Below are 72,089 nucleotides of genomic sequence, written 5' to 3'. Positions count from 1 at the left end.
CCTAGTTAAGCCCAAGAACTCCACATTCTCATTGCACCAGAGACAGCCATGGAAAATGACCAGACAAAGCCACCAAATACACGACTATGGCCAACCAACCAAGCCACACTAATGGGTGCCAATAAACAACCACCAAAATGTGATCACCATACCATAAGCGTGGTAGTGCATAGTCAAATCTAGGCCAAGGCACAAGAGCTCTAAGCTCTGCCACTAGCCAAGAAGCTACACACAGAGACTACATGTCAGCGAGGCTAATGGCAAGGCTTATATGGTGCCTCCTCCTTTGATACACCATGCTCGTAGTGCTCTTTCTGATGACGTGATGATAATGATGATAACCATTGGTGATGACGATGGGTGAGGATTATGTTCTCTTTGTGACTCTTGTTATGCATAGCGAATCAAATCTCTCTCTCTCTCTCTCTCTCTCTCTCTCTCTCTCTCTCTCTCTCTTTCGTAGACTTGTGCAATCGGCTGAAGAAAACACAAAAGCTTTTACAAAACTTGTGAAAAATTTTTTTCTCTCTTATTATCTTTCCCATGCTTTTCTTCTAATAAGCCCCGATTCTTTCCTTACAAATATAAAGCATATGGCTTTCAATAGCCTTAGCCTTCTAACTTTAGCTTTCTAAAAGTTAATAATAAAAAACACTTCCAAGCTTTCTCCCAAGTATGGTTTTACATGGCCTTTAAAAAAACTAAATCTTAGCCCTCTACGAGAGTCAATCCCAAATAATATTTACAAAGAAAGCAACCACAACATTCGATGTTGAAACTGAGAAAAATGATTGCACATTTGCATCGTCTTCATGTATGCAATATTTTGCGTGCATGATCTAGCCTTCTAACCTAATATTGGTCCTAAAGTGAAATGGAATATTCATTGCCGCCTCATAATCCACATCACTAAGAAATGCCAAGTCTAAATCATGTGTTACTCCTTGTGAAACCACAACCAAGCAATGCATACGTTACTCCAAACCACAACCAACATGATGGGAGACTGATAGAAGCTACAATCTCGGGGGGGTCACTCATAAATATGTAAGCATAGCACGTGGGTTCAATAGAAGGGATTTTTGAAATCCTTTTTTAAGATATTTTTTACATAGAGAAGGTACCATTAAAAGAGGGTATTCACAGGTTGAATAGAAAAAGGGTATTCATAAAAAATTCATAGATAAGGGGTTTTTTAAAAATAGGCCTTGAATGCACGTGATACATAGGGTTTAAGTGAACCCCCCGAGGCCACAATCCACATCACTCAAGAAATGCTCAGAAATTTTATCTATTACTCATTGTGAAACCATAGTCAATAAAATGGAGACTAAAAGAGGCCACACAATAACTTCTCTTGGTTTCCTTACTAGTATTACCGCCTTATAATATTCACTCCACTATACCTACACATAATAACTTACAATCCATCTCACTCAAACCCACTACCTACACATAATAACTTGTAAAAACAAAACCAACACGATGTAGATAGGTAATGATTATGCAATGCTTTGTGGCTTCTCTCTAGTCACTCTCTATTGAGTTATTAGTACTAAATAAAGTTTCTTATCATTTCAAATTTCTAAATTACTTTAAGATTCTCACTATGAAAACAAAATAGCTATACTCGTTAAAATTCTACAATGTTTATGTTAATATATAAATAAAGTATAAACTGTTGAATGAATTTTTCAATAGCAAAAATTTCATTTGAAAAGTAGGATCACTTTGGTTGGATCTAATAAGTTATTTATAAACTAATAGTTAATGTACATGTATCTTTTTGAATATGACCAAGACATAAGAGTAGGTGTGAAACGGTGTCATTCACGTATCGAGCTTTAAAGAGTTGTGAAGAGTGTGAGCCTACACACTCTTAACAACTCTTTAAAGCTCGATACATGAATGGCACCTTTTCACACCTACTCTTATGTCCTGGTCATAGAAGGCTCCACACCTTTTCACACACAACTTTGTGAAGAGTGTCTACATATAAAAGACTCCACACTCTTCACAACTCTTTAAAGCTCGATGCATGAACGGCACCTTTTCAGATTCTGGTGTGGACATCTTTTAACACTGAATTATATCAGATCTGATGATAGGCGATGTCAATTTGCAAACCAGTCATCACAGTCACGTTGTCCAAAGATAGTTCAAGTGTATCCCTGATCTAACCAAGGACAAAAGAGCAATTTCGCCTTCATGATAGCATACTCACACATGTTAGATTGTCCGACAGAGGTCTTCTTTATAGACAGACTCGCTTACAAATCAGAAAGCGAGATGTTCGTTTTGGGGGAGAGAGAGAGAGAGAGAGAGAGAGAGAGAGAGGGGGGGATCTTCCTCCCTCTTGAACAACGCAGGCATTTTTTGATTCTGCTCATCGGAGAGGGACATCAAGATAGAAACGAGAGGGTTATTTCATGAGGCTAGTTATTTAATAAATGCACCATAAGGTACTGCATGCTCCTTCGTGCTCAGCCCCCTCCTCTCTCTTTCACCTCTCCCCTCTGCAAAAGGCAAAACACGACTCTCCTTTGCAAAGGCCAAGTGAACGTAGACGTCGTTTCAGTTTATTTGATTAAGGCTTTAAAAAAACCTTAATTTCAGTTTCTTTGCTTTCTAATGTTTCCACTCAAAGGTAACCCAAAAAAAGAAAAAAAAGCCATCAACTAATTAATTGAATTTCTTTTTTCACTCATGGTAGGGCCCTACTCAAAAAGATACATGTACATTAAACTATTAGTTTATAAAGGGTGAGATACGCATTGAAAACAAATAGTTGTATGCCTTTCCAATGTCTTCACAAAGAACCCCGTAGCAGCGAAAGAATAAAAGTGAGCTGATCGCAGGCTGAGTGATCCAGAGTGCGTCATGGAGATAAGCCCACCGCCAGGTTGCAGTAAGACCTGCCATCTGAAAGCCTGAGAGGGGCACTGCATCTGCGTGTACACCGCTACTGTGATAAACGAGCAGTTAGCCGATCGAGCTAAGCAAAGGTCGTGAATAAGACCTATCGTCTACAAGCTTGAGAGGGTCACGGTACCTGCTTGTGCAGCACTCCTACATAAAGTAGCGGGCAGTGAGCGGAGCCAGCAAAGCAACAGCCACCTAGCTTTCTGCCCACCATGGGGTTTTGTTACAGTGATCCTCCCCTCCCCTTGTTGGTGCTTGCAGTAGTCTTATCACTTGGCCCTTCGCTTCTCGTGGCCAACGATGCAGACGCTCTCCAGGACATCTGTGTCGCAGACGTCAAGTCCGCAATCAAGGTGAACGGATTCGTATGCAAAGATGCCGCCATTGCGACTGCGGAGGACTTCGCGTCTTCGTTCATCGCCAAGGCCGGCAAGACATCCAACCCCTTGGGGTCGGCCGTCACTCTGGCCAACGTGGCCAACTTCCCGGGCGTCAACACCTTCGGCATCTCCATGGCCCGCATCGACTTCGCGGCGGGCGGCGGCCTCAACCCGCCGCACGTCCACCCTCGGGCGTCCGAGCTTCTGTACGTGGAGGAGGGATCCCTGTATGTGGGCACTTTTTTTCTCAACCGTTTATACTCTTAGATAACTTAATGCATCAATTTTAGCGATGATCGCAAATAAAAGTTTCAACTTTCAAGAAACTAAGTGGTATTCGCCTTCGATAAATAAAAGTTTCGACTTTCAAGAAACTAAGTGGTACATTTTTTTTTTTTGGAGAAATCCAAAGAAATTTATGAGTTGTCATTCAATTGGTGAGGGGAATCATGGGTCGCTCTCTCCCTCTCTCCATACACTTGGTGAGGAAAATCTTACATGGATTTAGCTCTCCCAGCCTATATAAGACACCCATGGGCTTCGTTACCTTCATCTCTTGCACCCCCATAATCTCAAACACCCTACATTAGCAAAATCCACTGTTGAGTAGAGAAAAGACTCTCATGTATGTTATGATTTTCCATTGTTTGATCGATTATGCTTCAATAACATAGAGAGTCAAAGATAAGGTCTTCTACTATGGATATGAGCCTGGCATAGAATACCCAATTCAGTGGTCATTGCATCATATAGATTCATGAAGTTGATCCTGATATTGCTTGACCACAAGAAGGAGGCCATATAGCGTTTTGATAAGGAGATCTTGTGTTTTGATATAAATAGGGGTGCAATAGAGTGGCAAATTTTATATCACTATTCTTGTCTTTGGTGTTTACTTGATTATATGCATGTTACATTTGAAGACCATACGCACATCCCTAGGGGTCCATTAGAGTATCAAATTTATATTACTATGATTGTCTCTAGTGCTTACATGGCTATATAAATGTTACTTTTGAAGACCATAAACATGTCCTTCTAGACAACCCATCTGTATTTTCGAAGAATACTAGGCAAGCTTCAATCAAGAAGAAATCATTATAGATTCAAGCTTGGTGAAAGGCTTTTAGGCCATGAAAAAGTTCTAACGATGGAACTTCCAACTTCCATCCAGTAGGGGAGATGCTAAACCCATTTTGGGATTAATAAAGGCACTCTCTATTACAAACAAGAGTAGCACAATAAGTTTCATGAAAAGGCACTATAAACGTTGTAAATATTATGAGAAAATATAGCAAATGATTAAGCTTATTAGTTAGGGTTTTAAGCCTTGGGCACCCAAGTGTGAATAACGACCAGTTGTATATATAAGCTACATTCTCATATAATACAATGACACAATCCCTCTTTTTACTAAGTGCACCCTTTTCTTATCCTTGCTCTAGCTCTTGTGTGTATGAGAGAGAGAGAGAGAGAGAGAGAGAGAGAGAGAGAGAGAGAGAGAGAGAGAGAAGAGAGAGTTGTGAGGAGATGCTTGTAATGTGAGTGTGGCTGCACCTGTGGATGTAATAAAAAACAAAGAAATCTCCTTGATGCTGCACCGCATAGCCTACAAGGAGATTTCTCTAGTTTTTTATTTGTACGTGTCTTGGCATTCAAAAATTGCCATGACAAAGTGCCAAACACTGGCATTTCTATCACGACTAGCTCCAAAAAGCACGCAATATAACTAAAGTAGAGACATACTTGCAAATAAACAAGAGACATACTTGCAAGATACTTGAAAAACAATTGTGTGTGTTTATGAAACTATTCAGTACAAAAAGGAAAGGGGATGGTCTTAGGCTAGGTCATCCTCCTCATTGTCCCCGCATTGCTATTCTGGAATCCCATCATCTTCATGGTCTCCCTAATATAAAAAATGAATACACACCATGTATCAATGTAAATATAATTCCACTAATATGATTTAGTTACTCATCTCTTCACCGGCAAAGGCTCATGTTGCTTAAGTGATCCTGCGTGATGATGTTAGTATCTAAAAAATGATTCCAAGCATCTATATCACAAGGGTTCCTATGGTAATTGACCTCCTCTACTTTACGTGGCCGATGACCCACAGTTTTCTCCTACATATAAGAGATAAAAGAGAAGTTTAGTTGCTTGCAAAATTAAGATAAAAGATAGGCATTTTGTAGTGGAGTGTACTTACGAATCTATATTTCCATGTATCCTTCGTGGTTGACCCCCAATGTACTGCTCCCTTCTGTTGTGGAGTTGCATTTGATGCGCTATGGTCTGTTGGGGAAATACAATCCTATCACTCATTTCCTAAAACACAAGAAGCCCCTCCCTTTCATGTAGCCCTTTGGAGGGCCATGATTTTTGGATTCGATGCCCTTGTATTAGTTCAAATTCGAGACCTCTTTCTATTGAGCAATCTTATGCAGTGGCTTTGGAGCAATGGATTATGGAAGCGCTCATGCAGATTCTCACATATGTACTTGAGGTCCCTCTCAATGAAACAATTTTTGTATGTACTATTACGTAACTGCCCACAAGGGTAACATTTGCATCTATAATTGCCCCCCCCCTGTGTACTATGAGACATGATAACAAAGGCCCTCAAACTCTAGCTCACAAAAACAACCAAATAACAAGAGGCAATCACCATGAGACCCCCCCTCATCACAACTATGTTGATGAGGTCCAGAGTCCCTCATGCCTGCAGACCCATGACTATGTTGGTGGTATTCCAGTGGAGGTCGACTCACGATGTTCCTATGATGTAGTGTGTGTGTGTGATGAGAAGATGAAAACTTATTGGAAGCATTGGATGACTACAGAGTGTGTGTTGTACTATCTATGGTGTCATGGGTGGCACACTTAGAAACTATGGTGAGGGATAATAAGACCCACCTACAGAGTGTGTTTTGTACTATCTATGGTGCCATGGGCACTTAAAAACTATGGTGAGGGATAATAAGACCCACCTGCTGAGGTGTAGATACCCAAATGGGCCATCTCCTTCAGGAGTAAAAGTATAAATACAAAGGTGTAGATACCCAAATGGGCCATCTCCTTCAAGAGTAAAAGTATAAATACAAAGGTAGTGGTACCCAAACCGCATATGCATTGAGAAGACTACAAACACAGTTTGTACAAGGACAAGAAAAGACCTTAAGTATGAAGGTAAGGCTATGGAGGTAATCTCTATTCCTACTATTGATACATGTTGTATGCATGTTTTCATCATGGGGGTGTGCGGATCCATTAAGAAGGGTGTGTGTAGATCCATCAAGAAGGTGTGTGTGTGCATATGAATGTGTGTAGGGGGTGTGTGTGTGTGAAGTAGAGAAGGAGAGAGGGAGAGGGAGAGGGATCATTAAGAAGGGTGTGTGTAGATCCATCAAGAAGGAGTGTGTGTGCATGGAATGTGTATAGGGGGTGTGTGTGTGTGTGAAGTAGAGAAGGAGAGAGGGAGAGGGAGAGGTGATGATGATGATGATGATGATGATGATGGTGCTTATGTTGGTTGTGACGCCCATGGCTTCCAAAAAACAAAGGCTAGGGGGAGGCCGTGCCCCTAGCCATATTTTATTTAAAGCATTATCCTGCCCTACACTACTATTTATTAATTTGAGGAAATGACCCAAAATGCAGCTCGAGTTCAAGAGTCATTGTTGTTAAATTCTATACTTGAAGAGAATGCTTCTTGCAACTATCTTGGCAAAATTTTGGTCTGCGCACACAGATAGATGCAATATTGATCCCCTCACTCTTAGAAGGTGTGTGCCCATGGTCACTCATGCTGACTTAGCACCTTACATATAGAGGATTATCGATGGTGAAAATTCATCCATTCTTACTTCATCTCCCATCGATGTCATCTTCTTAAGGTATGTATGTAATATACAAATTATAAGTATTCAATTCAATCCCATTCTCTCTTTTCTTTCTTCGATTGCATTAGTAATGTATGCATATAATTGCTATTACTAATGTATGAATTATTAATCTATGCATATAATTGCTATTATAATCTATGAAGTGACATTAAATTCACAACCAAAACTTGCACCCCTTAGCCTTTTTCCCTCCTTTTGCATCACCCATGTGCTAGGGCTCCTACCTTACGCTAAGGTGGTGGGTACCTATACAGGACTATCGCTTTATAATAAGCTTTATCAAATTCTAGCCTTTTAAAAAATGGCTAGAATAGATACTATAATAAATCACATTTATTTTATAAAAATGTAATAAAATAATACACATATACTACCTGTATAATAAAATGTGTGTTTGTGTGTGTGTGTGTGTGTGTGTATTTGTATAATAAAATATGTGTATATAGTACCTATGTATACACGTGCACACACATATATATCTATATATGTGTATACACACACACATACATATATATTGTATGTATACATGTCTAGCATATGTTGAATCACGTAATATAAAGAGACAGATTGTTGCAAAAAAGAAGTATATAGACATGTATGTGTGCGTATAAAGATAAGGTTTTTAAAAAAGGCATTTCTCGGACCGTGCTACAATGGATGCTTGAATTTTGTCGGAATTTGGTTTGGTTTGGTTAGTTTATGTTGGCAAAAATAGATAGGCTTTGCTTACCTAAGGTTAGGGTATTCTCATAACCACCAAGAAAACTAAGACCAAATTTGAGAAAGCGATAATATTAAGATGGATGTAGTGTTTATGTCCACTAGATGCCCTTGGAAAGTGCTTTGAAGAGGATGGGTGTTGCCATCACCACAAGCATAACAGAGAGAACTATGTGGAAGGAATGCGAAGGTAATCCAAATACTAGTCCATAGGTAACAATGCATGTGGAAACTTATCTTGGAAAGTGAAGCATAAAATCTTGTCATCTTCTTAGTTAATTGCATGCATTACCAAAAATTGGTACAATAGGTGTGCCTTGGAAATATATATATATATATATATATATGCAAGTATTTTGTTTATATGTAGGTGTTTTGTTCATTTGAGAGAAGGATCAAGTAGCCACTATTCTTGTAAAAGCGAAGTAGTGATTGGTGATTTGAGAGAAAAGGGTCAAATGCCCATTATTCCTATAAGATTAGTCATATGTGGGTAATGGGAGGTAAGATTAATCATATCTAGGTAATAAGAGAAAAGGCTCGAATACCCATTATTCCTATATGATTAGTCATATGTAGGTAATGGGAGGGCTGTAGTTACAACATTTTTTTGGGAGGGGGAAATAAAAATAATCATTTTTTTAGTTGAGAGAAAATAAGAAATGTGAAGTGTTGCATCATTGGATCAAGTTAATTATGAATAAAATAGATACCTCAAAACTATCTATGAGCATAATAGGTTAAGCAAGAAAGGGTGGATCTAGTGAGCCAACAAGGTTTTGTTTTTTAATAATAAGAGCTTGACATATAAGGAACATTATCCAATCTTTCCAAAAATGTGAACTTGACAACATATATATCAAGTCTTTCTCAATTTCAAAAGATTATGAGGTGGGACAATGTTCACTAAAAACTTGCAACCTATAGAGTAATGAGCCCATTTAAGGGCACACTAGCTAACCTTTCCTCTCAATAAATGTGTTATGTGTTTGCCATGAAATTTGGCTTCTTGATAGTATGCTTTATCTTTGGATCAAGTCAATCAAAGTTAAAATTAGAAAATTTGGAAAAAATCTCATATTTTGGGAATCCACTTTTCTATATAGTTTTGGATATTTAACATAACAACTCAAAATTTGTCAGAGATTGTACATTTAGATTCCACTCTTCAAGTTCATTATGATGATATGTCATATGAGGGGGTTTTGACAAAATTTTGGACAAGTTCACCATGATCTCATTTTCAAATGGAAATGGGAATGGGAATTTTCCCAAATTATCTAGTATGGTGTTATAATGACTAAAATAGATGCCTCAAAACTCTCTAACAAGCAAAAAGGGTAGAGAATGCTTATTGGGTTAGTGCTGAAGCCGAGTCTCCAACCTATATTCTAGCTCTTACAAACCACATCCTTCAAATGCTCCACCTCAAAAATTTGTCACTATGAAAAACTCATGTGGTTTTTCATGATCGTGAGAAAATAATATGGTTTCCCTATCAAAGGAAAATAATTAGAAATAGATTCTTGAAGTTTGTTAAATAAGTGCACCCACTTATTTTATTGTATGAGCTAAAAATGTTAAACTCATCATACATTGTTACCGAGCATACATGTTTCATAAATTGCTGAGTATTGTATTAGAGATCATGCCACTATAGCTCTTGAGGCATTACTACACGAATGTTTACAATATCCAAACAACTTGTGCTAACCTTCATTCGTATACCTCACCAAGGATGATAAACTTGGAAAGGGAGGTTTTGCATGAATAATGTATCTTTTGGATATAAAGAACTATTCACCCTCAAATAAATATTTTCTTGTGGTATGTTGAATCTTGAATGTGTGGAATAGCTTTCCTCTTAGAATTTGAAATGTCTCCAAGGGGGTTCCTTTTTCTGGGTGATAAGAGTGAAGAAAACATACCACAAGAAACAAAGATAAGGAGGGAAATATACAAGAGATAAAATATACAAGAGATGAAAAGAGCAAAATATTGTGGGAATTAACAAGAGAGGAGAAGAGAAATTGCAACAAGACAAACTAGAGCTGGAGAGGTATTGTTAGAAAGCTTAACTCATATCCAAGGAGATTTTTTTTCGCAAAGATGAAAGAGATTATAGGGAAAATTCATTGCAATACTTTGAAGGGGAGACGTAAGAAGGCATGATTAAGGTGCCTAATCTATGATTAGAGAGAGAGAGAGAGAGAGAGAGAGAGAGAGACATAAAAAAAGGTATGATTTAATCATATGTAGGTATGGGGAGGAGTAGTTACAACTTTTAGCAGGGAGAAAATGTTTTATTTTATTTTGTAGGTCACTTTTTGGGCTTGATGATTATGTGCCAATGATGATGTGGTGGTCCATATCTATTGAAAAAAGATAAAGGAGCATTTTATAATACCTTATTTGATTATTTTAAAAATCTTTTAGTTTATAATATTTTTGAGAAGAATGAAAAGTGTACTAGCGGTATGTGGTCAAATAGCATAAAATTGGCTATATTCTTTGATCTTTGTCATGTGGTATTTAATTAAATAGTAACAAGTGCTTCATTTGTATATCATGATTCATTGCAAAAGGCAGGACCATCACCTTCATTTGTATGTCATGATTCATTTGCAAGAAAAGGGAGGACCCTCACCTTCCCTCGAGTGACATGGGCAGCAGGGTGTCAAAGGTGATGATGATAGGAAGGATTACAGGCGCTGGTGTAAGAGCTCGAACAAGGAGGAGAATTAGATTAGTTATAGCTAGTCAATCTTTTTGTTAAGTCTTTGGTTAAATCTCTATATTCTATCGTTTGTATTAACAAACTCTTATTAAAGGAGCAAGTATATTCACATGTTATTGATCTTATAACCAAGTAAAGGCCTGATATTATTAAGAAATATCAGCCAACCTCCATGGAGAGGAATCACAGAGATGAGATCCGAGCGCACCAGGCATCAGTCTGAGTGTGAGAGCCAAGCACATTAGTTTGAGTGTGAGAACCAAGCACACCAGTTTGAGTGTGAGAGAGATAGAGAATGCAATAACAAGAGAGAGAGAGAGAGAGAGAGAGAGAGAGAGAGAGAGAGAGAGAGAGAGAGAGAGAGAGAGAGAGAGAGAGGAGGAGGAGGAGGAGGAGGAGGAGGAGAAATGTGTGTGTGCGAGAGGGAGAGAGAGAGAGAGGAGAAGGAGGAGGAGAAGAAATGTGTGTGTGCCAGGGGGAGAGAGAGAGAGAGAGAGAGAGAGAGAGAGAGAGAGAGAGAGAGAGAGAGAGAACTACCATATACAAATCACAATGTGGGATATAACTATAGTGTATAATTATATGCATAGCGACACAGTTTGTGTCGCTATGCAATACAAATATTAATAAGTTTGTCAACCTTAAAATGTTGCTTAGTGACACAAAATGTGTTGCTAAGAATGTCATTATGTGACATGTTTGATGTGACATTGTTAGCAGCACATATTAGGGGGCCATAGTGATGCTAACAATGTTGCTATGGGAACCTCAACCTTGTAGTGTTTTTAGAGGAATGAAAAATGTCATTTTTAAAAGGACATGAAATGGATGTGATGATGATCTGGTGGTCTAGGTATTTAAAAGTAAGAAAGTGCAGTGATTATGAAGCTTGAATTATGATTTAGATATTAGAAAACTTATTTTTAGTCATAGGTAGGTAATGGGAGGGCTTTTTGGAGGGTAGTTACAAATTGGGGGGGCGGGGGGCAAAAAAAATCATTTTTTTTACTTGAGAGCAAAAAAGAAATGAGAAGTGTTGTATCATTGGATCAAGTCAATCATGATTAAAATAGATGCCTCAAAACTATCTAAGATCATAAAAGGTTGAGCAAAAAAAAAAGGTGGATCTAGTGAGCCAACAAGGTTTAGTTTTTGACTAATAAGAGAGTCACATGTAAGGAATTACATGCTCCAATCTTTCCAAAAAAAACAAAAACTGAACTTCGTGTCTATAGGGAGGCATTTAGCTTTCTAGATTGGGGAACACACCTTCTATAACATAACCCTCTTATTACAATATGTTTCTCCTTTTTAACCACATATATCACTTTCTCAATTTCAAAACGCTGCAAAATTTAAAATCCATTTAATTATAAGTTAACTGGAAAATCAAGAAAGCAGTACGTAAAACAACTTCACAGGATAAACATACCATTAATGGGATATTTTGTAGGTTCTTCTGTTAAGTATAGCTGGGATTGAGCGAGATATTTCTCTGTCAGTAGGGCTAATTGATATAGCTTCTGTTAGTAAAGGTTTAGCGAATGCTTATTCGATCAGTACCTATCTGTACAAGATTAACGACAACCCCACCTCCCTCCACATGGGCAAAGGAGGTGGGGCTATTTCAAAATACCCACTCCTCTCGCAAGCGTGAAGTTCATGCTCGCATTTGAAAATACCCACTCCTCCTGCGACGTGATGCTCTTCCCGGGTCCAATCAGTTGCTTACTGTTCCATTCATCCTGCTGTTCTAGTCGTTTCATCACCTCCAGGTTGCCTGTTGTTCTAGTTGTCTCATCACGTCAGGGTCTCGCCTTGAGCTCTACCTCCACAGGTATCAAGAGAGGTATCAAGAGGTTTCGCCTCTGAAGCCATGTTGGCAAGGACCCTATTGATCATGAGGCCAGCCCCTTCGATAAGGGCAAGCACGACACCGCCCCCAGTTGACAAGGACCCTGTTCTTAGATTTTTTCTCACCCTGACTGTGCAACCTCTGAAGCCATGTTGGCAAGGACCCTGTTGATCATGAGGCCAACCCCTTCGATAAGGGCAAGCAGGACACCGCCCCCAGTTGACAAAGGACCCTGTTCTCAGCTTTTTGCTCACCCTGACTATGCAACCTCTGAAGCCATGTTGGCAAGGACCCTGTTGATCATGAGCCATCCCCTTAGATAAGGGCAAGCAGGACACTGCCCCCAGTTGACAAGGACCCTGTTCTCAGCTTTTTGCTCACCCTGATTGTGCAACCTCTGAAGCCATGTTGGCAAGGACCTTGTTGATCATGAGGCCATCCCCTTTGATAAGGGCAAGCAAGACACCACCCCCACTTTGACAAGGACCCTGTTCTCAGCTTTTTTCTCACCCTCACTGTGCAACCTCTGAAGCCATGTTGGCAAGGACCCTGATGGTCATGAGGCCAGCCCCTTCGATAAGGGCAAGCAGGACACCGCCTCCCTAGTTGACAAGGACCCTGTTCTCAGCTTTTTGCTCACCCTAACTACGTAACCTCTGAAGCCATGTTGACAAGGACGCCCAGTTCTCAGCTTTTTGCTCACCCTGAGACTGTGCAAGGACCCTGTTGATCATGAGGCCAGCCCCCTCAATAAGGGCAAGCAGGACACCGCCCCATGGCGCATCTGTAGAAAGCCGCCCGTGGAACAATCGAACACAGAGAAGAGTTTCCCCCACGTGGTGAAGCTGCCACACACGCGTGGTGCATCCATCTCCCATCTCTCGCGCAGAGAAGCGCAGCCATCTCTCGCACAGACCCACAGGAGAGGCGCTCTCTCTGTTGATCATGAGGCTAGCCCACGCATGGCACATTCATATGTCACACGTAAGATTCCTCCCCAGCCTCTCAGGAAGTCCAGTATCTTCCCCTGTAATCAAATCCCTCTTCAGAAATATAAAAGATCTTGTTTCTACCTGTTCTGGCTTAGAGAGAGAAAATGGTCTAGAGAGAGAGGTTATTCAAATTTTGGATATTTTTGGATGGAAAAATATCTCTTCTTATTAAAATAAATTTCCCCGAAACAAAAGTTCAAAAAGATATTCAGAAGGTGCATTAGAAATCAATTATAATCTGTTCAAAAGGCCTTATCCTAGGAGTCCAGATTTTTGAAAAATTTTAAATTAAGGTTCTGAGGGGCCAATCAGATTCATCCAAATGTATGGACGAGATAAATGAAGAAAATCCCCCTAAAAATGAGTAAATACTCACATAAGAGGAAGAGTTGAAGGACAAGGATATTAGTTAAAAAAGAAGAGATAATTAGTGAAATGATGCATTTTTGACACCTCAGTGGGGGAATTCCCCTCATGAAGGAGGCGCCTATTTCACATGTATGGTTGAGTTTTAAACTCACAAAGAATGAGATATTTTCATCTTTTCTCTCTCCTGCTTCAACTAGATCCAAAAAGTGAGCTAAACTGACCTAAAAAATGGTCAAAATTGACCAAACTGATCTGGAAAATTCTAGAATCAGTTTGCTTGGTTAGAGGCTCACTTTTTCCTATAAATAGAAGCCTCCCTCTTTGTTAAATCTTAATAGTGTTTTATGCACTGTTACTCTGCTCCACCACCCCAGAGCCAAGAACTATGAATTTCTTAATAATTCATTAGTTTTTGACCTTTCCCTCTTCTAAAGAACTGGTGGCCACTCTTGTTGCAAACAAGAGTAGAACCCTCAAACCATCAAGCCAAAGAAAAGCTCTCAAAAATTTATGTAAGTTAGAAATCTTACTTTTTCTTGATTCTTTTAATGGTTTTCTAATTTTTGTTATCTTTAAAATGATAATCTGAAGCTATGCCTTCCTGGAAAGGCTTTCCCCCTCTCTCATTCTTAAATTCAGCCCTTCTTTATCCTAGTTAAGTAATCTAACTATTGGAATTAAACTTTTCATATTGTTTCTCTTTTAAAAGTGAATTTGATTAGTTAAGAGTGTTTAAAATCAATTGGGGAAATTTTTTAAGTAATTTTAAGTTAGAAAAAATTGAAAAATGGTCAACCATACAAAGGAGGTTATGGCACAATTTTCTAAAAATTGGTGAAATAAGTTTTATCTTTTATTATCCACCATATAGGAAGATGCATAAAGAAATTTATTTTTATTTCAAAAGAGTTATTCTCATCAATTTTTATTTTATGCATAGGAACATACATAAAGAAAATTATTTTTATTTCAAAAGAGTTATTCTCATCCATTTTCATTTTATGCATATAGGAAGATGCATAAAGAAATTTATTTTTATTTCAAAAGAGTTATTCATCAATTTTCATTTTATGCATATAGGAAGATGCGAAGATGCATAAAGAAATTTATTTTTATTTCAAAAGAGTTATTCTCATCAATTTTCATTTTATGCATAGGAAGATGCATAAAGAAATTTATTTTTATTTCAAAAGAGTTATTCTCATCAATTTTTATTTTATGCATAGGAAGATGCATAAAGTAATTTATTTTTTATTTCAAAAGAGTTATAGTCATCAACTTTCATTTCATGCATAGAAAGATGCATAAATAAATTTATTTTTATTTCAAAAAAGTTATTCTCATCAATTTCTATTTTACACATAGGAAGATGCATAAAGAAATTTTTTTTATTTCGAAAGAGTTATTCTCATCAATTTTTATTTTTGCATAGGAAGATGCATAAAGAAATTTATTTTTTATTTCAAAAGAGTTATTCTCATCAATTTTCATTTAATGCATAAAAAGATGCATAAAGAAATTATATTTTATTTCAAAATAGTTATTCTCATCAATTTCCATTTTATGCATAAGAAGATGCATAAAGAAACTTATTTTTTATTTCAAAAGAGTTATTCCCATCAATTTTCATTTTATGCATAGGAAGATGCATAAAGAAACTTATTTTTTATTTCAAAAGAGTTATTCTCATCAATTTTCATTTTATGCATAGGAAGATGTACAAAGAAATTTATTTTTATTCCAAAAGAGTTATTTTCATCAATTTTAATTTTAAGCAGAAATAGATGCATAAAGAATTTATTTTTATTCCAAAAGAGTTATTCTCATCAATTTTGATTTTAATACATAGAAATATGCATAAAGAAAAAAAAATATTTCAAAAGAGTTATTCTCATCAATTTTCATTTTATACATAGGAAGATGCATAAAGAAATTTATTTTTATTTCAAAAGAGTTATTCTCATCAATTTTCATTTTATGCATAGGAAGATGCATAAAGAAATTTATTTTTATTTATTCTCATCAATTTTCATTTTATGCAAAGGAAGATGCATATAGAAATTTATTTTTATTCTAAATGAGTTATTTTCATCAATTTTGATTTTATGCATAAAAAGATGCATAAAGAATTTATTTGTACTCCAAAAGAGTTATTCTCATCAATTTTGATTTTATGCGTAGAAAGATGCATAAAGAAATTTATTTTTTATTTCAAAAGAGTTATTGTCATCAATTTTGATTTTATGCATAGAAAGATGCATAAAGAAATTTATTTTCATTTCAAAAGAGTTATTCTCATCAATTTTCATTTTATGCATAGAAAGATGCATAAAGAACTTTATTTTTATTTCAAAAGAGTTATTCTCATCAATTTTCATTTTATGCATATAGGAAGATGCATAAAGAAATTTATTTTCATTTCAAAAGAGTTCTTCTCGTCAATTTTCATTTTATGCATATAGAAGATGAATAAAGAAAATTATTTTTATTTCAAAAGAGTTATTCTCATCAATTTTTATTTTATGCATAGGAAGATGCATAAAGAATTTTTTTTATTTCAAAAGAGTTATTCTCATCAATTTTCATTTTATGCATATAGGAAGATGCATAAAGATATTTATTTTTATTTCAAAAGAGTTATTCTCATCAATTTTCATTTTATGCATATAGGAAGATGCATAAAGAAATTTATTTTTAATTCAAAAGAGTTATTCTCATCAATTTTTATTTTATGCATTGGAAGATGCATAAAGAAATTTATTTTTATTTCAAAAGAGTTATTCTCATCAATTTTCATTTTATGCATAGGAAGATGCATAAAGAAATTTATTTTTTATTTCAAAAGAGTTATATGTTGGAATATGTGATCAATGTCATGGCCTAAGGTTAAGGCACACAATGAAATGTAAAAGGACCATGTAATATGAAGAGAATCTAGGTGAATGAAGGGTAAACCCCCACTTGGAAGAGGCGAGTTTTCAGAAGATGCTCTGGAGGCTATATTCTAGGGAGCCATGTGGGGGGTGATGGCCTTGGATGCCCTTGATGATATGTAAGCAATGATGTCACTCAACCTTGTACACTTTGGCTATAAAATGATGGCCCTTCTAATGAGAAAAATACGAATTTCTATGATATGTGAAGCTCCTCATTATGCTGCCATTTTGTTCCCTTAATTCTTGATTAAGTGCTAGTTAATTACCTTTTTGCTCATGTGACCACCATGGCTTATCTTGAACCACCATAGCTCATTTATCATCCCTTGCTCACATTAAGCTTGCATTATCACTCATTATGCTTTTACCAACATGGTATTAGAGCGAGGTTATCCTTAGGCATAGTAATTAACCACATTAATCATATTTCTCACTTTTGCAAGCTTTCCATTAAAGCTCCAACTCACCCCCTGCTGGTTTTTTGCTTCATACGGGCTCTATAATCCATCAAATCACAAGCTTCTTGATTCAAAAGAAAGCTTGCATCCGGCTCCACCATCGATGCCTAGCTCCATGTGAGCTCCCACGCAGTCTACGCAGCGCAATCGACTCTGCAACAGCACACTGTTTTTTGGCAAAATTCATCTAATTCGTGCTGTATGGTGAATGGTTTGCTAATTCCTCTTGTGAGCATAATGTTGATGCTATGAAGCCCCCACATATTGATTTTCATGAGCAATGGTCCACTGTAGCTGCTGTTTGAACTAATTTATCAATAGCAGTACATGCTGTGTTGCAGAGAAGATTTCCAGAGATTGAAGCAGCATCTTGACATGTTTGAGTGCTGAGTTTAAAGCCAACACCTTGGTTTTCACTTGGTTTAAAGCATTTTATGTTTCTCATTTGGGAAGAGCTTCATTCATTTGCTCAAAGCTCACTCTGTTTTTTGGGGCAGTTTTTCCTCTTTGAATTAATCACCTCCACTAATCATCATGTACTTAATAGTAATTATCTATTGTGATGACATTTTAATATGCATATTGAGTTGAATACCTCTTTGCAATCATGCCTTCGGATGCGGAATCATCTAATGAAGCTTATATCAAGAAATCATTGAAACCCAAAAGCAAAATTAGAAAACCTAGGATGAAAATCAAGTCTAGACCCAGTTATTATTACTATGCAAAGGCTTATGGGTTTGGGGAATTCTTGAGTAATAACATGCATCTATATGGTGAAGGGGGATTCTAGCTTTTAATACTTTGCATTGTTCAATTCCAATCATGAAGTCATCATCCTCTTTCATCAAGAAATTCAACGGTCATGACTTCCACACTTGGCAAGTCAAAATGAGGTTCTTACTAATGAAAGAAGGAGTTTGGGGCATAGTCAATGGTACTATACCTAAACCTGCCACACGAGAAGGAGAAGTCTCTTGGCAAACCAAGGATGAGAAAGCATTAGCTCTCATTGCCCTTGGAGTTGAAGATAGTTATATACATTACATTGGTAATGGAACATCTTCACAAATTGCTTGGAATTCATTGGATAAATCCTTTGGTGCTCAAGGCCTCCACAGCAAAATCAGTCTCAAAGTAGACTTTTACAGTCTAGAGTTCAAGGTTGATGAGACACTTGCGTCTCACATCAACACCATGAAGAGCTTGATGGCCCAGCTCGAAGCCATCAATGAGCTAGTCAAGGAGAGTGATGCCATAGCCATCCTCCTAAAGTCAATGCCATCCAAGTATGATACACTCATGCCGACCTTAAAGTACATGCAGGATCCCACTTTGGAGGGGATAGAGAGTGTTCTCTTGGAAGAAGAGAAGAAGTTGAAAGGTACGGCCATTGATCTTGTCTCAACCCAGGCATACCTTGTTCAAAAGCAAGTCGGCAAACCACTCCAATGTACACATTGTGGAAGGACAGGCCATCTTCTCAAGAATTGCTACTACAAAGACAAGCCAAAGCGAATGTGCACCAAATGTGGAAAGCCAGGTCACCTCGCCGACAAATGCTACACCAACCAGGCAAATATGGCAAGCACTTCGAATGATTCCGAAGAAGCAATTCAAGCATGTAACAATGTTACTACCTCTTTTGATGAAGCGGTAGATGCAGATTGGGCTTTCTAAAGCCAACAATGTTTATGCCCTCTCTTACCCAAATGTTTATGTATGGACACCTCTAACCACCGATGATGTAGGTTATGTGTTATTTTTATGATGCCCACAATATCTCTCAGTAGGCCATGTAGTCCTCAAGGGGGGATTGATGGGGTGTTGGGTCTCCATGACCAACAAATGATGATGATGCCCATGGATATGATGATGATGATGCTATGATGATGATGGGGTATGGGAGAGGAATGTTTTCATGTCATGCTATTTTCTTTTCGCAATGTAGAAGCCATGCTCCCTATGAGCTATGCTAACTTCTTTTATGTACTGTAGAGCTATACTCCTTATGAGTTAAGCTTCTTTTCTTTCATGTAATGTTTGGATCAAGGGAGGGCAATATACCATGCCATGATCAAGGGAGGGTGTTGGAATATGTGATCAATGTCATGGCCTAATTTTAAGGCACACAATGAAATGTAAAAGGACCATGTAATATGAAGAGAATCTAGGTGAATGAAGGGTAAACCCCCACTTGGAAGAGGCGAGTTTCAGAAGATGCTCTGGAGGCTATATTCTAGGGAGCCATGTGGGGGGAGATGGCCTTAGATGCCCTTGATGATATGTAAGCAATGATGTCACTCAACCTTGTACACTTTGGCTATAAAATGATGGCCCTTCTAATGAGAAAAATACAAATTTCTATGCTATGTGAAGCTCCTCATTATGCTTCCATTTTGTTTCCTTAATCCTTGATTAAGTACTAGTTAATTACCTTTTTGCTCATGTGACCACCATGGCTTATCTTGAACCTACATAGCTCATTTATCATCCCTTGCTCACATTAAGCTTGCATTATCACTCATTATGCTTTTACCAACATTATAGTCATGAACTTTCATTTTATGCATAGAAAGATGCATAAACAAATTTATTTTTATTTCAAAAGAGTTATTCTTATCGAAAGATGCATAAACAAATTTTTTTTATTTCAAAAGAGTTATTCTCATCAATTTTTATTATATGCATATGAAGATGCATAAAGAAATTTATTTTTATTTCGAAAGAGTTATTCTCATCAATTTTTATTTTATGCTTAGAAGATGCATAAAGAAATTTATTTTTTATTTCAAAAGAGTTATTCTCATCAATTTTCATTTTATGCATAAAAAGATGCATAAAGAAATTTTTTTTATTTCAAAAGAGTTATTCTCATCAATTTTCATTTTATGCATAAGAAGATGCATAAAGAAACTTTTTTTTTTATTTCAAAAGAGTTATTCTCATCAATTTTCATTTTATGCATAGGAAGACGCATAAAGAAACTTTTTTTTAATTTCAAAAGAGTTATTCTCATCAATTTTTATTTTATGCATAGGAAGATGCAAAAAGAAATTTATTTTTATTCCAAAAGAGTTATTTTTATCAATTTTAATTTTAAGCATAAATAGATGCATAAAGAATTTATTTTTATTCCAAAAGAGTTATTCTCATCAATTTTTTTTTATGCATAGAAATAAGCATAAAGGAAAAAAAATATTTCAGAAGAGTTATTCTCATCAATTTTCATTTTATTTCAAAAGAGTTATTCTCATAAATTTTCATTTTATGCATATAGGAAGATGCATAAAGAATTTTTTTTTAATTCTCATCAATTTTCATTTTATGCAGAGGAAGATGCATATAGAAATTGTTTTTTATTCTAAAAGTGTTATTTTGATCAATTTTTATTTTATGCATAAATAGATGCATAAAGAATTTATTTTTATTCCAAAAGAGTTATTCTCATCAATTTTGATTTTATGCGTAGAAAGATGCATAAAGAAACTTATTTTTTATTTCAAAAGAGTTATTGTCATCAATTTTCATTTTATGCATAGAAAGATGCATAAAGAAATTTATTTTCATTTCAAAAGAGTTATTCTCATCAATTTTCATTTTATGCATATAGGAAGATGTATAAAGAACTTTATTTTTCTTTCAAAAGAGTTATTCTTATCAATTTTCATTTTATGCATAGGAAGATGCATAAAGAATTTTTTTAAAAACTTCAAAAGAGTTATTCTCATTAATTTTCATTTTATGCATATAGGAAGATGCATAAAGAAATTTATTTTTATTTCAAAAGAGTTATTCTCATTAATTTTCATTTTCTGCATATAGGAAGATGCATAAAGAAATTTATTTTTATTTCAAAAGAGTTATTCTCATCAATTTTCATTTTATGCATAGGAAGATGCATAAAGAAATTTATTTTTACTCCAAAAGAGTTATTCTCATGAATTTTCATTTTATACATAGGAAGATGCATAAAGAAAAAAAAATTTAATTTCAAAAGAGTTATAGTCATCAACTTTCATTTTATGCATAGAAAGATGCATAAACAATTTTTTTTTTATTTCAAAAGAGTTATTCTCATCGAAAGACGCATAAACAAATTTTTTTTTATTTTAAAAGAGTTATTCTCATCAATTTTAATTTTATGCATATAGGAAGATGCATAAAGAAATTTATTTTTATTTCAAAAGAGTTATTCTCATCAGTTTTCATTTCATGCATAGGAAGATGCATAAAGAAATTTATTTTTTATTTCAAAAGAGTTATTCTCATCAATTTTTATTTTATGCATAAAAAGATGCATAAAGAAATTAATTTTTATTTCAAAAGAGTTATTCTCATCAATTTTCATTTTATGCATAGGAAGATGCATAAAGAAACTTATTTTTATTTCAAAAGAGTTATTCTCATCAATTTTCATTTCATGCATAGGAAGATGCATAAAGAAAATTATTTTTATTCCAAAAGAGTTATTTTCATCAGTTTTAATTTTAAGCATAAATAGATGCATAAAGAATTTTTTTTTATTCCAAAAGAGTTATTCTCATCAATTTTGATTTTATGCATGGAAATATGCATACAGAAAAAAAATTATTTCAAAAGAGTTATTCTCATCAATTTTCATTTTATACATAGGTAGATGTATAAATAAATTTATTTTTATTTCAAAAGAGCTATTCTCATCAATTTTTATTTTATGCATAGGAAGATGCATAAAGAAATTTATTTTTATTTATTCTCATCAATTTTCATTTTATGCAGAGGAAGATGCATAAAGAAACTTATTTTTATTCTAAAAGAGTTATTTTCATCAATTTTGATTTTATGCATAAATAGATGCATAAAGAATTTTTTTTTACTCCAAAAGAGTTATTCTCATCAATTTTGATTTTATGCATAGTCAAAAGAGTTTTTTTCATCAATTTTTATTTTATGCATAGAAAGATACATAAAGAAATTTATTTTCATTTCAAAAGAGTTATTCTCATCAATTTTCATTTAATGCATAGAAAGATGCATAAAGAACTTTATTTTCATTTCAAAAGAGTTATTCTCATCAATTTTCATTTTATGCATAGGAAGATGCATAAGGAAATTATTTTTATTCCAAAAGATTTATTTTCATCAATTTTCATTTTATGCATAAATAGATGCATAAAGAATTTATTTTTATTCCAAAAGAGTTATTCTCATCAATTTTGATTTCATGCAAAGAAGGATGCATAAAGAAATTTATTTTTAATTCAAAAGAGTTATTCTCCTTAAAATTTAAACTATGCATAAGTAGATGTGTAAAGAATCTTTATATCAAAAATATGGATTCTTTTGCATTCTAAGAATAGATGTAATGAGATGTGATGTGAATCATATAAATGAGAATGAATGGGTGGATAGATGTGATGTGAATCATATAAATGAGAATGAATGGGTGGATAGATGTGATGAGAATAGATGTGATGAGAATGTGAGGTGAATAGATGTGATGAGAAGTAATGTGAATCTGATAGATGGGAATGAATGGATGGATGGATGTGGATGTATGTGAAGAATAGAAGTGGATGTATGTTAAAGAATGGATGTGGATGTGTGTATGTGAAAGGATAGATGTGGATGTGTATGTGATAAGTATGGATGTGGGAGAATATATGTGGATGTAAATGTGATGGATATGAACGAGAATTGAAGCGATGAGATGTGATAAGGGATGTGAATGAATGATATAGGATGTGATGTGATGTGAATCAGGATGTGAATGAATGATATAGGATGTGAATGAATGATAAGGGATGTGAATGGATGTGATGTGATGTGAATCAGGATGTGAATAAATGATATAGGATGTGAATGAATGATATGGGATGTGAATGGATGTGAATGGATGTGATGTGATGTGATGTGATGTGAATCGGGATGTGAATGAATGATATAAGATGTGAATGGATGTGATGTGATGTGAATCGAGATGTGAATGAATGATAAGGGATGTAAATGGATGTGATGTGATGTGAATTGGGATGTGAATGAATGATATAGGATGTGAATGAATGATAAGGGATGTGTGAGATGTGATGTGAAATAAATGTGATAAGATACGATGTAAACTGGATAGATGTTAATGTATGTGAAGTGATGAGATATATGAGTAGATGCAAGTGGGTGAGATGTGATAAATGAGGAAATAAGTGATGAGATAGAAAAAGATGTGATTAGATGAGAATGGGAATGCTTATGAAATGAGGTGGATTGATGTATGGATAATGTGGATTGACGTGCATGGATGTTTGGATGATATGGATTGGTGTGTGTATGATGAGTGAATGATGTAGATTGATGTGGATGATGTCGATGGATGTATGGATGAGGTGGATTGATGTGTGGATAATGTGGATTGATGTGCATGGATGTTTGAATGATGTGGATTGATGTGTGGATTGATGTGGATGGATGTATTGATGATGTGGATTGATGTGTGGATGATGCGATTGGATGCGATTTGATGTAGGAATGATGTGATGTGATAGGGATCGATGATGAAAATAAAATTGTGGTAAGATGAAAAAAAGATGGGGTCTAATGTGAAAGGATGCGGAGTAATGAGAAAAGATGGAAATATCGTTAGAACTATATTTGTTTGTGAAATTTGTTTTTAAATGATTGTTTTATGTCAAGAATGCTGGGGAAGCATTTTGACCGTCTTGTGAATGAGGTCGTGGAGACCTATCTCTTAAAGTTGCAACTGCTGGAACAGAGAGTCGTCGGAGGATGTCTCGCGTAGCAAGGTCGGCCGAGGTGACCAGCCTCGGTTTGCTTAAATGGTGAGCTTCCGGTAGAGTGGATGAGAGACCAAGGAAGCGGCCTATGAGTGAAGCGCTAGGTGACGTGCGAAAGAAGGATCCTAGAGGGTACTGACCATACGGTGCTTGGGCTCTGGGTCACCGAAGATACCCACGAGTACGTCGCGGAAGATATTGGAACAAGGAGTAAGAGTTGTTTTCTAAATTCGGGTATGGATCTGGTTGATTGACCTTGCTGGTCTTCAATAGATGAGTCCATGGCTCTTTTATATGGATCTGTTGGTTGATCTTGCTGATCTTCAACGGAGATTTTATCTGGATATTTTTATGTGATTATATTGTCGGGTACTATGAGCTAGGAACTATTGAAAAGGCCCCTAAAGTGAATAGGTGGTGAGCATCCTGGTTGCCAATGATGCCATAGGTACATCGATGAAGGAAGGAATTGGAAATTAGGATTGAACTGGATAATCAGAGGATTATGATCAGTAACACTATGGTTTCATTAAATGATTATTTTAAAGATTGTTGAATCTGTGAAAAAGACAAGTTCATATTGGGTGTGTAAGTGGTGTGAATAGTTTTATATTTGTATGAATATCCGGCTAGGGGGCCTGGGAACTCTTAACCAAATTCCTAATTGGATCCCATCACTACAGTGGTTGGGCGGTTGGCTAACCCATGGGACTGGGATGGGGTTAGGCTGGACTGATGGATCCGTAAATCGAGACTCAATTTCTGTATAGTACAATAGATGAGGTAAATCCTGGTTAAAAATTATTCTATGGAAAAGGATCAACGGCTGTGTCTCTCAATGAGGAAAAAAGCATTGATCTCTATGATCCAAGTACAATCTTTTCCCTGATCTGATTATGGAACTTACGAGTTTGGTCAGATTAGTTCAGTTAGTTTAGGCTTTTGACTACGTTAGAGAAAAGTTATCCTGGAGGAATCGCCCGTACTTTCCAGGCAAGGGAAGTATTTCCGATTAGTCTCTTGTCTTGATATCCGTGGGCGAGGCCCCAAGTGTGGGACCCTGCCCCATGCAAGAAGTGCTACTTCCGCTGCTAGCACCCCCAAATTTGTTGCGTAGTGGGGTCAAGGATTTTACAGCTGGTATCAAAGCAAATTGGCTAATGAGGATCAACTGAGAAGCCAAAAATGTCAAAAATTTATGAAGAAGTAGTAAAAGGTTGTAATTGTGTGATAAAATTGATACAAATTAATATTCAAACTGAAATTTGTAAATTGGTAATTGGGTCTTCAGATGGAAGTACCGTAATTGTATGGAATCCCTGACTTGCTTAAGGCCTAGACATGATGGTATTTACCTTATAGTTCCAAGGACCGTGACTACCCGTATTATATATCGAGGGTATAACTGCAGCTCTTTACTGGTAGTATATACGAGTAAATCCAAGACTTGAAATTGTAAGCATTAATACTATCTAGATGATGAATTCGAATGTGGTTGATATGATTTTAAATTCTGATTGAGAACTGATGAGTTGATTTGGATTCTAATTGAAAAATGAAGATTTCTGAATTTTGACTGAATTGTAATAGCTAAGCAAAACCACAATAGGATGAATGGGATGAGTCCCTGTGATAATGTTCGTAGCTGGAATGATGTTAATGACTTCAGCAAATCACTTTGAGATTAGTGGATTTTGCTGGCAGATTACTGCTGTTAACATGACCCTGTGGGGTGGATCAAGTTAAGGGGTGTCAAATTAAAACTCAGTAAAATTGAAAATTTGCATGGCGGACTGTTCAGATAGAAATCTCGGTCTAATGGACCATTATAGTGATAAGGATTGAATGTTACGATCTGAGTGAGTTATTATCTGATGATGAGTTTTATATAAGGGATCTTTATCCCAAGATTCTATTGGGTTCTCCAGACTATAAGGAACCCAGAATCAGTTGGATCTTAAGGAAAAGAATTCTCCTCTAGTTTTGCGAGATGAGGACATCTCGCGTTTTTTAGGTGGGGTAGAATGTAAGATTCCTCCCCAGCCTCTCAGGATGTCTAGTATCTTCCCCTGTAATCAAATTCCTCTTCAGAAATATAAAAGATCTTGTTTCTACCTCTTTTGGCTTAGAGAGAGAAAATATTCTAGAGAGAGAGGTTATTCAGATTTCGGATATTTTTGGATGGAAAAATATATCTTCTTATTAAAATAAATTCCCCCAAAACAGAAGTTCAAAAAGATATTCAGAAGGTGTATTAGAAATCAATTATAATCTATTCAAAAGGCCTTATCCTGGGTCTAAATTTTTGAAAATTTTTAAATTAAGGTTCTGAGGGGCCAATCAGATTCATCCAAATGTATGGAGGAGATAAATGAAGAAATAAAGAAAATCTCCCTAAAAATGAGTAAATACTCACATAAGACGAAGAGTTGACTAAGGACAAGGATATTAGTTAAAAAAGAAGAGATATTTAGTGAAATGATGCATTTTTGACACCTCAGTGTGGGAGAATTCCCCTCATGAAGGAGGTGCCTATTTCACATGTGTGGTTGAGTTTTAAACTCACAAATAGTGAGATATTTTCATCTTTTCTCTCTCCTGCTTCAACTAGATCCAAAAAGTGAGCTAAACTGACCTAAAAAATGGTCAAAAATTGATCAAACTGATCTTGAAAATTCTAGAATCAGTTTGCTTGGTTAGAGGCTCACTTTTTCCTATAAATAGAAGCCTGTCCCTTTGTTAAAGCTTAATAGTGTTTTATGTACTGTTACTCTGCTCCACCCCAAAGCCAAGAACTATGAATTTCTTAATAATTCATTAGTTTTTGACCTTTCCCTCTTCTAAAGAATTGGAGGCCACTCTTGTTGCAAACAAGAGTAGATCCCTCAAACCATCAAGCCAAAGGAAAGCTCTCAGAAATTTATGTAAGTTAGAAATCTTACTTTTTCTTTATTCTTTTAATGGTTTTCTAGTTTTTGTTATCTTTAAAATGATAATCTGAAGCTATGCCTTGCTGGAAAGGCTTTCCCCCTCTCTCATTCTTAAATTCAACCTAGTTAAGTAATCTAACTATTGATGTGAATCGAGATGTGAATGAATGATATAGGATGTGAATGAATGATAAGGGATGTGAATATATGTGATGTGATGTGAATCGGGATGTGAATGAATGATAAGGGATGTAAATGGATGTGATGTGATGTGAATCGGGATGTGAACGAATGATAAGGGATGTGAATGGATGTGATGTGATGTGAATCGAGATGTGAATCAATGATATAGGATGTGAATGAATGATAAGGGATGTGAATGGATGTGATGTGTTGTGAATCCGGATGTGAATGAATGATAAGGGACATGAATGAATGTGTTAGCATGTGAATCAGGATGTGAATGAATGAGATGTGATGTGAAATGAATGTGATAAGATGCGACGTAAACTGGATAGATGTTAATGTATGTGAAGTGATGAGATATATGAGTAGCAAGTGGGTGAGATGTGATGAGGATAAATGAGGAAATAAGTGATGAGATAGAAAAAGATGTGATTAGATGAGAAGGGGAATGCTTATGAAATGGGGTGGATTGATGTGTGGATAATGTGGATTGATGTGCATGGATGTTTGGATGAGGATAAATGAGGAAAAAAGTGATGAGATAGAAAAAGATGTGATTAGATGAGAATGGGAATGCTTATGAAATGAGGTGGATTGATGTGTGGGTGAGATGTGATGAGGATAAATGAGGAAATAAGTGATGAGATAGAGAAAGATGTGATTAGATGAGAATGGGAATGCTTATGACATGAGGTGGATTGATGTGTGGATAATGTGGATTGATGTGCATGGATGTTTGGATGATATGGATTGGTGTGTGTATGATGAGTGAATGATGTGGATTGATGTGGATGGATGTATGGATGAGGTGGATTGATGTGTGGATAATGTGGATTGATGTGCATGGATGTTTGATTGATGTGCATGGATGTTTGAATGATGTGGATTGACGTGTGGATTGATGTGGATGGATGTATGGATGATGTGGATTGATGTGTGGATGATGCGATTGGATGTGATTTGATGTAGGAACGATGTGATGTGATAGGGATCGATGATGAAAATAAAATTGTGGTAAGATGAAAAAAAGATGGGGTCTAATGTGAAAGGATGCGGAGTAATGAGAAAAGATGGAAATATCATTGGAACTGTATTTGTTTGTGAAATTTATTTTTAAATGACTGTTTTATGTCAAGAATGATGGGGAAGCATTTTGACCGTCTTGTGAATGAGGTCGTGGAGACCTATCTGTTAAAGTTGCAACTGTTGAGATGGAGAGTCATCGGAGGACGTCTTGCGTGTAGCAAGGTCGACCGAGGTAGCTTCCGGTACAGTGGATGAGGGACTAAGGAAGGGGCCTATGAGTGAAGCGCTAGGTGACTAGCGAAGGATCCTAGAGGGTGCTGACCATACGGTGCTCGGGCTCTGGGTCGCCGAAGATACCCACAAGTACGTCGGGGAAGATATTGGAACAAGGAGTAAGACTTGTTTTTTGAATTCGGGTATGGATCTGGTGATTGACCTTGCTAGTTCTCAACGGATGAGTCCATGGCTCTTTTATATGGATCTGTTGGTTGATCTTGCTGATCTTCAACGAAGATTTCATCTGGATATTTTTATGTGATTATATTGTCGGGTACTATGAGCTAGGAACTATTGAAAAGGCCCCTGAGTGAACATGTGGTGAGCGTTCTGGTTGCTAATGATGCCATAGGTACACCGATGAAGGAAGGAATCGGAAATTAGGATTCAACTCGATAATTAGAGGATTATGATTAGTAACACTATGGTTTCATTAAATGATTGTTTTAAAGATTGTTGAATCTGTGAAAAAGACAAGTTCATATTGGGTGTGTAAGTGGTGTGAATAGTTTTATGTTTGCATGAATATCCGGCTAGGGGGCTTGGGAACTCTTTTCATTGGTACTCAAGACAAAACCTAACCAAATTCCTAATTGGATCCCATCACTAGAGTGGTTGGGCGGTTGGCTAACCCGTGGGACTAGATGGGGTTAGGCTGGACTGATGGATCCGTAAATCGAGACTCAATTTCTGTATAGTACGATAGATGAGGTAAATCCTGGTTAAAATTATTCTATGGAAAAGAATCAACGGCTGTGCCTCTCAATGAGGAAAAAAGCGTTGATCTCTATGATCCAAGTACAATCTTTTCCCTAATCCGATTATGCTTCATCGCTTCTTGGAAGTATGGCTCGTACAAAGCAAACTGTGAGTGAGGATGGTTTACCCACCAGATTCCTCCCTTCCTAAACAGCAAGCCAAAGCCAGAGCCAAAGCCAAAGGCAACAACTTCTAAACAACCATTAGAGAAGAAACCAATAAAGGGTAGAACCAATTTATCTAAGGCAAGAACTTTCCTTCAGAGAAAAGAAATTGTTTGCTGAGACAAGGCAAGCAAAAAAGTCTACACATCTTCTCATCCCTAGAGCACCATTCCTGAGAATTGTAAGAATAGTAAGTGACAGTATCAAAGGCAAGGACATTATAGATGGCAGAGCAGTGCAGTGGCATGTCTTCAAGAAGCTTTTAAAGACTATATTATAGACTTCATGAATGATAGCTTCTATGTGTAACCCATGCAAGAAGAGTCGGACAGGGACATGACACTTGTTAGCAGGGTGAGGTACAGGTTTGACAAATTTCTTCACACCTTGCCAATGAGGGATAAGAAGCCTTTGAGATCCTCACAATTCCCCCAGCATTGAAAAGGAAATCAAAGGCAAAGAGGAGGTGAAGGAAAGGAGGAGGAGGAGGAGTTGAAGGAAAAGGTCTCACATGTGCATGATAGCTTAGAGACCCTTGTGCAGTTGGAGAAAGCCAATTCTCAGAGGCTTGCCCAAGTACTAGGGAAGCTTATCTACAATGTTGGCACAGTGGAGAAAGACTATCTCTATATTGCACCTGGGGAAATTTACATGCTTGTAGAGAAGGATCGGGAGATCAATGATAATGTTTTTCTCATGTGTTTAAGGTATGACTACATTTTTCACATATGTTTAAGGTATGACTACATTTTTCTCATGTGTTTAAGGTATGACTACATTTTTCACATATGTTTATTTTCACATATGTTTATTTTCTCATATGTTAATTATGTAAGAATATTTTCTATTTTGTTTATTTTTCCTTTATAAACTCTTTCAGGGCACTTATGAGAAATATTCATTTGTGATCTCTTAGTGTCCCCTGCATTGATTGATATGAAGAAGAAGACTTCCGAGCTGACATCCTATTTCAAGCCAATGAAAATAAGAACATTTGTTTTGTTGTTTTGCCATATGTAGAGAGGTTCGTCTCTAACTGATGATTCCTATGTGTTTAAATATTTGACATACGATATTTGCTTTCTTAAGTATTTCTTTTACTTTTTTCCAATGGACACTAGAGTGCTGTGTTATTAATCTTCTAGAAGGAGTGTTATTTTCATGATTAGCCTAATTGGAATACATGGGCAAATTAAATTGTAAATAGTTCTCCTTAATAACTTGAATATTGATCTTCCTTCTAAGCTTTATACTTTATTTTTTCTTATATTCAAATTTAATTTTTAATAGGGCATGTACGAGAGCTATTGCGGCTATTAAAGATAAATTTCCAAATTTGAAAAAGGAGGTAGAGTATAAGTTTCTGAATTAGCCAGTGGCTTTACAAAAAGATTCTACCTCATGTGAATGATATGTTATTTCCAATGTGTGGAAATATATTTTGTCTAAATATACCGAGATTGATAGTAGCGTAGGTTAAGTTAAAAACCCACTATTTTTGCAATAAATCTTTACTTAATTTTTTAACTTATTTTCTATAGTTCTTGGTTTTTAAATCTGAGAAATTTTCTTAATTTGACAGACTCTTGGATCTTACGAGTTTTGGATGTGGATGGAGTGTTCGTGAAAGAGCTATCAATATTATTTTGAGTAATTCAATTACTTCGAATGATCCAGATTCTCCACTACCCCCAAGGCAAGCCTCTTCATCTAAGAAGAAGAAGAAAATGCATGTACATTCACCGCTAAAGCATTTTATGTTTAAGCAAGGAACTCTACATAAAGAAACCAAGGGTTCTCCTCAACAAGGCACACATAAAGAAAAGGGTATTAAATCAAGAAGTGCCTCAAAGAAAAATTGTCCTTAAGTGGGTGCCAAGAAGGGTGTTGGCAAGAAAGCTAAGAAGGAACTCAAGTTTGCTAGTAAGAATAACCAAAAACAGTCCAAGGATATAGACATGGAGACAAAGGAGGCCACAAAACCAGAGAAGACAAAGGGAGACATGGAGACAAAACCAGAGGCTCCAGATGGAGACAAAATAGAAAGCTTCATTCTTCTCCCTATTTATCATTGTAAATATTTATAAATTTTCTTCTAATTTTATAATCTTTTTTGTAAAGATTGAAAAATTCTATTCTCTTTTTATGATGTTCTTTTACTTAAAACACATTTGTACTTAAATTTTTCAAGGTAGAAACATGAGTTTGTAATGGTTTTGAGATATTGTGCCATAATTATCATCTCGTGACTCGAGTACATCTCTAAAAGAAAAATATTAGAACTCTTCAAGGGGTTCATAAAAAGAGCTCTAAATATTGTAATTCTAAAAGAACAACATAAAAAATTACAAAGGCACAGCAATTACAAGACAAAACTTTTCATTGATGAATTACATACGTAAATTTACAAAATCCCAAGAGTCCAAGGAAAATATTATAATTCTAAATAGACTTCATTAAAAAACTCTAAAGCTTTCTTATTAAGTCATGCTTATACAATCATATTCCCAATCAGCATCTACTAAGATCTTTGACTTCAAGTCTGCAATCAAGGTGAACGAATTCGTATGCAAAGATGCCGCCATTGCGAGTGCGGAGGACTTCGCGTCTTCGTTCATCGCCAAGGCCGGCAAGACATCCAACCGCTTGGGATCGGCCGTCACTCTGGCCAACGTGGCCAACTTCCCGGGCGTCAACACCTTCGGCATCTCCATGGCCCGCATCGACTTCGCGGCGGGCGGCGGCCTCAACCCGCCGCACGTCCACCCTCGGGCGTCCGAGCTTCTGTACGTGGAGGAGGGATCCCTGTATGTGGGCTTTGTCACCACCGAAAACAAGCTCTTCTCCAAGACCATAAGGCAGGGGGAGCTCTTCATCTTCCCCAGAGGGCTTGTGCACTTCCAGCTCAACGTGGGTGGCAACGAGCCCGCCGTGGCTATTTCTGCCCTCACCAGCCAGAACCCCGGCACCTCGTAGGTCGCCAAGGCCGCCTTCGCATCCAACCCGGCCATCGATGATGCGGTCCTGGCCAAGGCCTTCCAGATCAGCGACGAGGAGGTGGAGCATCTGAAGGACATCATTCGCAAGACCTAGAATAGAGGTTGGAGGCTGGGCTTCAGCCAATAGGCATTCTCTCTCTCTCTCTCTCTCAGTCTACTCGTCTCTCAGCCAATAAGCATTCTCTCTCTCTCTCTCTCTCAGCCAATAAGCATTATAAGCGATGTCAATTTGCAAACCAGTTAGCCACGTTGTCCAAAGATAATTCAGGTGTATCCCTGATCTAACCAAGGACAAGGTAGTACCATTTAAAGGGGTATTCACAGGTTGAATAGAAAAAGGGTATGTTTTACTCATTAAAAAATCACAAATAAGGGATTTTTAAAAAATAGGCCTTGAACGCACATGATACATAGGGTTTACTTATAGTGAACCCCCTAAGGCCACAATCCACATCACTCAAGCAATGCTCAAAAATTTTATCTATTACTCATTGTCAAACCATAATCAATAGAATGGAGACTTAACAGAGGCCACACAATAACTTCTCGTGGTTTGCTTACTAGTATTACTGCCTTACAATGACAACATATTCACTCCACTATACCTACACATAATAACTTACAATCCATCTCACTCAAACCCACTACCTACACATAATAACTTGTAAAAACAAAACCAACACGATGTAGATAGGTAATGATTATGCAATGCTTTGTGGCTTCTCTCTAGTCACTCTCTATTGAGTTATTAGTACTAAATAAAGTTTCTTATCATTTCGAATTTCTAACTTACTTTAAGATTCTCACTATGAAAACAAAATAGCTATACTCGTTAAAATTCTACAATGTTTATGTTAATATATAAATAAAGTATAAACTGTTGAATGAATTTTTCAATAGCAAAAATTTCATTTGAAAAGTAGGATCACTTTGGTTGGATCTAAAAAGTTATTTATAAACTAATAGTTAATGTACATGTATCTTTTTGAATATGACCAAGACATAAGAGTAGGTGTGAAAAGGTGCCATTCACGTATCGAGCTTTAAAGAGTTGTGAAGAGTGTGAGCCTACACACTCCTCACAACTCTTTAAAGCTCGATACATGAATGGCACCTTTTCACACCTACTCTTATGTCCTGGTCATAGAAGGCTCCACACCTTTTCACACACAACTTTGTGAAGAGTGTCTACATATAGAAGACTCCACACTCTTCACAACTCTTTAAAGCTCGATGCGTGAATGGCACCTTTTCAGATTCTGGTGTGGAGATCTTTTAACACTGAATTATATCAGATCTGATGATAGGCGATGTCAATTTGCAAACCAGTCAGCCACGTTGTCCAAAGATAATTCAGGTGTATCCCTGATCTAACCAAGGACAAAAGAGCAATTTCGCCTTCATGATAGCATACTCACACATGTTAGATTGTCCGACAGAGGTCTTCCTGATAGACAGACTCGCTTGCAAATCAGAAAGCGAGATGTTCATTTTGGGGGGGGAGAGAGAGAGAGAGAGAGAGAGAGAGAGAGAGAGAGAGAAAGGGGGATCTTCCTTCCTCTTGAACGCAGGCATTTTGAGATTCTGCTCATCAGAGAGGGACATCAAGATAGAAACGAGAGAGGGTTATTTCACGAGGCTGGTTATTTAATAAATGCACCATAAGGTACTACATGCTCCTTCGTGCTCAGCCCCCTCCTCTCTCTTTCACCTCTCCCCTCTGCAAAAGGCAAAACACAAGACTCTCCTCTGCAAAGGCCAAGTGAACGTAGACGTCGTTTCAGTTTATTTGATTAAGGCTTTAAAAAAACCTTAATTTCAGTTTCTTTGCTTTCTAATGTTTCCACTCAAAGGTAACCCCAAAAAAGAAAAAAAAGCCATCAACTAGTTAATTGAATTTCTTTTTTCACTCATGGTAGGCCCCTACTCAAAGAGATACATGTACATTAAACTATTAGTTTATAAAGGGTGAGATACGCATTGAAAACAAATAGTTGTATGCCTTTCCAATGTCTTCACAAAGAACCCGCATCCGCATTGCTAGCAGCGAAAGAATAAAAGTGAGCTGATCGCAGGCTGAGTGATCCAGAGTGCGTCATGGAGATAAGCCCACCGCCAGGTTGCACGGTGGTGAGTAAGACCTGCCATCTGAAAGCCTGAGAGGGGCACTGCATCTGCGTGTACACCGATCGAGCTAAGCAAAGGTCGTGAATAAGACCTATCGTCTACAAGCTTGAGAGGGTCACGGTACCTGCTTGTGCAGCACTCCTACATAAAGTAGCGGGCAGTGAGCGGAGCTAGCAAAGCAACAGCCACCTAGCTTTCTGCCCACCATGGGGTTTTGTTACAGTGATCCTCCCCTCCCCTTGTTGGTGCTTGCAGTAGTCTTATCACTTGGCCCTTCGCTTCTCGTGGCCAACGATGCAGACGCTCTCCAGGACATCTGTGTCGCAGACGTCAAGTCCGCAATCAAGGTGAACGGATTCGTATGCAAAGATGCCGCCATTGCGACTGCGGAGGACTTCGCGTCTTCGTTCATCGCCAAGGCCGGCAAGACATCCAACCGCTTGGGATCGGCCGTCACTCTGGCCAACGTGGCCAACTTCCCGGGCGTCAACACCTTCGGCATCTCCATGGCCCGCATCGACTTCGCGGCGGGCGGCGGCCTCAACCCGCCGCACGTCCACCCTCGGGCGTCCGAGCTTCTGTACGTGGAGGAGGGATCCCTATATGTGGGCTTTGTCACCACCGAAAACAAGCTCTTCTCCAAGACCATAAGGCAGGGGGAGCTCTTCATCTTCCCCAAAGGGCTTGTGCACTTCCAGCTCAACGTGGGCGGCAACGAGCCCGCCGTGGCTATTTCCGCCCTCACCAGCCAGAACCCCGGCACCTCGCAGGTCGCCAAGGCCACCTTCGCATCCAACCCGGCCATCGATGATGCTGTCCTGGCCAAGGCCTTCCAAATCAGCGACGAGGAGGTGGAGCATTTGAAGAACGTCATTCGCAAGAGCTAGAATATAGGTTGAAGGCTGGGCTTCTAGCCATGACTACATGGTATAACATTATCCTATAGGGCTATCTTGATCATTTATTTTTTTACTAATAAACCTTAATTTTTAACTAATAAACCTAGTACTTGGTCAACTCTTCATCTTATGTGACCACCTAAAAATGCTTTAAATTTTTGCAGAATTTTGAAGCTTATAAATAAAATTAACGAGTAAAAGTGAAACTTGTAGGTTCCTTCGTCCCCCAAAATATGAGTCCACATTTTTGGGCATGTCCGTATATGTGGCACTTTTTTTCTCAACCATTTATACTCTTAGATAACTTAATGCATCAATTTTAGCGATGATCGCAAATAAAAGTTTCAAATTTCAAGAAACTAAGTGGTATGATCGTTCGCCTTCGATAAATAAAAGTTTCGACTTTCAAGAAACTAAGTGGTACATCTTTTTTTTGGAGAAATCCAAAGAAATTTATGAGTTGTCATTCAATTGGTGAGGGGAATCATGGGTCGCTCTCTCCCTCTCTCCATACACTTGGTGAGGAAAATCTTACATGGATTTAGCTCTCCCAGCCTATATAAGAGAACCATGGGCTTCGTTACCTTCATCTCTTGCACCCCCATAATCTCAAACACCCTACATTAGCAAAATCCACTGTTGAGTAGAGAAAAGACTCTCATGTATGTTATAATTTTCCATTGTTTGATCGATTATGCTTCAATAACATAGAGAGTCAAAGATAAGGTCTTCTACTATGGATATGAGCCTGGCATAGAATACCCAATTCAGTGGTCATTGCATCATATAGATTCATGAAGTTGATCCTGATATTGCTTGACCACAAGAAGGAGGCCATATAGCGTTTTGATAAGGAGATCTTGTGTTTTGATATAAATAGGGGTGCAATAGAGTGGCAAATTTTATATCACTATTCTTGTCTTTGGTGTTTACTTGATTATATGCATGTTACATTTGAAGACCATACGCACATCCCTAGGGGTCCATTAGAGTATCAAATTTATATTACTATGATTGTCTCTAGTGCTTACATGGCTATATAAATGTTACTTTTGAAGACCATAAACACGTCCTTCTAGACAACCCATCTATATTTTCGAAAAACACTAGGCAAGCTTCAATCAAGAAGAAATCATTATAGATTCAAGCTTGGTGAAAGGCTTTTAGGCCATGAAAAAGTTCTAACGATGGAACTTCCACCTTCCATCCAGTAGGGGAGATGCTAAACCCATTTTGGGATTAATAAAGGCACTCTCTATTACAAACAAGAGTAGCACAATAAGTTTCATGAAAAGGCACTATAAACGTTGTAAATATTATGAGAAAATATAGCAAATGATTAAGCTTATTAGTTAGGGTTTTAAGCCTTGGGCACCCAAGTGTGAATAACGACCAGTTGTATATATAAGCTACATTCTCATATAATACAATGACACAATCCCTCTTTTTCCTAAGTTCTTATCCTTGCTCTTTCTCTTGTGTGTATGAGAGAGAGAGAGAGAGAGAGAGAGAGAGAGAGAGAGAGTTGTGAGGAGATGCTTGTAATGTGAGTGTGGCTGCACCTGTGGATGTAATAAAAAACAAAGAAATCTCCTTGATGCTGCACCGCATAGCCTACAAGGAGATTTCTCTAGTTTTTTATTTGTACGTGTCTTAGCATTCAAAAATTGCCATGACAAAGTGCCAAACACTGGCATTTCTATCACGACTAGCTCCAAAAAGCATGCAATATAACTAAAGTAGAGACATACTTGCAAATAAACAAGAGACATACTTGCAAGATACTTGAAAAACAATTGTGTGTGTTTTTGAAACTATTTAGTACAAAAAGGAAAGGGGATGGTCCTAGGCTAGGTCATCCTCCTCATTGTCCCCGCATTGCTATTCTGGAATCCCATCATCTTCATGGTCTCCATAATATAAAAAATGAATACACACCATGTATCAATGTAAATATAATTCCACTAATATGATTTAGTTACTCATCTCTTCACCGACAAAGGCTCATGTTGCTTAAGTGATCCTGCTTGATGATGTTATTATCTAAAAAATGATTCCAAGCATCTATATCACAAGGGTTCCTATGGTAATTGACCTCCTCTACTTTACGTGGCCGATGACCCACAGTTTTCTCCTACATATAAGAGATAAAAGAGAAGTTTAGTTGCTTGCAAAATTAAGATAGAAGATAGGCATTTTGTAGTGGAGTGTACTTACGAATCTATATTTCCATGTATCCTTCGTGGTTGACCCCCAATGTACTGCTCCCTTCTGTTGTGGAGTTGCATTTGATGCGCTATGGTCAATCAAATCTTTATTTATAATATTGACATTATTTAATTACTTTCAAATACCTCGGGGGGCTCTCCAGTAGCCCGGATATACTGCTCCTCAGTAATCAACCCATCATTATAGAAGTGCCTCCATGTATCTCCTCTGCGATGGTGGCGGTGGTAGGCTGTCTCGACAGGAGTAGGGTACCTACCCACGATATCAAGCTACAAGATGACACAATTTGCGGAGGGGTTAGTACAAAGAAACAACCTCCTAATAAACTACATAAACAATATAATTTGAGATCGATACTTACGAATTGGGCCTCCCATGATTCAACACCCCCTGCTCCAAAATGCAGGCTTCCATATTGCTCCATTTGGATCCTTCGTGCCTCCACGTGCTGCAGACAGGGTTCCTCCTTCGCTGACTTCATTGCTTTCTTCCACTCATGCTTGTGAGCGGTGTGGGGCGGGCCCCTTGGTGGTTGACCTCCCTCGAGCTTGGCAAGCTCCGCTAGTGCATGCCTCTTAAGCGAAGATCTTTTATTGCTAAGTGTCGTAACAATCTTTGACTTGGCCCATTTATTTGTGAATTGAACATTGGGGGGGTTAGGATACCTAGAGCGAACAGCAGCAGCGAGGGTCTCATCAGCCAACCTCTTTGGATGATCTTTGTAGTGAATAAAGCAATCTCTGTAATTGTTAGCAATAGAGCGCATGAAGGCCATGATGTCCTTCCCCCGTGCATCCATCAAGATGCCTCCTGTCTAAGTGATGTCATAGTAGATCGTACCATCACCCGGAGGCACGTCTAAATCATCTGAATCATCCTCGTCCCCACCCCCACCCCTCCCAAAGCACTGTGCCATGCATCCTCCACCGCTCTTCCTGCTACTACGCCTGCTATTGTGTCGTGTCGAGCTAGTACGCTAGCCACTCGTAGTAGCTGGAGAAGCGACTCGACTGCACGGGAACACGTGGACCACTCGTAGCTAGAGAACCAAGTTTCAAATGTACGCCGACAGCTCTGCGAGGCAGAAGGGCCTCTTGATGACGGCATGGGGGAAGAGGCATAGGATGGCATGGGGGAAGGGGCTCAGCTATGTAGCCGGCTGGGCTATGTTGACTCCGCTGGGGTAATCTCAGCTGGTGTGGGGTTGGGGTGGTTTGGAGTCTATAGTGCCGACTCCTGGGGGGTGTTTAGAGTATCCGTCATGTAGCTGTATAACTCCCCTGGACTAGGAGGGTGCCCCAAAAGGTTATATAGCTCCCCTGGACTAGGAGGGTGCCCCAAAAGGTTATATAACTCCCGAAAGATAGTCTCTCGAAGATCAGGTGAGCCTGAAGAGCTTCCTGGCCACATGATGAACTGGAAAAAAGAAAAAAAGAAGATTACTGATGATGATGAACTGAGAAGAGAAAAAGAAGAGAAAAAAAGAGAAAAAGAGAGAAGGAAAGAGAGGAAAAGTGGGGATAAAAGAAAGGACAAAGGAGAGGAAAAGAGAGGAGAAAAAGAGGGGATAAAAGAGAGAAAAAGTGGGGATAAAAGAGAGGAGAAAAATTGGGGATAAAAGAGAGGAGAAAAAGAGGGGATAAAATAAAGGAGAGGAAAAGAGAGGAGAAAAAGAGGGGATAAAAGAGAGAAAAAGTGGGGATAAAAGAGAGGAGAAAGGAGAGGAAAAGAGAGGAGAAAAAAAGAGAGATAAAGAGAGGAGATAAGAGAGAAAAATTACCACGAAAAGAGAAGGAAAGGGAGGATAAAAGAGAGAAAAAGAGAGGATAAAAGAGAGAAGGAAAGGAAAATAGAGAAAAGAGAGGAGAAAATAAGAGAGAAAAAGAGAGGAGATAAGAGAGAAAAAGAGAGGAGATAAGAGAGAAAAAGAGAGACGAAAAGAGAAGGAAAGAGAGGATAAAAGAGAGAAGGAAAAAGAGAGGAAAATATAGAGTGCAATCCATTTTTTCAATCATGCTTTCCCTTTCCATCATTCATGCAATCCCCTTCTTCAATCATGCAATCCCTTTCCATCATTCATGCAATCCCTTTCTTCATTCATGCAATCACTTATTTCCATCATTCAATATGCAATCCTTTTCTTGGAAGTGGAAGTGGAAAGGAGAGAAAAAGAGAGAAAAAGAGAGAAGGAAAGAGAGTAGAAAAGAGAGGAAAAGTGGGGATAAAACTTGAGAGGAGAAAGGAGAGGAAAAGATAGGAGAAAGGAGAGGAAAAGAGAGGAGAAAAAGAGAGAAAAAGTGGGGATAAAAGAGAGGATAAAGGAGAGGAAAAGAGAGGAGAAAAAGAGAGAAAAAGTGGGGATAAAAGAGAGGAGAAAGGAGAGGAAAAGAGAGGAGAAAAAAAGACAAAAAAAGAGAAGAGATAAGAGAAAAAGGGAAGGGAAGGGAAGGCTAGGCCAGGGAAAAATAACAAAGTGCATCTATCTTCGCGTATAACAGCGCGTCTATAGACGCGGCTATTTGTTTCCAAACACAGAGTAGACGCGTCTATAGACGCAGCTATTTGTTTCCAAACATAGAGTAGACGCGTCTATAGACGCACTTTTAGACGCGCTCTCAGATGCGTCTATAGACGCGCTCCAACAGACGGACTATTCTAAAAACTCGAAAAGGACATGCACCCGACACAAAAGCACAACACTAGTACCAAAAACATTCGTTTCTTGGATACGACAAAGGACGAATCCAAAGAGAGCAACTTTCAAAGAAGATCAACCGTAAAGAGACTTACCTTGGATAGAGGTATGGAAGCTTCTTGTCCTTCTTCAAAGCTGCTTCTCTTTCTTCTCTTCCTTGTTCACCCTCTTCTCTTGTGTGCTTGGAGATGATTGTGTAAGCCTGGAGATAAGTGTGGGTGCTTGGAGATAAGTGTGGATGCTCGGAACTGTGTCTGTTATAATAGCAAAGCAAGCCGCACGACGTTAAAAGTATGTGAAGAAAAGCAAGCGCGCTAAAAGTAGGTTTGAAAATCGCGTCTATAAAAGCGCTTCTAATATCGCGTCTAAAATCGTGTCTATTCTGTGTAGTGCACGTCTAAAATCGTGTCTATTCTGTGTAGTGCACGTCTATATACGCGTCTAAATGCATGTTTAATTGTGCGTTTACAATAGGGTTTAGATGCGCCTATAGACGCATACCACACAGAACAAACGCAGTTTTAGACGCGGTATTAGACGCGCCAGAGAGTTTTAAGATTAAATATTTGATACAAGAGTAAATTTTTTGGGTTGTTTATTTGTAGGATGTCTTCATCTTCAACAAGTAGCTCCAATGAGGATGAATCCCTCCGTATCCACCATCGCGAAATGTGGTTGGAGCAAAAAATCAAATGTATGTGTGATCGATGTCGAGGAAACATGTATCGTGCACGCAGGATTACACTCAATCACATCTCAAAGTATGGAGACTGGGATGCGACCGTAAACATGGTAAGTGTTAAAGAGTTAAGGTTGATTGAGATACCTATGGGTGCTCATATGTTTGAGTTATGATCCCGTTTTAATTTGATACAGGATGCAGTGCCACACCCGCATATGTTGCCCTATGCTCGTCTCGTGAAGGAGGCAAAGCGTCGGCGATATGAGGTGGGATCTTCAGGAGAGACCGTTACGGATGCATGGAGTGATGGTGAAAGTAGCCCTCCGCCATTACCTCATGAAGCCGTGGAGCAGGAGGTGTTTGATGATATGGTGCGGGATTTATATGTCCATCAATCCGAAGGGAGGGATGATAGCATGGAGCAGGACGATCTTTTTACCGCAGCATCGACTCCATTGTTTGAGGGGTGCACATTCTCTGTTCTACGTGCCTCCCTTGAGTTACTAAACTTGCAAACCATCTATGGATGGAGCAATGCAAGTTTGAATGCATTACTCAAGTAAGCTTTAAAGTCTATTTTGCAAACATGGTGAATTATGCTAGTGGGTCAATTACTCGAATGCTTTTCCTCATTTATGGTCTTCACGTGCAGGCTATTGTGTAAAATGCTTCCAAGGGAGAATAAATTACCAACCTCAAGAGATATAGCAAGGCAACATGTGACCTCTCTTGGAGGATTAGATTACAAGCGCATCCATGCATGTGTCAAACGATAGCGTTTTGTTTCGTGGACTACGTAAGGATGCAATAGAGTGTCCTACTTGTGGAGAGGCAAGATTAAGAGCAGATCTCAAAACTTTGGACCTCGTCGTAAGGTTCTGCGACATTTTTCCATAATCCCTCGCATCCAACATATGTTCAAGTGCAAATCCATTGCAGAGCTCATGTCATGGCATTCCTCCCATCAATCAACCAATGGCAAGTGGAGAACTCCCGCCGCAAACACTCTTGCGTGGAAGCATATTGAAGACACATGGCCAAGCTTCAAGGAAGAACCTAGGAGCTTGAGACTTGGATTGGGTATGGACAGTGTGAACCCATTTGGTCTCAAAAGCACCTCTTACAATGTATGGCCAGTGATATTGGTGAATTATAATCTTCCACTCTCTATGGCGATTAAGAAAGGACATGTTATGTTATCCCTTCTAATTCCAGGGTAGGCAAAGGATGTGGCACCCTAAACCCACCTTCAACTCTTAATTGCGTCTATTGTTCAGGTCTCACTACATCGGGTTACCATGCATGTCCTGTTTTCGTGGTCCTTCACTTGTTGCCTCATGGGCAGACGCATTGAATAAGGTCATCTATGAGAATCACCATCGATTTATCCCACCTAATCGTCCTAGATATGTTGCCCCTTGGAATGAAGTCCTCCCACAATCACTCACTGCGAGAGATTGGATGAGAATTTGGGACGCTTCCACGACTCCTCCACCACTTGTAAGGGTTTGTAACTATTGTGTGCTATATTGGCTGGAAATAAAGATTGCCCCCGCTAACACCAGCTTTTGTTTAGATACTCCATCTTTTATCGTTTACCATATTGGTCCCACCTCAAGATCAATCACCTGCTTGATCCCATGCATATCTTCAAGAATGTGGCATCTACCATTTGGGAACATTTGAATGGGACACGAGATTCCGTAGGCATAAGGGAGAATCTACGTACCACAGGGAGGATGCGTGAAGCTTGGCCACAAGAGAGACCAAATGGGCGTGTTTTTTTACCTCGTGCACCGTGGAGGTTATCAAAGCTAGAGATGGTGGCGGTGAAGCGTGCTATTACTACAATTCGTATTCCCACTGGATGCATGAGGTGTTTGAAGGGGGCCTTTACAAAGAGCAAGAAAAGAGGTGTAGAGCAATTATATGGCTTGAAATCTCATGATTAGCACAAGATGCTCCAAGTAAGTATTTTATGTGCATAATATCTTTTTCCTTTCAAATTTGTGAGTGAATTAGAAGCAACTAATCAACCATTCCTCGTGTGTTCAGTTCATACTACCTACTAGCATTTCTCGTAGTGCATCGAAGGACGTGAAAGATTATATTAACAAGATGGGCGAGCTTGTGAGGTACTTTACATGATACAAAATGTGATGCGTATCAATGCTCCATGCAAGGTGTTCATATTACTAATATGGGCGAGCTTGTGAGGTACTTTACAAGATGGGCGAGCTTGTGAGATACTTTACATGATACAAAATGTGATGCGTATCAATGCTCCATGCAAGGTGTTCATATTGCTAATATGGTGTACTTTATCATTTCTAGGTATGTTTGAGCTCAAAGGAAATAGATCCCACCACGCTTGAGAATGCTCGAGTTATGTCAGTGGAGGTGGTTTGTTTAGTGGAGGAGACATTTCCACGTTCTATTCTCACAAGCCAACTACATCTCATAGTGCATTTGGTGGATGAGATTGCTATATGCGGTACTATACATGCACGATGGTTGTTCTTTCTTGAGCACGTCATGAAGACCTTGAAGGGTTTCGTGAGACAAAATGCAAGACCCGAAGGTAGCATGGCCGAGGGTTGGTTGGTACAAGAGTCACTTGTATATATTTCTGAGTTCCTTGTTAATGTGGATAGCTCTCTCCCACGACTATGGAGAGATGATGAAGACCTAAGGATGACCTCTACAAGGGAAAGGACGCAACAAAGTAATAGACACGGAGTTGCTTAATAATATCAACCTCTATTGCGTGCTTAATAGTGATGTGATGAAAAGATGGGTGACAAGATACGAGGATGCAAAGTCAAGAAGACAAGAAGAAAGGGCCCTCTTTCGTATACACCACGGATCTCGTGTGCCATACCCTCAGTATCTAAGAGAACTTCCAAAGGATATTCATGTGAATTGGCTACTTGATGAAATGGAGAAAGCAAAGAAAGACGAGGGGATGCATATCACAATGGAAGAATGGGAGTATGCTAGGGGATGCATGAGCAAGGTCGGTATATAGAATGTTATGCATAAGTTAGGAGCTTTCAATAATTTAGATTGCTTATTTAATTGATTTTGTCTTGGTGTAGTGCACTATGTTCAATGCTATATGGTGTGAGGGCAAGCATTTTCGAACACAACGGATTGATGATAAGAGAAACACACAAGATTGCGGCATCATTGCTAGCTTTGAGGGAGCCAATGGAGCCATGGATGATTATTGTGGCATAATCCAAGATAATATTAAGCTTGACTTTCGACGCTTCTTTGTGTATGTTTTGGATGTAAAGTGGTTTAAGGACGTGGTGGAAAGAGGCCTAATGTAACAATCAAACGCCATGCAAGTGGCTTTGTAACTATTGACTCCACAAAGTTTTGGCAAAGTAAGAAGGACACACTAGTACTACCACAACAATGTGAACAGGTATTGTACACACATATAAAAATACTCACTTTTAAATATTTAATACCTTCGATGCAAGGAAAATAACATGATTGTATTTGTGTTTGAATTAGGTTGTCTATCAAAACCAATGGTGGATAATAATAGATGGTGGCATGTCATACCTATTATGCCACGTTCCAAAGTGATGTATAGTACATTTACGAATATGGAGCGTATGGAGGATGATCATGGCCATGGAGGTGATGATGACCATGATACGAGAGAGGAGGATGATCATGAGATAGGAGATACAGATATTGAGGCCATTACCCGAGAGGACGAGCCTACTATTGGTGATGCTAATTTCAATGAGCACATGAGTAGCACAAGTAGTAGTGGGTTGAATGTATTTGTAGATCTAAACGCTTGTTTGGATTTTGAAGTTGGTAATTTGGCAAGGGTTGATCTCATTGAGGATGAGATTGAACCGTAGCCCATCATTGATATTGGTAAAACTATTTTACATATTGTCTCATTCTCCTCACCTCACTTAATTTTTGTATATGTGGGTTTGCAAAAAAGCATTGATGTTTTTGTTAAAATTATGTGCTTTGGTAATCATGGGCAATGTTTGGAAAGCAGTGATGTATATTTATCAGCCTACACCAAAATCTCACTTTTTGTATTCTCTGTTTTGCGTCTAAATACGCGTCTAATTCTTCTCAGTGTAGACGCACTAATAGACGCGCAAATAGACGTGCTGTTAGACGCAGTGTTAGATTCTCAGTGTAGACGCGCTAATAGACGCATCAATACACGCGCAAATACATGCGCTATTAGATGCGCCCGTAAATTCTCTATTCAAGCAACGCCTATAGACGTGCCCACTATTTTACGCGTCTATCAAGCGCGTCTATAGTTGCTTTGTGTTGTTGTGAGATAGAGAAAGCAATAACGAGAGAGAGAGAGAGAGAGAGAGAGAGAGAGCTAGAACTACCATATACAAATCACAATGTGGGATATAATAACAGTGTGTAATTATATGCATAGCGACACAGTTTGTGTCGCTATGCAATACAAATCTTAATAAGTTTGTCAACCTTAAAATGTTGCTTAGTGACACAAAATGTGTCGCTAAGAATGTCGTTATGTGACATGTTTGATGCGACATTCTTAGCAGCACATATTAGGGGGCCATAGTGATGCTAACAATGTTGCTATGGGAACCTCAACCTTGTAGTGTTTTTAGAGGACTGAAAAATGTCATTTTTAAAAGGACATGCAATGGATGTGATGATGATCTGGTGGTCTAGGTATTTAAAAGTAAGAAAGTGCAATGATTATGAAGCTTGAATTATGATTTAGATATTAGAAAACTTGTTTTTAGTCATAGGTAGGTAATGGGAGGGCTTTTTGGAGGGTAGTTACAAATTTGGGGGGGGGGGCAAAAAAATAATCATTTTTTTAGTCGAGAGAAAAAAGAAATGAGAAGTGTTGTATCATTGGATCAAGTCAATCATGATTAAAATAGATGCCTCAAAAATCTAAGATCATAAAAGGTTGAGAAAAAAAAAGGGTGGATCTAGTGAGCCAACAAGGTTTAGTTTTTGACTAATCTAGGTCTTGCGAATGACGTCCTTCAAATGCTCCACCTCCTCGTCGCTGATCTGGAAGGCCTTGGCCAGGACCGCATCATCGATGGTCGGGTTGGATGCGAAGGTGGCCTTGGCGACCTGCGAGGTGCCGGGGTTCTGGCTGGTGAGGGCGGAAATCGCCACGGCGGGCTCGTTGCCGCCCACGTTGAGCTGGAAGTGCACAAGCCCTTTGGGGAAGATGAAGAGCTCCCCCTGCCTTATGGTCTTGGAGAAGAGCTTGTTTTCGGTGGTGACAAAGCCCACATACAGGGATCCCTCCTCCACGTACAGAAGCTCGGACGCCCGAGGGTGGACGTGCGGCGGGTTGAGGCCGCCGCCCGCCGCGAAGTCGATGCGGGCCATGGAGATGCCGAAGGTGTTGACGCCCGGGAAGTTGGCCACGTTGGCCAGAGTGACGGCCGACCCCAAGGGGTTGGATGTGTTGCCCGCCTTGGCGATGAACGAAGATGCGAAGTCCTCCGCAGTGGCAATGGCGGCATCCTTGCATACGAAGCCGTTCACCTTGATTGCGGACTGGACGTCTGCGACACAGATGTCCTGGAGAGCGTCTGCGTCGTTGGCCTGCACGAGAAGCGAAGGGCCAAGTGATAGGACTACTGCAAGCACCATTAACAAGAGGAATTAGAAAACGCCATGGTGGGCAGAAAGCTAGGTGGCTGTTGCTTTGCTGAGCTCGGCTCATCACTGCCAGCCGCTACTTATAACGGTAGTGATGCAGAAGCAGATACGGTGCCGCTATCAAGATTTCAGATGATAAGTCTTATTCGGCACCACCCACCATGGAAACAAGCCAGCTGCAGAACGTGTACCACTCACCACCCACCATGGAAGTGGCCTCCTGTCAACACAAGCGCCTGATTTTATGCTTTTTCTTTCCAAGCTTTGAAACGTTTGCACAACCGTGCTTCAATTTGGCACGAAGAGCGAGCCCTTCCATTAATCTGTGAGTTCATACTTCACGTCACCACATTATCTACCACCATCACCGACACTGGCAGTGTGTGACTTCTAATAATTTGGGCCGTTCATTTATACGTCGCCCAAACTCTGAAATGAGAACGGCCGGTAAGTCGGTTTACAGTCCTTATTTACTTCAACACATTCTCCTTCACCAACACTGGCACACCATAAAATTCATGAGTCGCGCACAACTGGTTTTATTCAAACGCGTAGCCTCACCCTTGGTTGGTGGGCACAATTTCCCTCAGATGCTCAACTCCCCTAATTGGAATGTGAATATTTTCCCTTGAGCATTGAAGTTATTGACTTGCCCCCAAAGATTATGCATGTTATACCAAGCAGCTCTCCATCATTTTGGTGGTCTTTAGCCCAAGACCCTAAGAAGGTGTGGAGTTCAGCATTCTACTTAGAGTCACCCCCCCAAGGGGGGAGGAAGGCCCCAAGCTGTGCCCACCAGCCCTTGCATGGGTAGGGCAGGCTGTTGGCTGGCCCTAGGGGCCATTCCCAGGCAGCCAACAGTTGCCCGGTCAGTCGATTGAGTGTGGGCAGTCCCACACTGTTTGTGCATGGCTGCGGAGTAGCCTCCACACCCTCTCTCTCTCTCTTTAATTTTCTACACATCTACTTCAGTCTTTCAAACAAGATTGCGTATTATTCGTGAATTATCTCTTCGGTGTCTGAGTAGAATCACACACTCTTGTAGAGGACCTTTGTGGCTCCAGCTGGCTTCCAACTCTTGCTTGAGCTGTGTGAGGATAGACTTTGTGTTGACTTTGTCCTGGTTCATGCATTTAAATGAAAACTCTATGTTTATTAATCAATTCAATTATAATTTACAACCATCTCATATTATAATCAAAGATCTCTTATCCCCGTATAGCTTGTGGACCTCAGACATATAGAGGTCCAAGAGGTCTCGAAGCCGACGACGGAAAACCCTCGGGGGGTGCACCTCAAAATATGTAAGTCTACCACGTGCGATCATTAGGTGGGGTTTTTTTAATCCAAAATATTGGGTAAATTTACAAAAATACAATTACAAGTGGGGTATTTTAATTGTACTTTGGAAAAAAAACCGTAAGTTTATAAAGAAAAAGGGGTAGTTTTATTAGCTCAAAATTCACAGATAAGGGGATTTTTAAATACCGCTTGAACGCACGTCGTAGGAGGGGCTTCCATATAGTGGACCCCCCGAGGGAAAACCTTGCCTATGTTCTCGGCCCCCTATGTGTCCCGCTTGTCAATGGAGCACTCTACGTCCACGTCCCCTATACAGGATCATTGTGAGATCCCTGTCCCCCACTGTGCAACGAATTCAAGGGTGTTAGCAGCGGAAGTAGCACTTCTTGCACGGGGCAGGGTCCCTCACTCGGGGCCTCGCCCATGGATATCCTAACAAGAGACTAATCCATTGGTTCTTCCGAAACAGAACCCGAAAAAACTTCCCTTGCCCGAAAAGCACGGGCGATTCCTCTAGGATAATTTTTCTCTAACGTAGTCAAAAGCCTTCATCACATCACATTCTTTCACATACACATCTATATCCATTCTTTCACATACTCATTCACATCAATTCTTTCACATATACATTCACATCCATTCTTCACTTATACATTTACATCCATTCTTTCACATACTCATTCATATCAATTCTTTCACATATACATTCACATATCTCGTTACATCTATTCACCTTACATCTCATCACCTCTATTCACATCACAACCACCCATTCATTCAGTCACACTTATCTGATTCTCATCACATCTCGCTACATCTATTCATCTCACATCTCATCACCTCTATTCACATCACATCCATCCATTCTTATCTATCTGATTCACATCACATCTCATCACATCTATTCTTATCTATCTGATTCACATCACATCTCATCACCTCTATTCACATCACATCCATCCATTCTTATCTATCTCATTCACATCACATCTCATCATATCTATTCACCTCACATCTATTCACGTCACATCTCATCACCTCACATCTCATCACATCCATCCATCCATTCACATCCATCTGATTCACATCACATCTCGTCAGATCTATTCGCCTCACATCTCATCACCTCTATTCTCATCACATCCATCCATCCATTCACATCTATCTGATTCACATCACATCTCATCAATTCTGTTCACCTCACATCTCATCACCTCTATTCACATCACATCCATCCATCCATTCACATCTATCTGATTCACATCACATCTCATCACATCTATTCATCTCACATCTCATCACCTCTATTCTCATCACATCCATCCATCCATTCACATCTATCTGATTCACATCTCATCTATTTCACCTCACATCTCATCACCTCTATTCTCACATCACATCCATCCATCCATTCACATCTATCTGATTCACATCACATCTCATCAAATCTATTCATAGAATTTAAATATAGAATTTAAGAGAATTCTAATTTTTGATATAAAGATTCTTTACGCATCTATTTATGCATAAAAAGTAACTTCAGTGGGAATAACTCTTTTATATCCTTTTATACATCTATTTATGCATAAATTCAATTTTAAGGAAAATAACACTTTTGAAATAAAATTAAATCCTTTATGCATCTTTCTAGGCTAAAATCAATTTTAATGAGAATAACACTTTTGAAATAAAAATATATCCTTTATGCATCTTTCTAGGCATAAAATCAATTTTAATGAGAATAACACTATTGAAATAAAAGTAAATCCTTTATGCATCTTTCTAGGCATAAAATCAGTTTTGATGAGAATAACACTTTTGAAATAAAAGTAAATCCTTTATGCATCTTTCTATGCATAAAATCAATTTTGATGAGAATAACACTTTTGAAAGAAAAATAAATCCTTTATGCATCTTTCTAGGCATAAAATCAATTTTGATGAGAATAACACTTTTGAAAGAAAAACAAATCCTTTATGCATCTTTCTAGGCACAAAATCAATTTTGATGAGAATAACACTTTTAAAATAAAAATAAATCTTTTATGCATCTTTCTATGTGTAAAATTTAAATTCAATGAAAACAACACTTTTATAATAAAAAAATTTCTATTATGCATCTTTCCATTCATCTTTCCATATGCAAAGAAATTAAATCTAATGAAAATAACACTTTTATAATAAAGAAATTTCTATTATGCATCTTTCTATGCATAGAATTCAAATCTGATGAAAATAACACTTTTATAATAAAAATTTTCAATATGCATCTTTCTATGCATAGAAATTAAATCTAATGAAAACAACACTTTTATAATAAAAAACATTTCTATTATGCATCTTTCTATGCATAGAATTTAAATCTAATGAAAATAACACTTTTATAATAAAAATTTCCAATATGCATCTTTCTATGCATAGAATTTAATTTCAATAACTAATATCAATGATATCCATGCATATTCATAGATGAATATGTACATGGAGTAGATAAATATATTTCTTTTAGAATGTACAAACTTTGGGAATTACTCATTTAGAATAACATAAAGATAAACTTTATTTTCCACAAAATTTAAGAAAATTTTACCATAACCTCCTTTGTATGGCTGACCATTTTTCAATTTTTACATTCTAATATCAATTTAAAATTAATCCCAAATTGAAGTAAAGTACTCTAATCTACATTCTAAAGATTAAACAATAAAAAAAGTTTAAATCAAATTTTTTGTTACACATGTTAGGATAATGAAGGGCTGAATTCTTAAGGAAGAGAAGAGGGTAGCCTTTTCATCAAGGCATTATCATCAAGATTCACAAAAAGGGCAAAGAACTCAAAAAACCATAGATTAGAAATTAAAAAGTAGAGTTTTTAACTTACATGGAGTTTTGTGAGTTTTGCTTTGGCTTGAGGGATTGAGGGTTCTACTCTTGTTTGGATCAAGAGTGGCCACCAATTCTTTTGAAGAGGATTTAGCCAAAAACAATTGAATTATCAAGTGAATTCAATGTATTTGGCTCTGGGGAGGAGTAGAGTAACAGTGCATAAACACTATTAACCTTTTACAAAAGGGGATGCTTTTATTTATAGGAAGAAATGAGTCTCTAACCAAGCAAACTCATTCTAGAATTTTCCAAATCAGTTTGCTCAATTTTTGACCATTTTTGGGTCAGTTTTAGCTTACTTTTTGGATCTAGTGGAAACAGGAGAGAGGAGAGATGAAAATATCTCATTATTTATGAGTTTAAAACTCCTCCACACATGTGAAATAGGCACCTCCTTCATGAGGGGAGATCCCCACACTGAGTTGTCAAAAATGCATCATTTCCTCTAAATCTCTCTTTTTTTTTCAACCAATAAACCTTGTCCTTAGTCAACTCTTCATCTTATGTGAGTATTTACTCATTTTTCGGGGATCTTCTTTTATTCTTCAATTTATCTCCTTCCTACATTTGGATTAATCTTATTGGTCCATAGGAACGTTAATTCGAGCATAATTCAAAATTTTCTGAAAATCTCGACCCTTAGGCTAAGGTCCTTTATACCTATTTTTAATTAATTCTAATTGCACGTTGGAAAGTTCTTTTTGAATTTTTGTTTTAGAGGAAACCATTTTAGACACTAGGAGGATTTTTATATCCAAGAATATCTCAAGTTTGAATTACCTCTCTCTAGACATTTTCTCTCTCTAGGCCAAAACAGGGCAAAACAAGATCTTTCTTTTATTTCAGAGAGGGGAATAATTAGAAATAAAGACATTGTTGTACTTGTTGTATTCAAATACCTTTGTAGTACATACAGGCAGAGCATCCTCCACATGACGGTAGCCACCTAACATGTTCGCAATTTCTGAGTTTGCACTTTTTCTTGCCATGGTTACACTTTGGTAGCATGGGTCGAAGAAGTCCTTTAGCACAATGACCTAGTGTAAACACCCTATAAATGGCTTCATATTCCTTCCTACTGACACCAGCACTATCACATGCATCCATAATCTGTATGGGGCTTACCATATTTTGCAGCTCTCTAGAAATTTTGTTTCGGATTTGCTTAGATATTTTGCATGTGGGATCTTCTAGCAGCTTTGATATGTCTGATAACTTAACAACATGTTTCAATATGCCTGCTCTACATTCCTCAGCACCACCTTCATATCCCATCATATCCCCAGTAATATCTCTACATGGAACATAAATACAAAATAACATCAATATGTTTCACAAAACAGAATGGCCTGCAAAATAATGGCAAGAATAGAAGTTACCTTGTTGCTCGTACACGTCGTTTTCTTGCTCCACTTAGGGTTGCCAAGGTTTCTAGGGACTGACGCTTTTTTTTCGTTGTCGACTGGAAGCTTCTTCAGGCTTGCAAGGTGTCGTTGCTTGTTTTGTGCATCCTGTTTGGCTGCATTCATCTTGTCCCGTTCAATATCAAAGGCCTGCTTAAGCAACAAGTTGTTCTTCTGGAGTTCCTGATTCTGAGTTTTCAATTTGTTCACCACTTCTTCAAGCCTATCAATGTCCTTCTTGTGTTGCTACTGCAACTCAAGCCATAAGCCTCAAAAATGCACTCTTGAATGCGATTCCTGAGCTGCAACAAAAGAAAGCCTCCTACAATAGCCAAATAGACCATTAGCTCCATCACCTACATAACTAAGAAATGTAGTGATATTAACAAAATGAGGTGGAGCATTGGTGAGCGGGTCAATAGGGTATATGAATCCATTCGTTCCAGAGGTCAATACATTTTTGCCCTTGTGATCGAAGAGTACCCAATGGCACATTGGTCACACCACTTGATTTTGTGCTGCGGGGATGGTAGCATACTTAGCAGCTAAATCTACATGTAACCTAAACTTTGGTGCTCTATTAGATATATCTTCAAGTGGCATTTTCTTTAGGGTTAGGCAATGCTAAAAAGAGCTTCTTGTAGAACACAATGCAAGAGTGAGGAAAGGGTATTCTGAGGAGAGTGCAATGAAGTTTTGCTGTAAAAAATATTAGAAGATCATAGATCTTCTGATTAGGTAATAGGAGAAAGGACAAGGAAGATGGCAAAGAGGCATAGAAGATGGTAGATTGAGGTTTTTCAGCATAATACAGTAGAGAGAGAGAGAGAGAGAGAGAGAGAGAGATGTAGATTGCAGACGAAAGTAGGGGATATGTATGGTAAACAATGCAAGAATGGAAAGTGGTAAGCTCTAAAGCTATGGAGGTTGACAGAGGGATTTTTTGCACTTTAATGTGGGAAAGACATGAGAGAGAGAGAGAGAGAGAGAGCAGAAAATGATAAAAAGATGAGGCATGGAGGATGAGAGAGTGTGAGATATCTGCATTTGGAAGTGCAGAGGTTATGGAAGCTTACTAATCAGAGATGCAGAGCCATGGCACACCCAAATGTGAGAAAGGGGAAGAGAAAGAGAGTGGTAGAGAGACGAGGGCATCTTAGAGAGAGAATGTAGAGAGAGAAAGTGGGGGGACCTAAAAGTGGAGGGAAGAGAGGAGGGAAGGCTTTTCAGCCATTTTGAATTTGGGGAAATCAAAAAGTTACCCCCAATTCAGCTCAAGCAAATATATATTTGAAAAAATAAAAATTCAAATAATGATTGCATAAAGATCCCCTTGTCAGGCCTAGTCAAAGTATGCTTAGAGTCCTTAAGCAAAAGTACTTAAAAACATAATATGGCAGCTTAAAGGGCCCCCATAGACCTCAACCTTCCCCTAATGGAGCTCCCAATAATGGCCTTCTTCTATGCATAGCAGGTGGAAGAATGGCCCTTGGGCCATTCTTGCATGACCCCAAGGGGCCATGGGTGCATCCAAGAATGGCCCTAAGGCCATTCTTTTCCAAGCACAACATGAGGATGAAATGCCCTAGGGCCATTCTTGCATTACCCCCAGGCCTCGAGGTCATTTTTGGGATGGTCATGGGACATCCAAGAACGGCCCTATGGCCATTCTTTTCATGCACACAACAGGTGCAAGGACCATTCATACACGACCCCAAGGCCTCATATATCCATCGTTTTACTTTAAAATGCATCAGAGTGCATGAAATAGTGGCCATGGAGACATCCAAGAATGGTCCTAGGGCCATTCTTTTCCATGCATAAGATGAGGAAGAATGGCCGTGGGGCCACTCTTGCATGACCCCTCAAAGTCATTTTTGGGATGGACATGGAGCATCCAATAATGGTCTCCTTCCATGCACAACAGGTGGAAGAATGGCCCTAGGGCCATTCTTGCATGACCCCAAGGGGCCATGGGTGCATCCAAGAATGGTCCTAGGACCATTCTCTTCCATGCACAACGGGTGGAAGAATGGTCCTAGGGCTATTCTTTTCATGCGCAACAGGTGTAAGAACCATCCTTACATGACCCGAAGGCCTCATATATTCATTGTTTTACTTTAAAATGCATCAGAGTGCATGAAATAGTGTCCATGGGGGCATCCAAGAATGGTCCATGGGGGCATCCAAGAATGGTCCCTAGGGGCATTCTTTTACATGCACAACATGAGGAAGAATGGCCCTAGAGCCATTCTTGCATAATCGAAAGACCTCAAGCTCATTTTTGGGATGGCCATGGGGCATCCAAGAATGGTCCTACGGCCATTCTTTTCAATGCACAACATGATGAAAAATGGCTGTGGGGCCATTCTTGCATGACCCCAAGGCCTCAAGGCCTCAAGGGCATTTTTGGGATGGCCATGGGGCATCCAAGAATGGTCATAGGGAGATTTCTTTCCATGCACAACATGAGGAAGAATGGCCCTAGGGCCATTCTTGCATGACCCCAAGGCCTCAATGTCATTTTTGGGATGGCCATGGGGCATCCAAGAATGGTCCTATGGCCATTATCTTCAATGCACAATATGAGGAGGAATGGCACTTGGGCCATTCTTGCATAACCCCAAGGCCTCAAGGTCATTTTTGGGATGGCCATGGGCCATTCATCAAGAATGACCCTAGGACCATTCTTTTCGTGCACAATAGGTGGAAAAATGATCCCAAGGCCTCAAGATCATTTTGGAATGGCCATGGATCTCCCAATAATGGCCTCCTTCCATGCACAACAGGCGGTAGAATTGCCCTAGGTTTATTCTTGCCTAAAGCCAAGGGGCCATGGGTGCATGTAAGAATGGCCCTAGGGCATTCTTTTCCATGCACAACATGAGGATGAATGGCCCTGGGGACATTCTTGCATGACCCCAAGGCCTCAAGGTCATTTTGGGATGGCCATGGAGCATCCAAGAATGGCCCTAGGGCCATTCTTTTCATGCAAAACAAGTGCAAGGACCATTCCTACATGCCTCTTATATCCACCATTTTACTTTAAAATGCATCACAGTGCATGAAATAGTAGCTATGGGGGCATTCAAGAATGGTCCCACGACCATTCTGACATGACCCGAAGGGGCCATGGGTGCAACTAAGAATGGTTCTAGGGCCATTCTTTGTCATGCACAACATGAGGAAGAATGGCCCTAGGGCTATCCTTGAATAACCCCAAGGCCTCAAGGCCATTTTTGGCCCTAGGGCCATTCTTTTCATGCACAACAGGTGGAAAAATGACCCCAAAGGCCGTTCTTGCATGACCCCAAGGCCTCAAGGTCATTTTGGAATGGCCATGGAGCTCCCAACAATGGTCTCCTTCCATGCACACAACAACAGGTGGAAGAATGGCCCTAGGGCCATTCTTGTTTGACCCCAAGGGGCCATGGGTGCATCCAAGAATGGCTCTAGGGCCATTCTTTTCCATGCAAAAAATGAGGATGAATGGCCCTGGGGCCATTCTTGTATGACCCCAAGGCCTCAAGGTCATTCTTGGATGGCCATGGGGCATCCAAGAAAGGCCCTAGGGCCATTTTTTTCATGCACAACAGGTGCAAGGACCATTCCTACATGACCCCAATGCCTCATATATCCACCATTTTACTTTAAAATGCATCACAGTGCATGAAATAGTGGCCATGGGGGCATCCAAGAATGGTGCTAGTAGGGGCATCCAAGAATGACTCCACAAGGGGCCATGGGTGCATCCAAGAATGGTCGTAGGGCCATTCTTTTCCATGCACAACATGAGGAAGAATGCCCCTAGGGCTATTCTTACATAACCCTAAGGCCTCAGCCTTAAGGTCATTTTTGGGATGGCCATGGGCCACCATCCAAGAATGGGGCCATTTGTTTCATGCACGACGGGTAGAAGAATGACCCCAAAGGCCATTCTTGCATGACCCCAAGGCCTCGAGGTCATTTTGGAATTGCCATGGAGCTCCCAATAATGGTCTTATTGTATGCATAACAGGTGGGAGAATGGCCCTAGGGCCATTCTTCAATGACCCCAAGGGGCCATGGGTGCATCCAAGAATGGCCCCAGGGCCATTCTTTTCCATGCACAACATGAGAATGAATGGCCTTATGGCCATTCTTGCATGACCCAAAGGCCTCAAGGTCATTTTTGGGATGGCCATGGGGCATCCAAGAATGGCCCTAGGGCCATTCTTTTCATGCACAAGAGGTGCAAGTACCATTCCTACATGACCCCGAGGTCTCATATATCCACCATTTTACTTTAAAATGTACAACATGTGGCCACAACTTTAGAGACTGGGGGATCCACTCTAACCATTTCTAACCCAAAATATCTAGCTAAGAAAGGAAAAAAGGCAAAGGATTCCCCTTTAGGAGGGATGGAGCAGTATGCACAATATTTTCCCATAGAGAATTGTTTTGTAGCCCCCAGCCACACTATATGTCGTCCCATGGACATTATCAAAGCAGAGGAAATTTGCGGATCATTTGCTAGAAAGGCAAACAACCCTTGTTCATGTGCGTATCTAATACCTGTCGAGCTGATTTTTGAAGGGATACACAAGCCACTAGCCAAGGAATATATAAGGGCAGGGGATGTTAAAAAATATACATATTGGATCATAGATGGCCAGCATTTTGTCTATGCTCTAAAGGCAATTGTATCAGAGGGTAATCTTGATCCAAGCTTACTCTACTTAAAAGATGTTTATACGTATCGAAAGGCTCGGATTGTTGTGAATGCACCTCCAATAGTGACGGTGGCCATCTCCAAGATGGCAAATCTAGAGGCACAAGCATTATTCACACGAAGCAGCCATATAGTGACATATTCAAGCACTTGAGAAGCCAGTACGAGCATTACAAAAGCCTTCAAGACTAGCAGTTGGAGTCCCAAAGGGACACCCTTCTCGTGTAAATTCGGATGTAAGTCATTGTATGTTATGTTTTTAACTCTTATTTGATAGCTTTTCTGATGTACCAAAATTGGAATCGTCTTGTTGTTTATGTTCTGTTCGTTTTTTCGTGATGACAGAATTTCTCTTCAAGTTTCGAATCATCAATGGGTGCCTACTTTGCACAGAAGTAGGCACACATGGTTACATGCCCCAATGACATCTTCTATACTTGGCAAAAGATTATAGAAGATGTTGAGAATGGCGAACTTGGGGGGAAAAAGCCTAATCCATCTTATTTCAAATGCTTGTGTGGTTTAGAAGAGGACGTGATCAAGCTTATTCAAATAGAGCTTTTGAAAGGGGACATCTTGCTCTCTCGAAGGGGGTTCCAGACAAGGAAAATATTGACATGGTTGATTAGAGCGATGCTACTGAAAGCAAGATAAGATTTTGCAAGAACACCTATTGCTTCAATTCAACAATGTTAATGATTCAAAGAAATGCAAGGATTGGAAAGAGCTGGCTTCAACTTATCACATTAATGATAGTATCTACCATGTGCTTCATCAAAAGTGTGAGCCATGGATAAAGGCAAGATTGCAGGTTGGTAAGACGAACTTGGAGTTTCCATGAGATGCAAAGGGTTACATACAATGGATTGTTGCTATCAATAGGGAAGAGCAGGTTGTGGTGGTGGCTGATCGTTTATGGCGTATTCCCATTGTGGGCTTAGAGATGGAAGGCGAACACTTTTTAGCACGCTTTTATCAAAATCAAATGCCGATTGGATTGTGTGTCTTGGATAGCACATAAGGGAGTGCAAGAGATATGCAATGGAGCATTGAGAGATTTTCTCAATTGTTAAATGGCATCATGGGAGTCTCACAATCACAATATGCATTCCTTGCCTTTTTAAAGATTGTTGATATTGTGTGTCTGCAAGATGCTTTACAGAAAGCTCTTGGATGGCATAGAATGTTCTATGGTGCTCTAGATTTTGTGCATGATGCGCCATGCAGCGGTGCAATCGAGCTCTTTAGTGTGCTTATTTTTTTGAGCAAGGAAAACACGTATAAAGGCTATGACAACTATGTTGGCGCTCAAGGTCCCATCTTAGATGCAACTACATTACCATTGGAGTATGATAGAGTAAAGAGTATGGACCCCATATTCTTTTTACAACTGAAAAAGGCCATGGTCATCGATCATTCCATCAAGAGTCTATGTATGCAAGATCTTATGATGATTGATGCATATAGTAATGGCTTTGAATCAAGGAAAGCATTGAAGGCAAAAAGAGAGGTAATGTCTAGTTGAGAGAGCTCAATACCGTGATGACATGCATTCCAATATCTTGAAGTTTGCAAAGTTGGATCATAGTGTTAAACAGTGGGCAAAGATCCTTGAGGACCCACAACCAACTACTACTTCTACCTCCCAAGCATCTATTTCGCAACAAGCAGCTGAAGAAGCCCAACCCTTGCCTGTGAGACAAATTTCTACTGCAGGTTTGGCTTCTAAGCTTATGCGCTCAGAGTATAAATTTGTCGTTTACCTTAAGGTGTCTATTTAAATATTCTGTGGAAGTTATTCTTGTCTCTTCTATGTATAATAGAGTGGCCCTAGGTCCAAACTACATATGAAAAGTCAAGTTTTTTTCACTATGCATAGTCTCTTGTATGCACAATATAATGATTTAATAATGGTCATAGAGCCATTCCTTTTATGCACATCAACCTTAAGATTGGCCCTAGGGTCATTCTTGCAATGCTCTAGTGTACTCTTCCAAGAATGGCCCCAGGACCATTCCAGTCTTGCATGCTCTTTGAGCCTTAAGATCGTATTGGAATGGCCATGGACCATCCAAGAATGGCCCTAGGGCCATTCTTGATGAGGATGTGCATGCAAGAATGGCCGGGGGCCATTCTAGCCTTGGTGTCATCCAACTTTATTGCATGCTCTTGGGCACCCAAGAATGGCCCTAAGGCCATTCTATTCTTGCACAACATGTGCAAGAATGGCCCTAGGGCCATTCTTTCATGGCAACTAAGGCCACTATTTTGATATAAGGGCCTCAACAAAAAGCACCCTTTGAGTTACCCTGGGCATGCAAGGGCTATTCTCTAAGTCTAAGGCCATTGTTGAATCCTCTTTTGGTCTTACGGTTGTGTTGGAATGGCCATGGGGCATCCAAGAATGGCCCTAGGGCCATTCTAGCATGGGCTTGGTGGATTACCCAACTTTCAGTCTTGCATGCTCATGGGAATCTAAGAATGGCCCCTATGTCCATCCTTGCATTGTAAATAAATCTCTTGTTTTGGCATCCATGCATTGCAAATAAAGGCCTCAAAGAGCATGCAAGAGTGGCCCTGGGGAATCCTTGAATGGCCCCATGCCCATTCTTGCATGACCCGATGGCCTCATGTGGTCATATTTGAGATGACCCAAAAATGGCCCTAGGGCAATTTTTTCATGCATAGGAGGTGCAAGAAATGGCCACTACTTGCCTTACACGCCTCAAACAACATGCAAGAGTGGCCCTAGGGCATCCTAGAATGGCCTCAGGTGCAAGAATGGCCCTAGGGCATCCTAGAATGGCCTCAGGTTGTGCAAGAATGGTCCTAGGGCCATTCTTTCATGGCAAATAAGGCCTGAAAGAGTATTCAAGAGTGGCCTGAAAGAATGGCCATTCTTGTAATGCACAACAAGTGCAAGAATAGAAACAAGAATGGCCCTAGGGCCATTCTTTTCATTCACAACAAGTGTAAGAATGGCCCATTCTTGATGCTCTTGGGAATTCTAGAATAGCCCAGGGGACATTCTAGAATGGGCTTGATCGATCACCCAACTTTCTTGCATGCTCCTTAGCAAAATAGGTCAATTCTCATCTCTCCATGTATAGATGAGCATAGAGTGGCCTCATGGAAAATTTATTCTCTGTATATTAGATGAGAAGAAAGGTATTCTCTTCTTTAATGGCATAGATCTAATTTATACCTTTGTTACCATTTTATATTGGCTTCAAGACATGCTTTTCTACTTTTTTGTGTTCGATGAAGATTGGCATCTACTCCCCGTGTACCTTGATGAATATTATAATGTATAACAGGTGCCTGTCTAGTCTCCCTTGTGTCTACTAATGGTGCAAAGGAAACTCGTATCTACATACAACCATGTACAATGCACAAGCTAGTATAGAATAGTTATAGCATGGGTTTCTAATTTCACTTATACTGCTTGTGCTTGGTACTACAGACCCAAAAAATCAAGCATACCACCCTATACCATGTGTTGCACGATATGTGAGGGAGCGTGATCCTCTTGGAACATCCATTTTTTCTATTCCAATAATTGATGAAATGTTTGAAATTAATAATGTAACCTTTATGGTCCATTCTTCAACCATACGAAAAGCAGGTCTTGGACTTTTTTTATCCTCTTCTCTTCCAAGAGGTGTGACTCTTCTTCATTTATGGTGGAGACAAGTACTATCTCCATGATTGGATGGAGTTGTGCAAGTTGAATCCAAGAGATTTGAAGTACTCATTTGAAGAGGATCCCAAGGTAGATAGTCTAGAGGATCCCAAGGTAGATAGTCTAGAGGAGGATAGGGTGTACATCATTGGTGATGTAGAGTATGGAAATGTAGCAGGACACATAAACAACTTTCAAGGCACAAACATGAGACCAAATGTATGTTTTACTCTTCACCCAGAATTACCCCCTTGGTATACATCAGATAATAATGTCAATTCAATAGAGTATGGCTACATATGTGTGGAGACCTTATGCAATATTCATGCTGGTGTGAAGAGGTGTTAGCTGATTATAGCTTTCTTTGATTGTATGTACTTCTTGATGATTGATGACATAAATATTAATTATTTAAATTGTCACGTTTAATTACTTTTCCAAGTTAATCTCTTTCATAATTTTAGTGTAAACATCGTGATTGTTGTACATAGTCTATTCGTGTAATTGTCGTACATGGAAAGAATGGCCCTAGGCCATTCTTGAATGTCCCAAGACACTCCAACATGGCCTTGAGGCTAACTAAGAATGGTTAAAGACCATTCTTTAATGCGTCGTGTGACAACTCCAAGTGTGGCCTTGGAGTGAAGCAAGAATGGCCTAGGGCCATTCTTTCTCCTCTTGTTTATGTGAGAATGACTCTAGGACTATTATTAGATGTGCCAGGGCCATTTCAACATAACCTTTAGGTCATTAGGGAATGTAAGAATGGCCCTAGGACCATCATTGCAATTTTTGTGCATGAGAAGAAAGAACCTAGGGCCGTTCTTAGATGCCCAAGGTCACTCCAACATGGGCTTGCATTAGAGCATGCAAGAATCTCCCTAGAGCCATTCCTATTCCTATTTGTGCATTAGAAGAATGGCTCTAGAGGTCATGTTGGAATGGCCTTGGGGCATCATAGAATAGCCCTTGTGCATTAGAATAATGATCTATTCTTGGAATGGTTGTGCATGAAAAGAATGGCCCTAGGGCCATTCTTTCTCTTCTTGTTTATGTGAGCACCGCTATATGGGTTGTTCTTAGATGACTTAGGGGCCATTCCAACATGACCTTGAGGCCATTAGAGCATGTAAGAATGGCCCTAGGACCATTCTTGCAATTGTTGTGCATGAGAAGAATGGGCCTAGGACCATTTTTTGATACCCAAGGCCACTCTAACATGACAATCAAGCCATTAGAGCATGCAAGGATGGCCTTGGGGTCATGCAAGAATGGCCCTAGGGCCATTCTCTTAATGCTATTGTGCATGGAAAGAATGCCCCTAGAGCAAGGTTATCACAGTTTAAATTTTACACAAGTTAGATAATTAAATTTTCTAGGCCATATCATGCTCAAAAATGTTATCATTAGAGTTATTATGCGTAGGAGCCTCTTATGATCCGTATGAAATAATTATAATAATCAAGCATCACGGACACTAGCACTAATGTCATCATTGAAGTTATGGAGGAGATTTGTTCAATACAAAACACATCTAAGAGAGCAATGCTGACTGTGGTATTGGATTTAAATGGATTATTCTTGAAGCATTGCTTCCAACCATGTTCTCTACACCAATCCATTATGTATGCCCCAAAATAGATACCTTATACTTCGTCCAGGGTGTATATCATTTTTGCAGAATGTTTTAGAAAAATTCAATGTTGGTATCTGGTCAATTGCAACACAGGAGAATGCTCCAAATGGTGAGAGCTTTGCAAGAGAAAGCTGGGAGAATACTTCCTTTCTTTGCTATTTGGGGTTAGAATGCATGTTATAGTTTTGAGAAGAGAAAAGTGTTCAGGCCAGATAACCCAGGTGTTGAGGCAATGTTTAAACCACTTGCAAGAATGTCAAAAGCCTTTCAATGTGATCAAGGAAGGACAATTCTTATTGATGACTCTCCATATAAAGCTTGTGTCGCTTATAATAACTGCATCTTTCCAAACAAGTTTGATTTAGATAAGAAAGATGACAATGTTCTCATGGGAGAGCTACTACCATACTTAATGCTTCTTGATGATGCAGAAGATATACGTATTGTCGTTGAAAATAATTGATATGGTCATCTCCCAATATAGAATGGCCATGATTGATATAACCTTGTTGGTGATGTTATTGACAAATGGCAAGAGTATAAATTAAATGTGATTTGGTCACAAACAAGGTTTAACACTGGTAAAACTTTTCTTGCAAGTCAATTACAAGACTCTTCTAAGGTGAAAGACATAGGTGGAAAGAGAGGTGATAAAGGAGAATCGATTGGTGCAAAGAAGCATGCAAAGCCTTAGTGGTAGCTCGTCTCACATCATGGGAGATGAGATAAAGGATATTCTGATAAAAAAAGGTCCTCAAATTTCAAGCATGAAGCCATTAAAATTGATTTCTCTAGCTAAAAGATTGGGTTACAAAGGAGGGAGTAACTTGAGGTCTCAGTCGGTGGCAAAGGCATTTATCAATAATTTGCTAAAGGATCATGGTCTTCTAAGTATCAGTAAGTAGATCAAAGGTATTATCTTATCTAGAATTTCTCACTGTATTATAGATATATTCAAAAACTGTGTACTGTAACATTCTAATTTTCATCACGACCTTTTGTGTGTAGGTTTTTCTAGGTTGTAGAATTTCCAAAAGATATATTCATGTAATGCAATGGATCAAGAACTTTAAATCAAGATATAACTTGGAAGTTTAGAAATATTCATAATGATGTACATGTTTATTCTTTTGATGAATCTATTCAAGTTTTGTGGAGATATCTCTATTCTCTTGATGTACATGTTTATTCTCTTTATTTAAGTTTTCATCACGACCTTTTGTGTGTAGGTTTTTCTAGGTTGTAGAATTTCCAAAAGATATATTCATGTAATGCAATGGATCAAGAACTTTAAATCAAGATATAACTTGGAAGTTTAGAAATATTCATAATGATGTACATGTTTATTCTCTTGATGAATCTATTCAAGTTTTGTGGAGATATCTCTATTCTCTTGATGTACATGTTTATTCTCAATATTTAAGTTTTGATGGATTATTTCAGTTTTTAGGGTCTTGAACTTTGTTGCATTTTTTCTAGTGTTAGCCTAGAGTGGGAGTGCATCCTATTCTAAGGAGGCTCCTTTATTGCAATTTTCTCATATTTTGTCAGACAATTTCTTTGTCAGAGTGCACCCTCTTGAGGCTTGTTTATAAGTGTGTTCACAACATAACATTTATATACCACTTGTTTCTTATAATGTACCTAAAGACCATTCTACAATCTATTATTTAGTATCTTCTCTTTTGTCCTTCTATAATTTAAAGCCCCTCACTCAAGGTTTGATTAGCACCTTATAGTAATAGCTTTGCACAAGGAGTTTTGAATGGCCCTAGGACCGTTCTATAACATTCACCTAGGGCTATTCTTTTATGGTAAATAAGGCCACTATTTGCCCTTGAAGGTCTCAAAGAGCATACATGAGTGGCCATGGTGCATCTTCATGCACAACAAGAGCAAGAATGTCCTAGGCCATTCTTGCATGACCCCAAGTCATCAAGGTCATGTTGGAGATGGCCATGGGGCATCCAAGAATGTACCTCATTCCATTCTAGCATTGTCTTGGTAGATCACCCAACTTTCATGCATCCTTCTAGGCATCGAAGAATGGCACTAGGGCTATTCTTGGATCATCCAACTTTCTTGCATTCTCCTCAGTATCAAAGAATGGGCTTAGGGCCATTCTTTTCTAAGAATGGCCATGGGGTCTTTCTTTTTCATGGCAAATAAGGCCCTTGTTTAGCCTTAAAGGCCTCAAAGAGAATTCAATAGTGGCCTTGGGGCATCCAAGAATGGCCTTAGGGCCATTGTTTTCATGAAGAACAAGTGCAACAATGGCCCTAGGGTCATTTTCTCAAGGTCTAGATTAGCATGCCTTACTAGGACCATTATATTGTGGTAATATATTGTTGTGTAAGAAGGGGTACAGAATGCTCCTAGGGCCATCCTACTATACACACTTGTTTACTATTTCTCTTTGAGATGGCCCCAAGATCACTATACCACTAGTAAGCCCTTGTTTACTATTTCTCTTTGAGATGGCCCCAAGATCACTATACCACTAGTAAGCCCTTGTTTGAGCCTAGACATAAATGGTTTTTATTCTTTCCTTGTCTTGTAATGAATGAAGGAATTTGGCTAATTATGTGTGTTCCTATTTCAGATGATAGCATAGGAGAAATCTTGGCAAATTAAAATGTTTGCGAGCCGTCAAATCCGTTGATGCTATGTTGGCATGTTTCATTATCTTTGGTACCACAACAACCAATGTTCGCATGGGTGCCTTCACTTAAAGATCAAAGAAGGGTTTTCATTCTTGATATGATTGAAATACTTCTTAAATCATTTGAGCTAGACCATGTTGTGATGAGATGCCATATTAGACTAATCACATGCGAATAGTTCAAGAAAGCAATGAATTGTACCATGCTGTACGTTTGGATGCACAAAATTTCTTAGACTTTTGCTTTAAATGGTTCGAGGTTTGGATTTGAAGTAGATGCAAATTAGATGATATTCTTCGCATCCTCAATTTATGTCTTCCAAAACATCATATGAAATTCAAGTATGTGCTGAGCCAAGAGATGTGCCAAGACACTGGGATGTTCTTTAAAAGTCCTATGTTCTATGGCTCTATGAGCATGCTTACCACAAGAACCTACCAGCAATCTGGACATATTTTCAAGACTTGGATGGAGACAACACTTTGATTTTTGATGACACACCGTATCAAATTATATGGAACATGCCAAGTTCCTATCCTGTATTTCCAAAGCCGTGGAATCAGACACACACCGAAGGAACTTCAAGGCTTCTTAAAAACCACAACTATCCATTGGTTGTGTCAATGGTTATATGCTCATAATAAGAGATGCTACACACATAGATAAATGTCTTTTAGACTACTAGGAGTAATCTTGAAACAAAGATTGTACTGAAGGAATATTTATGGAGGTGATGTCATTAAGGAAAGGTACTTTGGACACAAAAGCAATATTCATTCATGTATGTTATCACAAATCCTGTAAATATTTCAAGCCAAAAGACCCATCTTGACATACAAAATATCAATGGGTATCCTTTCATTTGTACAGAAATGTAATTCTACTGTGTACTCTCCTATGAGACAATGTACATTTCTCACTAGAAATAAAAATTTAATGTTATTTTCTAGAGCCTCAAGTCTTATGTATCTTGTTTATTGGTATTCCTCTTTTCTTTATTATTCATGTAGAAGTCTCAAATTTGATTACAAATGCAAGTTATTTGAATCATTCTAGTTTATACCAATTCGTGTCAGGATTAGTAACTATCATGCATGGCCTATTGTTATTTGAATCATTCTAGTTTATACCAATTTAAGTGTCATGATCAGTAGCCATCATGTATGGCGTATTGTTTGTTGGTGTCTCCTTTCACATTATTTTATATTTTCATATTTTTCTCATCTTGTACCACTCCCATTATAAACAATCAGAGGTACAAAATGGTCTTAGGGCCATTCCTCTATTAAAACACATATTTGTTCTTAAATTTAAGAGAGTCTTGAGAAAGAATGCACTCATATTTACCTCTTCTAATGCTAGATAAGGCACATAGTTTAAGAGACCTATGTAGCAATGTCTAGAGTAAAACTTATTCTATTATTCAAACTAAAACTTACTTATTATTTAAAGGTGCACATTAGTGCTAGAATGGTTGATTGCCCACAAACTCCCATCTAACTTCAATGTGTTGCATATAGGGTTTGTTCTACTTTTATTTCGAAGCACCAAATTACAGGAGTTTCTCTTCAGTCTATAGCCTTAGAATGGCCATAGGACCATTATTTTATCTTGTTCTTGGACTATTAAAATAACAGTGTGGCACATGGGGGCTCCTAATTTCATAGTATATATCATATATTTCCTAACAAGCTTGCATAGTCTTTTAATATTTTTTCACACAGAAAGTACTAAAAAATGAAAAACACTACCAACCTAGGAATGGGATTTTTCCCACTTTATCTAATATGGAGTTCAAGACCATATTAGATAAAATGGGAAAAGTCTTGCAATTTGGGAATTTTAAAATTGGTATGTTTCGCATAAATTAGGAATTTACCACTTATTGTGGGAATTTGTACATGTGTAAAGAATGGCCATTGGGCCATTCCATACTTTGTAAGGAGATAGATCGATCGTGTAGGAAGGTGGTGTTGAAAAACACCATAATAAGGAAGCCGCATATGTCTTGTACAAAAATACCCACAGACTTCATGATTGTGGATCAAACTAATAAATGAAACTCTACTTTCAATGGCAACAATTAAATGAAACAATCTTTAAATTTAAATACCAAGTCTTGTGAACAAGTACGATGGTAGATTATGATGGTGGAAAAACAATCTCGTTTGCAAATTAGGTTGTGAGAAATAGAAAATTTCATACCCACAAAAGTCATAATTCTTCAAGGCAGTCACTGTTAAAGTATTCCTCATAAGGTTGATCTGCTCCACCTAGGCGCATTCCTTCTTGTGTTTTTTTGGCTTCCTTGACTGGTATCTTAATTCTCGTATAAGGCCTGGTTTTCTGGGCCTCCATGACCAAAAATTTGCATCCGCCTCTTCCCACATCTGAGGATCTACCTTGTTCTCTGCCCAGAACCCCTTCCAACCAATACTGTATCATAATCTTCTTGTACTTTGGTGAGTTCCTATCCATATCAATGTTTGATTCAGCCATAGCAAGCCAAATAGGATACACATCTCTGTTTGTTGGTGGGAGAAACAAGATAAAGTACCCTTGGTGGACATCTAGCATTGGGTTGAATTCTTCCCTTGGTTTCTCTCGTTGAGGCCCACAATAATGATCATTGTACTCCTCGTAACCTAAGAACCTTTTAGGATCAAAGGAAGCATCCAGTCTCGCTATTGAGAGCCTTGAGACTTTGGCCAAAAGTGTGTGTACAATCTAGCCTCCGATGCTATAATTGGTTTATCAAGATCTTGGATTACATTATTCCAGTAATCTGTCACAGGTCTATAATATCTTGGAACAAAAGAACCGTTTCCAAGATTTTGCCAAAATCTAATATAAGACTTTATACCTGATATCACATCCTCATGCCCCTTCACATGCTCTCCCATCAACAACAAAGGTGGATTACATGGTGGTAACATTAGCTTACCTTCATTATCTTTCTTCCATAGTGGAATACCTCCATCACTAGGCCTCTAATGAGGTGTTGCTACATGCACTTTATATTGCATTACTGATGTGTCCCCATTCATGAGAATCAAAATTGAAGTGGCCTAGAGTGGCCTATAAGTGCATCTTGCCCCCCATCACAAATGTATCCATCACAATATCGCTTGAAGTCAGGCACTTGAGTTAGCAAAAACGGCATTGGTGTGATGAAGAGCTTGAGCTAGTCCTTAAGGTGTCCATCAACAAATGTGGTAAAGTGAAGGTCTGTTCGACTCTCAATTTTTCTAAGAATCTACTAAACATTGCATCTATGTCCTCATGTGTGTGTCCGACCATTAAAAATCCCAATTGAACAGTTTTAAAAACCCCCCTTGCAACTGGAAGACATAGATATGCAAACAAATATTGATTCTTGTTTTCACCTGCACAATTATCTAGTTGTAGTAGCAAGTTCTCTGGTAATCTGTGAAAAGCTGAAATATCATTGTTGACACCTTGTAAATCATTTAGACCTGATGCATGTTCTCTTGGAGTAATGGTTGTTGTGGAATTTGCATGTGCATTGTCACTCGATACATTTTGGCCAATAAGCTCTTTACCATCAGTATCATAGTGGTAATCTGAAGCTTCCCTTGAGCTCAAGGCATGGAGAAGTGAAACATTGCTCCTTGAAGCCCCATCTGTAGCTAGATCACCAAGGGGGTGCTTATCCAACCGCTCTAGGTTATGCAAACACAATGCAATTGATCCAATTGTGAGATTAGGATCCGATGGCCATAACCCATTTAGCATAAAGTGACTGTAATGCCCCTCCCCATGTCCATGAGTGATCATACCAATCAATGCCACTTGCCAGCTTTGCCATGCTGAATTTGTGTCCTTTGATACCATTCTCGTAGTCTAGGAATGGCCATCTTCTTTTGATCCATCTTATCATTGGATGATGCACACATATTTCTCTGGTTGTAATTCTGAAAATGCATGCCATGCATAGTACATGTTTCTACAACTCTCTTGCTGACTCATGTGAACTTTTATTTCCTCCTTGATCTTTTCTCTTTCCTGTAGACTTGGCTTGGCTCCCATTCTAGCCTTCAATGAACTACACAAAGTACACTTAGAGAACTCACTTGTCTTTGTCAATGCCACGTGGGGATACTCTTGATTCCATACTCTCGCAAAAGAAGACTTGGATAACTTCTTTTCATATCCCAATTGATCAAGCGTTGTATTGATCTCATCTAATATGTCAACCTGCTTGTATGTTTCAGGTATCCTTAACTGAGTCTCCCTTGAGCCATCCAGCATAGTTCTACTCTTGTTAGGCATCGGCTCTGAGTTAACCTTGACGAAGTCCTCAAGTAGTGCTCTAGCTATACCAGTATGCTCAAGGCTTCTTCGCACTATCCCTGTGTTTCCATGTACATGTTGACGCACACCAGCCTCAAACTTTTCCCTAGCGGTTAAAAGATGTCTTCGGGATTCCATGCACCTCATACCATGATCGGCACAACAGACATCCATCCCATTAAGTTTAAATTCATATTTAATCTTCTTTGTTTTTTAGTCTTGTAGTAGCCAAGACATAGAGAGCACATCATATACATAGTTTGTTCGAATTTCTTGAGATTGTCCCCAAAAATCTTAGCGTATGCACATTATCATGTTGCGATCTCTGCAAGATGACAACATTTGTTTTTACAACAATCAATAGAGAGGTAACCCTTGCACTGATTCCATTAACAAAATAGAAACTCGAAGTTGGTGGTTCTTTCTCATTTGGAGTTCTTGTTATGAAAGTATAGAGTCTCTTTTTTGAGGTTCGGACCTCCTGAGCCACCATTGGATACTCAACTGTGTTCTGCTCGCCACCATCACCTTGCATGTCTTCAAAGGCTACATAGCGCTACAATGGAGTATTGTCTAACATTGTAATTTGCTTAATAGGCCACTTAACTAAGTTGATGCTATCCACCTCATAACCATTTCCACTTAATGTACCCTCTTGCGTCCTATCAACAACAACACCTACTCAATGGTTGTTCAAAGTTGACATAGTTTTCTGGAAGCACATACAGTATCAAACCCTTGTACATCATTTGGGTGTTTCTCTCATCCCATAAAAGGACATTTTTGCTCTTCGAAGACTCTCCCGTTTTGATGTCAGACTCTAAAGATGTCACTGGTATAGCATCCACAATTGGAAGTTCCACAGGACCGACTTGTCCATCTGCATTTTCCATTTGCTCTCCAAAATTTGGAGAATCTCTAAAAGGCATTAACATAAATTTAGGCCAACGGATGGAAGTCCAAAAACTGCACCTCTTAGATCTCTTGCATCTATAGTTGTTGGAAGGGGAAGGTCTACGTCCTTCACACATTTCTCTACAAACACAGACACATTCCCTTGACCGATCTTAGAGCCACTGCAAAACATCTCTAGATTTGTTCTAGAGATGCAACCAACTCCAACACATTCACTTGCTAGCATCATAAAGACCTTGTCTCCAGGTCTAGCATCCACACCTATCAATGATAACATCATAGAGTCAAGAGAGTAGATTGTGCAAATCTCCAAGGATGAAAACATAATACACTCAATTTTTTTCATAATACTAGGGTATGTTTAAAAGTGCTAGAATGGCTAGAAAGGTATGTATGTCCCCATTCTTGCATGACCCCAAGGCATATAGGTCATGTTGGAAATGGCCATGGGGCATCCAAGAATGGCCCTAGGGCCATTCTTGATGCTCTTCTACATTCAAGAATGGATATGGGGCCATTCTAGCATGGCCTTGGTGGTACCCAACTTTCTTCCATGCTCTTGGGCATCCAAGAATAGTCCTAGGGCCATTCTTTTCTTATACAACATGTGCAAGAATGGCCATGGGGCATCCTAGAATGCCCTAGGGCCAATCTTGATACTCTTATGCATGCAACAATGCATGCAACAATGGCCCTAGGGCCATTCGAGCATAGCCTTGGTGCTACCTAACCTTCTTGCATGCTCTTGGGCAAACAAGAATGGCCATAGGGCCATTCTTTTCATGCATAATCGGTGTAAGAATGGCCGAAGGGCCATTCTTTCATGGCAAATAAGGTCATTGTTTTGCCTTAAAGGCCTTAAAGAGCATACAAGATTGGCCATAGGGCATCAAAGCATGGTCCCAGGGCCATTATTACATAACCCCAAGACACATAGATCATGTTGGAAATGGCTGTGGGGCATCCAAGAATGGCCCTAGGGCCATTCTTGATGCTCTTATACATGGAAAAATGGATATGGGGCCATTCTAGCATGGCCTTGGTGGCACCCAACGTTCTTGCATGCTCTTGGGCATCCAAGAATGGCCACAGGGCCATTCTTTTCTTATACAACAGGTGTAAGAATGACCATGGGGAATCCTAGAATGGCCGTGGTACCACCCAAACGTTTTCCATGCTCTTGGGCAAACAAAAATGGCCATAGGTGTAAGATTCCTCCCTCTATCTTTTTGAGGTGTGCAGGTGTAAGAACCTCCCCTTCTGATCATATAATTATTCTCCTCTCTAAAATAAAAGAAAGATTCTGTTTTACCCTGTTTTGACCTAGAGAGAGAGAATGTCTAGAGAGAGATAGTCCAAAATTGATATATTTTTGGATATAAAAATCCTCCTAGTGTCTAAAATGAATTCCCCTGAAATAGAAATTCAAAAAGAACTTTCCAATGTGCAATTGGAATTAATTGGAAATGGGTATAAAGGACCTTAGCCTAAGGGTTTAGATTTTCAGAAATTTTTGGATTATGGTCCAATTAAGGTTCCTATGGGGCGGTCAATAAGATCAATCCATGTGTGGGGAGGAGATAAATCCAATTTGTAAAAGAAAAATACCCAAAAATGAGTAAATGCCCACATAAGATGAAGAGTTGACTATGTACAAGGTTTATTAGTAAAAAACTGAGTATTACTAAAAAAATGAGATATTTTGGGTATAATGATTCCATTTTGACACATGTGTAAGGAAATGGGATCCCTTCAAGGAGGCACCTACTTCACATGCTTGAATGAGTTTTAAACTAAAAAATAATGTGATATTTTTATCTCTCCTCTCTCTTGGTTCAAACCGAATAAAAAAGGAACCAAACTAGGTCCAAATCTGGTCCAAATTCAAC

General features: G+C 38.8%; 2 protein-coding genes and 2 pseudogenes across 3 annotated transcripts; 3 read left to right on the top strand and 1 right to left on the bottom strand.

The window, feature by feature from the left end:
• Window positions 1-3,134: 3,134 nt before the first annotated feature.
• On the top strand, window positions 3,135-3,569 carry LOC147611862 (germin-like protein 5-1 pseudogene; annotated as a pseudogene).
• An 8,303-nt stretch (window positions 3,570-11,872) lies between these two features.
• LOC147611859 (germin-like protein 5-1) lies at window positions 11,873-46,704 on the bottom strand. Of its 2 annotated transcripts, XM_086783738.1 has the most exons (3): window positions 46,032-46,704; window positions 12,100-12,115; window positions 11,873-12,013 (listed from the first exon to the last, which is right to left on the bottom strand). In XM_086783738.1, coding segments are annotated over exons 1-2 (648 nt in total). In that variant the 5' UTR covers window positions 46,678-46,704; the 3' UTR covers window positions 11,873-12,013; window positions 12,100-12,113. The 2 variants fall into 2 exon arrangements, with proteins under 2 accessions (XP_086639864.1, XP_086639865.1); XM_086783739.1 differs by lacking the exons at window positions 11,873-12,013; window positions 12,100-12,115 and having other exon boundaries at window positions 46,030-46,704.
• LOC147611861 (putative germin-like protein 2-3) lies at window positions 31,876-32,537 on the top strand (annotated as a pseudogene).
• Window positions 34,669-35,472, top strand: LOC147611860 (germin-like protein 5-1). The gene has a single exon (XM_086784211.1). The coding sequence runs from the start codon at window positions 34,721-34,723 to the stop codon at window positions 35,399-35,401; it is 681 nt and encodes a 226-aa protein (XP_086640337.1). The 5' UTR covers window positions 34,669-34,720; the 3' UTR covers window positions 35,402-35,472.
• Window positions 46,705-72,089: the final 25,385 nt, after the last annotated feature.

The sequence above is a fragment of the Cibotium barometz genome, chromosome 46 (genome assembly GCF_041138505.1).
Source record: "Cibotium barometz isolate CiBa-2024 chromosome 46, ASM4113850v1, whole genome shotgun sequence".
NCBI lineage: Eukaryota > Viridiplantae > Streptophyta > Polypodiopsida > Cyatheales > Cibotiaceae > Cibotium > Cibotium barometz.
The sequence above is the reverse complement of the archived record's forward strand: the minus strand, read 5'-3'. Positions and strand labels throughout refer to the sequence as shown.

Bases quoted from the DNA above. Each gene is read 5' to 3' on its own strand.
- LOC147611859 (XM_086783738.1), bottom strand. From the start codon at position 46,677: ATGGTGCTTGCAGTAGTCCTATCACTTGGCCCTTCGCTTCTCGTGCAG.
- LOC147611860 (XM_086784211.1), top strand. From the start codon at position 34,721: ATGGGGTTTTGTTACAGTGATCCTCCCCTCCCCTTGTTGGTGCTTGCA.